The 72,089-nt window shown below is 36.4% G+C and overlaps 1 protein-coding gene across 4 annotated transcripts; it reads right to left on the bottom strand.

The window, feature by feature from the left end:
* Positions 1-15,998: 15,998 nt before the first annotated feature.
* On the bottom strand, positions 15,999-30,292 carry LOC136753354 (cholinesterase). Of its 4 annotated transcripts, XM_066709375.1 has the most exons (6): positions 30,139-30,292; positions 29,394-29,522; positions 28,253-28,425; positions 20,532-22,051; positions 20,004-20,161; positions 15,999-17,375 (listed from the first exon to the last, which is right to left on the bottom strand). In XM_066709375.1, the coding sequence occupies exons 3-6, from the start codon at positions 28,253-28,255 to the stop codon at positions 17,251-17,253; spliced, it is 1,806 nt and encodes a 601-aa protein (XP_066565472.1). In that variant the 5' UTR covers positions 28,256-28,425; positions 29,394-29,522; positions 30,139-30,292; the 3' UTR covers positions 15,999-17,250. The 4 variants fall into 4 exon arrangements, with proteins under 4 accessions (XP_066565472.1, XP_066565473.1, XP_066565474.1 ...); XM_066709376.1 differs by lacking the exon at positions 28,253-28,425; XM_066709377.1 differs by lacking the exons at positions 28,253-28,425; positions 29,394-29,522; positions 30,139-30,292 and adding an exon at positions 26,676-28,231.
* Between the last annotated feature and the right edge of the window lie 41,797 nt (positions 30,293-72,089).

Genomic DNA, 72,089 nt, shown 5'->3' with positions numbered 1-72,089 from the left:
GTTAAAGTTTATTGTTCAAAAGTGAAAATCCTGCTTTCAGTGCATATCTTAGTCACAATTTAGACAAATTTGAGGGATCCATGCTAGAAAATGTCTGTTTTACATGCTGAAAAAAACCTGCATATCAGTAATCTGAAAATGTTGCTCCCCAATTATCAATATTGGACCCCAAAAACCTGTATCGGTCAGACTCTACTTTTAATATTGCTAACCGTGCCCATGTGTGTTTTTTCAGATACGTCCTGGTGCACGCTATTTGTAACTTCACAGGGCTCTGTACTGGGTAACCTCCCATTGGTGGTAAGTGATCAAGATAATATTCAACACTTTCTGCCCAAAATCATTATTAGAGATGCATTTACAGTGACACATATCTACTACTAATTGAGTGTTTCTCAATATTAAGGTTGTCCTAAACTAGTGTTCCCCTTTTGTTTAGTTTTAGGTAGTGTGAATGTGGCAGTGCAAATACTGTGGCACGTCAGTATTGAGTAGAATCAAAACCCGGTGGCCAGCTCTTTAAACTGAGCGAAGTAAGTTAAGTGAGCTCAATGGTGTGTGACTGTCTGTGGTAATATTTTACATTCTCTCTCAAATCAAGGAATTCTGCCTGATTTTGACATCATGCTGTCAATTGTATGTTCATATTGATGCAGAATTCATGTGGATAACTACTGTACCACTGCTGTTGTAGTTCATATCACAACTGGACCAGTACAAAGAGAACCTGATAAAGGTGCTCCGTACCAAAGGAGGAGTGTCAAGGAGGAAGATCCGCTCGACCATGGCAGTCACAGCCAAGGTAAGTTAGGTGTCGGGTATTCCAGATGTGGAGATGCAAATGTGTGTTTTGAGCAACCTATCATGGTGTTTTTTCTATCGTTGCACATCATACAGCAAGATAATTTGCTTTATTACAGTGTGATGACATAAACGTCAAAAGAGACTGCATCCTGAGAAGCCTGTTCATCTATCTCAACGAGGACGTGAAGCTTATCAAGGAGTACTTCGTAAGTAAATGTCAAACCATAATTTGTGGAGAGTAACAATGTAGAGTTAATAGTAAGTAATTTTATTTTTTAATGATGGTCAACCAGGTCAAAAACTGTAAGGTTAATGGCTTATGCTTCAAATTAGACGGGAGCTTGATTTTGTTTTCTATTTGTTATTCAGAATAGTGGAGCTGATGCTGAAAAGGAGATGTAGCAGAATGTAATGGGGATTTTCATGATCCAAAAAGAGGGTACAGATGCCACTAACGAACCAGGTGTTTCTACTTGCCTATGGATGTGCTGTGTTGTTTGGACTAATATATGTACTCAACTTGGACTACCCCCAAGTGTTTCAGAAGATTTTGATGAACTTGAATGCAAACAAGTTGTCTCCAAAAGTCCAAAGTCTCCACATCAAGTTTCAGTGAACAACTGAATTCAATTTCATATAGCAGTCAACTGCACTTATGGACATCTGCCTTTTTTATTTTGTATTATTGTTTTGACATTGTTTATAGTTCAAATGTCTCAGCAGAGTTGCCTGGGGCTGCAAGCCGTCATAACTTGGCCTATTAAAGCAAAATTCTTTAATTTTGATTCTCCTGCATTCAGCATGCATACTCTTGTTTTACTATAGCAGAGCATGTTTACATTGCATTTATAAAGATCATTCTTTGGTTTACTTGATCTATCTGCACTTAATATTAAAGGTTGGTCAGAGAACATATGTCTAACATTGAACATCTTTTTTTAATGTAACTAACTTTAATGTATTATGTAGATTACTTATATTATGATTATTGATTATGTTGCACTTACTTAAACCTTTGAGTCTTTCTTCATTGAGTAATTTTGCATTTTAATATTTCTTATTGTTTAGCAGAGTACTGTAGAAAAATACTGTGTCAAACTAAATCTAAATGGGCACTGTGATATCAGTCAGCTGTTAGCTACTTAGATTGATAATTGACAGAATATTTTTTTCTATAATAAATACTATATAATTTCAAATCTGCTTTTTGTCTGCTTACAGGATTTATTTAAACAGTTTGAGTATGATAAATACAATGTAATTAGATGGAAATCTGACACAATGAGAATGTGTACAATGAACATAAATGAAATGTGTTGGTTAGGCCACAGTGAAATATGTTCATCCAAAGTATTTCAGTCAGGTTGATCTCATTAAATGTATTAATGTTGGAGTTACAAGACTATATTACATACGATCTAACCACTTCATTTTAATGTAAGTTATTTTATTCAATTGGATGGAAAATTGTCACATAATTAAAATACGTTAATCTTACGAGTTATTTTTTTGAGTGCAAGTACAACAATTCCATGTGATGGAAATTAGTCTCCGATAATATAAAAATACAATTTGAATTGGTTAGGTTGGTTATTTGAGGTCTGAATTCAATAATCTATAAAATATTAAGTGCTTAATCAATACAATTTTAAGTATTTACTGTTAAAACTTTGTGGGCTTATTTGGAACACATGTGGGCTTAAAGGGTACATATGTACCTTATAAGCCCACTCCAGACTTTTCACTTTTGCAGTTAAATAAGTTAATTTAGTCAATTTATGACAAAATCTTACCACAAGTGTTTAGATGAGAGATTAATCTATAATTTAATATCCACTTTATTTGGAAGAAATTCACATATTTATAAGAAAACTTTTTTTGGGTGGGCTTAATTGGGTCACTTCCCCAAAATCATTACTTCTCTGAAATCATGTTTTAACCTGAGAGCAAACCTTCATCCCTCTGAATGCAGCAGCTAAGGAAATATTAAAATGCTGCTGCAGGCATGCCATCTGACATGTGCCGTATGTGCGCTTTACAATAGAAAGTGCCTGAAAATCAATCATCTGTGCAATTTTGGGAGGTGCTAATGGTCTTTCTTTCAATCATTCCCCATATTGTTAAATGTCATCTTTGTTGCAGTGTTATTATCGTTTTTTCCTTGAAATTGGTGTTCTAGCACATGTAGACTTAGGAAGAGGCTCAAAAGGGAAAGAAACATATTGCATTTCTCAGCACTGGCAGCCCTGATGGGTCATCTGTGTTACAGAGATTCAAAATAATTTCAGGAATCACACTTATTGCAATATGCACACTGATTTTTACTGTGCGTGTTTTGTTTTATTATTGATCACAATTTTGACTTCCCTTATTCACGTGTTCACCATCTCCTCTACTTACTCTATTAGTCTAATTTTCAAGCAGTCTAGAAATAAAACAAATCCCTTTTGCAATCTACAGCTGAGGGTGTTTGGATAATAGGCTTATGGGGAACCAAGAAAAGCATTCTTCTTCAATACAAACACTTAATTTCAAAGCATCTCTGTGATATCATGATTAATGGTCTTGCAAGACAGTTTAAAGAAGGAAGAGGAGGCTAATAACCTAGTTTATTTATTTCATTTTATTTGATTGCTATCTTTAGAATTTAAAATATAAAACATTACAAAACAACAGTACTGCTCTCGCTCGGGCCATAAAAATGTCTGTCTTTTTTCCCCCTTCTTTTAAATCAATAGAGGATGAATAGACTGTTTTTTATAGGTAAGTGTCTTATGAACATCTATTTGCACTATATTAGACGAAAACAAAAATTGAATGAACTACAATTCAGCAAGTAACAGTGTCTGGCAGTTTGCGATTACCGTAGTCTACAGCACTCCATCCTGTTTAAAAAGCTGTCTGTTATAACTGGTTCTTCAATATAAGGCTTTTAACCTGTCCCCACTGAATTCCAGTATGTGAGAAAACAGTTTAATGCCCAATGATACAGTAGTACAAACTAGTGTTTTAAATCTTCTTCAGGGAAATGAGCACATTGTGATATCCACCATATGCTAAATCTCCTTCAGATAAATGGTTACATTTACATGGCAAAACTTAAGTGACTATTTTTTTAACAGACCTACATAGAATTCCAAATCAAAAATCATTACATTTTCAGTATATTTAAAAACATTTTGCTTGCAAATGTCAAGCTGTAGCTAACAGGCTACACATATAATAAAGGCATAAATAATTATGCATATATTATATAATGTAATTTCTATGTAACACATTGCTTCCTAAATGACACAATGTGTGTATTGTGGAAGGAAAGTTAGAAATTCCTTTCCACAGTATGTGTGTGTATATATATATATATATATATATATATATACATATATATATATATACATACACACACATACACACACCGATCAGCCATAACATTATGACCACTGACAGGTGAAGTGAATAACACTGATAATCTCGTTATCATGGCACCTGTCAGTGGGTGGAGTATATTAGGCAGCAAGTGAACATTTTGTCCTCAAAGTTGATGTGTTAGAAGCAGGAAAAATGGGCAAGCGTAAGGATCTGAGCGACTTTGACAAGGGCCAAATTGTGATGGCTAGACGACTGGGTCAGAGCATCTCCAAAACTGCAGCTCTTGTGGGGTGTTCCCAGTCTGCAGCGGTCAGTACCTATCAAAAGTCTCAATCCAATCGAGCAACTGTGGGATGTGCTGGATAAACAAGTCCGATCCATGGAGGCCCCACCCCGCAACTTACAGGATTTAAAGGATCTGCTGCTAACGTCTTGGTGCCAGATACCACAGCACACCTTCAGAGGTCTAGTGGAGTCCATGCCTCGATGAGTCAGGGCTGTTTTGGGACCTACACAATATTAGGCATGTGGTCATAATGTTATGGCTGATCGGTGTGTGTATATATATATATATATATATATATATATATATATATATATATATATATATATATATATATATATATGCTATAGCATAACTGCACTGGAATGTATTCTTCATATCATATTTACCTTATGGAATAAAGAATGTATTTTATAATGCAACATAGACATAGTCTAGACATAGACATGCCTTTAAAATTGTAATTTTGTTCTTCTGTTCTCATGTGAAGTACTTCATGGGCCAGTGTAAATATTCTGAAATGTTTTAGACTCATGCTCTGGTGCCAAAAACTAAATGGATATCCTTGTATAAGGTCACTGAAGATTTATTAACCTTACCCTGGAACGTGCATGGTGAACTAATGGTTTGAGAATTAGTCGTTTCCTTTTCATAGAAACAGTCAATAGTTTTGAGAAATGTACAAAGAATCACTAGCATATCTCATAGATCCTGAAAACCCAAAGGCAATTAACATATCAAGGTCATAGATGACTTAGTCATTGCAAGTGAACTGCAGTAGTGTTTTAGACAGACTTATGGTTAATGCATCCATTAATATCTCACAATATCAGTTTCCAGTGTATGATTTCAATTTCCGGATGAGAAAAGTTAGCTAACATTGACCCAGATAGATAAGCATTACAAAATCATTAACATAATGTTAAACCTCTTTTATTTTCTTTCGACACTTGGTTATGAAAATACAGGATATTGACACTGCACATTGTGATTAGGGATGGGGGTGAGTGAGCACTTTTTGAAGAGTCTAAGTCTCAGATTTAAAAGAAAAAGAAAACATATAAGCACGACGGTGTCTGTTGTCAAGAAAACATTTTAAATAATTACGAGCTTACTCAAATGTATTCAAACTCAAATGCCTCCTTTGGCTTTGATAGCATGGAGGACACACTTGTAACCTTTTTGAAAGAGTCATGACCTTCTCAGGATTGATATTTGACTGTCCAGTTTGGATATTCTGAAATGTGTCAGTATTTGTCATGACATAAATTTGAACTTTAAAGATTAAAGCAAATGTGATCTTTAAAGTGGCAGCAGTGTGGAGTAGCAGTCAGGGCTCTGGACTCTGAAGCCCAAGGTGCAATCAATCCCAGGTGGGGGACTTGTTGTACCCTTGAACAAGGTACCTCGATTGTACCAGTACAAACTCAGCTGTATAAAGTGTATGGAACAATAATCTGATGTATTATCAGTCCCCCTGGATAAGGGTGTCTGCTAAGAAATAAAATAATTATACTCTTTGCTGACATGTCCACCAGTTTGACATCATTTTCTTTTCTGTGTTTCCCAATATTATCACTGAGTGTCTCTAGAAAAGGCTGCCATTAGGAGTATTATATTTAAAAATAGAGCAGTGAAGGCCACTTTGGTACTGAGGTACAGGAGCGAAAGAAAAAATAAACTTTTACAGAAACCCATTTAATTTGACATACATTTTTACACATGGGAGTTACATATATATATTGCCTACATGGCTTCACACAAGACAGCATATACTGAAGACTTATGCTGTACACAGAATTGATTAGCCTTGACCCAAAAGACGAAATGGAAACTATTTTTTGGGGAGCTTCACAATTAGCTGTGGCATACTCCAAGAGCACTGCACTGTAACGCTTGCACAGGGCGAGTTGAAATAGGCTTCACTTGCTGAATATTTATGAGGCAAAAGACCGTAACATGCCTGTACTCTTGATTGCTGAATTATTTTCAATAATTAATTGGACACAGCCAAGTTAAATAGAACTTGTGCAGCACAATAAATGGCTACATACAGAATCGGCTGTGTTATTATTAATTTTAAGATTGCATAATTACTAGATCCAGCCGCTGAAAGACAAAAAGAAAATAAATCATTTGCATTGGAAAACTATGAAACCTCTCTCTCTTCAGTTCATTTCACTCACAGTCCCATCATTTTATAATAAACTGTTCTTATATTAATACCTCAAGGACCTTCGTATTGAGTGGCCAATACAGAATTGCTATATTGTAACAATGTGTGCCAAAAGCTTGTGGCATGTTAATAAAATAATTAATTTTAAATGTACATAAATAATGTAAGTTAATTATGAGTACTAGATGCATGAAAAGATAATTGTACTTATTTCTATGGTTCGTCGGGTGTCCTATGCTCCTTCAATACGAATAGACTGTAGGGAAAGTTCCAGTAGACATGAGGAAACTGTGATTTATTGTTAGGACAAGGAAAAGATTCACAGAAGCCAGATTTATTATTTAAGTGCTCTTAAAGGTCAACTGATACAGATGTAGATGCTGATTCTTCTATTTTACAAGAGTAAATATAATATGCCCTTCCTAGTCATATGTAATTTGATTTATTTAACTGAAAATAAAATTAAAATAGATTTATTTAGCAGAATGTTTTTGAATTACATTAATGTTTCAGGGACGAAGGAAACATGGCCTTTGAATCAATATTAAGCCATTAAGATTCCACCCCAACAAAACACAAGAATCTGCTAGGCGTCCCGTATTAACTATATAGGATAAAGTGTTGTATTCGATGACTGCTAGTCTGTCTTTGAGTCCCTGAAGTCAACAGTACTGTTCATTTCCGCTCCTACTGCCATTTGAATTTATCTCTGTATGCTTAAATAGACCTACAATACATTTCCTTACAGTAATATCTTAACTATAAGTGTGCACAAGGTAACTTCAAGCTTCTTAACTATAAACAGCTCTGTTGAATATTGGCGATTAAATTTTTGATGCATCAACACGTTTAAGCTGATTAAGATTTGGTTCTTCTGAAGCTAGCCCGAGCAAAGAATCACACTCAGCTGCCTTGACAGTGCGAGAAGCTGTGTTTGTTATTAAAAATCTGAAATTATATCAAATCATAATAAAAGGTTATTATTGACAGCTTATTTCTCCCTGCTGAAGTCATGGATTATTGGTCTACTTGAAGGTTCTTGGTGGAAAAAAAACGAGCACTTGAGAGAAATTGCTTTCCTTAAGCTAAGTAGTGCTTTGATCAGGCATTTGAATTTCTCTCTTGCATAAGATGTATGTGGTCCAAACTAAAGAGGTGATGTGAAGTATCCGCTTGTCCCAGGGCTGACAGGGGGTGTTTGGATTGGCTAAATATTGTCAATACAATCATGGTCGTGATATCTAGGCTGATGACAGATCCACTGTAACATCCTTTCCATTGGTAAATGCCATCCCCATGTTCTGCAGCTGCGCATTGCAGCAGCCAGGAAAGACGCGATGTAACAAACCGGTCATAGTTATTTTCAGCCGAATCTCAGCTACGCAGAAGAAGAAAAATGCATGTCTCTATCACAGATCATTTCCTCATAAATTAATACATACCCTAATTTTGGGCGGATCCACCCCAATTTCAGTTCAGAGGGTTAAAAGAACGATGTGTCACTTAAAAAAGTAACAAACTTTTGGGCCACCGCCATCTTGGTAGACAAGTGAGCTTCTAAATCTGTGACCAGTGCTAAGAAAATAAAGTTAAATAATCATGATAAGTGATAATTGGACAAAGTAATTTAACTACCATGAAATTAAAAGTAATGGTGAAGTTTTTTTTCTTATTAAACTGAATCATTATATATTTAAATAAATCATAATGTTATATATTAGGTTTACAGTTTGCCATTTATTTAGGATAAATAAAATATTATTTTAATTAAAGATTGCTTAAGTTGAGTTGTGAAAATGAAAATGATGATGACGAAATAACAGTTGACTCATCATTTTGTTTATATTTTAGCTTGTCTGCAACTTGAATTTGGATGAATATAACTTGCAGCAAAGTTTTGCAGTCATGTTCAATATGATAAAGTTCTAATTACTGAGTAAACAAATTTGTTAACCATATTTTGGCTATACATGTATTTATTTATAAGAAGCTGCAGCTGATTTGGATTTACACTGAATGCTTCACAAAATAAGAAATACTTATATTATATTAAAATTTGTTTAATAAATACTTTTTTTTAATTGAATTGAGATGGAACCTGACTGAAAAACATAATTAATAGTTTAAACTGGAATGCATAAGAAATAGTGATGAAAAACATAATATATGATTATGAAACTATAATTTCTACATACGAGCAGCTGATTGCAGTATTTGACATGCTAAATTGCCATGAGCTTTTTCACAGAAATAAAAAATGAATTTGAACATGTCTCAACTTTTACTTCCATATTTACACATAGAAATGTCTAGGTAAAATAATTCTAAAAATGTATATGCAAGTTGCACAGCTATCATTGCTTATATAGTATAAACAATTAAGTAATATTTTGTCAATGAAAAACTTTTTTTAAGTGACACTTGACTTGCAAGTCCAGGTTTTTAATATAGCTAGCCAAATTACCAGCTTATCCCCGTTAATGTACAGTCAATGTTAATTTACCATATAACCACACAATAACTCAACAAATTCAACTTACTGATAAAGTGATCAGCATATTCTGAAATTGTCATAGCTAGAGGGTTTTATGTCAGATCGACCATTATTTGTCAACCACTTTTCACAGCAAGCCTGTGAAATCTCTTTTGTCTGTTCTCCTTGGTGTAAATCACCTTAGGCAATTTATAATCATTTTCCCAATCATGTCTATTTGAACATCCAAACACTGCACAAAACGATGGCATGTTTATCGATTGTTACATTCGTAAATGTAAACAAATATTGAACATTTCTGACCTTCAAACTGTGACCTGTGAATCGCTTCGCGTTGTCTACCAAGATGGCGGTGACAGGTACTGGTGACATCACACATGTTCGCATTATTGGCTACAAGCAGTCAAACTTAGATTGACACTTTATTCCCGCAGCACTTGCTCATGTCCAACCATAATTACACATGTCAATTAGTGTATTTGACAGAAAAAGCTTTACCCACATATGTTGAAAATAAGAAGTAGCCCAAAGTAGTTGTTTAATTGTCCACAGCTGACTCTTGCATTGAAGTTCGTTCAGAGACAGAAGCTATTGCAATGTGTTGACGCTACAGATGTGAAGAACCTGATGGACACCAAGTCCATTGTTTCACACCACAAACTGTTTCTATCACAGCTGCAGGGTATTAATTAAACACAGCTTTATATTGAAGAAACACAGATTTTCTCACCACACAAAAATAAACTAATTCAAAGATACAAACGTGCTCAAATGTTGGTACCCCTCCACAAAAAACGAAGAATGCACAATTTTCTCTGAAATAACTTGAAACTGACAAAAGTAATTGGCATCCACCATTGTTTATTCAATTTTTAATAGAAAATCAGACTTTTCTTTTGACTTTGTTTTTCAACATAATATTGTAAATAATAAAACAAATGAAAATGGCATGGAAAAAAATGATGGGACCCTCAACCTAATATCAATGTCAATCACTGCAATCTAACATTTTCTGTAGCTCTCAATGAGACTTCTGTACCTGTTAACAGGTAGTTTGGCCCACTCTTCCTGAGCAAATGGCTGCAGCTGTCTCAGGTTTGATGGGTGCTTCTCCAGACTGCAAGTTTCAGCTCTTTCCATAGATGTTCGATAGGATTCAGATCAGGACTCATAGAAGTCCACTTCAGAACAGTCCAATGTTTCATTCTTATCCATTCTTGGGTGCTTTTAGCTGTGTGTTTTGGGTCATCCTGTTGGAGGTCCCATGACCTGCGACTGAGACAGAGCTTTCTGATACTGGGCAGTACGTTTCACTCCAGAATGTCTTGATAGTCTTGAGATTTCATTGTGCCCTGCACAGATTCAAGGCACCCTGTGCCAGGCGCAGCAAAGCAGCCCCAAAACATAACCGAGCCTCCTCCATGTTTCACTGTAGGTATGGTGTTCTTTTCTTTGAAAGCTTAATTTTTCCATCTTCGAACATAGAGCTGATGTGACTTGCCAAAAAGCTCCAGTTTTGACTCATCTGTCCAAAGGACATTCTCCCAGAAGGATTGTGGCTTGTCAATATGCATTTTAGCAAATTCCAGTCTGGCATTTTTATATTTTTCATTCAAAAGTGGAGTCCTCCTGGGTCTTCTTCCATGGAGGCCACTTTCACTGAAAAAGCGACGGATGGTGCGATCAGAAACTGACATACCTTCATCTTGGAGTTCAGCTTGTATCTCTTTGGCAGTTATCCTTGGTTCTTTTTCTGCCTTTCACATTATCCTTCGGTTCAATCTGGGGTCGATTTTCCTCTTGTGGCCGCGCCCAGGGAGGTTGGCTACAGTTCCATGGACCTTGAACTTCTTAATAATTTTTGCATCTGTTGTCACAGGAACATCAAACTGCTTGGAGATGGTCTTGTAGCCTTTACCTTTAGCATGCTTGTATATTATTTTCTTTCTGATCTCCTCAGAAAACTCTCTCCTTTGCTTTCTCTGGTCCATGTTCAGTGTGGTGCACACAATGATACTAAACGGCACAGTGACTACTTTCCTCCATTTAAATTGGCTAAATGACTGATTACAAGATTGGAGACATGTGTGATACTAATTAAAGAAACTAATTAGTTTGGAATATCACTATAATCCAATTATTTATTATCTTTTCTAAGGGGTAACAACAAATGTGTCCAGGCCATTTTCGAATATCTTTGTAGAACGAGCAATAATTCATCTCTTTTCACAGTTTCTTTGCTTTATTCTATAACATACCAAAGGCATGCAAGTATACATGATGCAATAGCTTTTAATTTCATCACGTTTCAGGAGGAATTAAGCATTATTAAGCTGTAAGGGTACCAACAAATTTGAGAATGTCTGTACAAATAATAATCATATTATATAAAACATAACACTTAAACCCCCCGGGCAAGCAGCCGCACAACATGCATCAATCCCCCCCCCCCGTTCACTTTTCAGCATGACAATGACCTGAAACACACAGCCAAAAGTATACTAGAGAGGCTAAGGGATGAAAAGGTAAATGTCTTTGAGTGAGTCAGACCTAAATCCAATCAATAATTTGTGATATAACTTGAATATTGTTGTCCATCAACACTCCCCAAGGAACTCAACAGAGCTTGAACAGTTTTGTAAAGAAGAATGGACAAACATTGCCAAATGTAGATGTGGAAACATCCCAACAGACTCACAGCTGTAATTGATTCCAAAAGTGTTTCCACCAAGTATTAGCTCTGGGGGTTGTAGACCTATCCAATTATGATATTTCAGTTTTGTATTTTTAATATATAATTTTGTTTAATAATAAAAACTTTTTCCCCTTAACAGTGTGGAGATTGCTGGGTAGATAAGTGGAAAAACTCCTAATTTAAATGCATGCAACTCTGAGGTGCTGACACAACAAAATGTGAAAACGTAGATATATTATTTCCACTAAGAACTGTAGCCCATTATGCACAATTCAATTCTTGTTCTTGTACAAATTTAAAATATATCCAGTGCTAGTCTATTTAAGTACTTTACACTAATTAGCAATGCTTCCACAAATTAAATCAAAGTTATTCACTTAGTTGCTTGTATAAACCAAATTCCTGAAATACAGAAAAGTAGGCTTTGAGGTACTCTATCCCTGTACTTAAAAGAACAAGTCTGTAATATTGTGACGCAAGGTCAAATGTATTCCAAACCCTGTAAGCATTAATTGTGAATCATAATAGTTGTGCCTGTAAGCAATTGGTGGAAATATACTGTTTGTAATAAATAAATGAGTTGGAGGTTGAATATCTATAAATATAATGTAGGAAAAGTATAGAGCTACTGTCATTTCATATAATAGCTTGCAATAGCGAACCCACTGAAGTGTAAACAGCAGTTAATGTAATAAACTGGGAAGTATGATTCAGAATCTTTATTGAAAATAATACCATATAGATGGACTGTTGTGCAATGCCACAGCAACATTATTCAGTATATGTTAATAGAAATCTGCAGAATACAAATTTATTATTCTCCTTTATTTCTTAGAACTTCTTAAAAACAGACTTAATGCTTTAATACAACTGAATTTTAAATATACCTTTTATGACTATCTCAGCAAAAAGAGCAAATAACAACAATACAATAACAATAATAATAATAGGCATTTTGGCCCAGAAGACCATACAGTGATTGCAATTCTCCACAATCAGGGACTTTCAAAGTTACTTATACAAGGAAGAAATGCATAAGACCGAGAGAAACTGATGGACACAACCTCCATTAACAGCCCTTAAAACTACCATGCTCTATCACAATCATTGTATTAATTTATGACAGAATCAAGAAGAATAAGTCTTCTCCTTAACACATCAAAGAGATCAATGACTGCCACTGAAGCTAAGACAACCTTGTCCAAGAGAGTGAACAGATTTACATTTGAAAGGAGAAAAATAATAAATAAACACCACACGTACCCCTCATATCTTCACACAATTGAAGTGGGTTAAACTCATCTCCACACAGTCCATCATACGTAGCTGAATTAGGAGATTGTGTTTCCATATAAAACTTGAATCTGTAAGTGAATCCTGCAGTATGGAGGCTAATACACACACACGCACATGCAAAAGGCACAGTCATCTTCACTGGATAAGTACAGACAATAATACCACAGTCTATCTCTTCTTTAAACTATAATGTTTAAATCTTCTATCAAAGCCACAGAAAGTTACATAATATTGAGCCTTTTCACTACACTTAACCTGTAGGCAGTACTTATACAATACAAACATCTTTCTTCCACTGACCTAAAAACACAAAACATAAATATTCTATTTTCAAATTAACATATCCACCTTAGATTAATTTACATATATAACTATATGTTTAATTTATTATTTCTTTTCATTTATTGGAATCGTAAACCTCATGTATATGGTACAGCCTGAGGTAGATTTTTTTTTTTTATGCAGGCACTCCTGCAGCAAACTAGAATCATCTGAGTACTTTAGAGAATCTGAAAAGTACTCCATAGCACATTAAGACCCCAAGGATATTAATTAGTGGAATTAAAAGAAAAAAAATACACACAGGGGATGTTTAATAACTATTTTTAAGCAGTTCCCCACTTATAATTTAATAGTGACTTAGTTCCAGCATGCCTGCAATACTGGAAAAATTGTTTGTGTAGTAGACCAAAATATGCAAACATTACCAAGGGCAATTATTGTGGAAAAGTCCAAGCTAACTATCAGACTAGTATAATAATTTAAATCAGCATTTGGAAAGATGCGCTTAGACTGAATGCTTGCACAAACTGTCAGCAGTTTCCAGTTCAGTAAGAAGAAAGTTCAGCTTTTCTTGTTAAAAACAAACAATCACAACATACTTTTGCTTTAACATAGTTGCATTTTTGGCTAGACTGCAATCTCTTTTCATTTTTTTTTTCTATTCTCTGCGATGGTGGAAGAAAATGGGTTGCATCTTAAGTGACAACATATGGTAATTGCAATCTACTTTACTTAGTTTAGCTCTTACTTGACATTATCAATAGCTGCTTTATTGCCTCAGCAAATTATGTAAGATAGAATGGACTATCTGTCCAGCTTAGAAATTTTCACCTCCGAAAATGCAGAACTGTTTTTTTAGTCAGATTTATACACTAACTTTAAATTAGACCAGACGCATCACCATACTGTCAGCTCTGCAATGGAAAGTGTCAGGCAAGTGCTGCTCAGCATTAAAACTGTCACCTCTCACATTCTGTAACCCACGGTAGAGGTTCCAAAAGACAAGGAATTTTATCAGTTTATTGATTGCATACTCTATCTTATGCTCCAGGAACCCTCATAGCAACCAAGCAGAGCAAGTCAGATTAGCAAGTAGTGATGGAACGTGATCTGAATGTATTCATATTTCTGTTACGATAAATAAATAAACAAAAATGAAAAGCCTTTACACCTCTGGCCGTGCTCACCATGCAATATAAGCCAACGGGATATTAAGGTGGTCTCGCCCATCATCCACTACAATTACTTTGACTCTTCAGTTTGCAGAGCAATTGGCGAGTTACACACTTCATAACTGTTTCAATCTGAATGCCATAAGCCATCAATACAATATATCATGTAGTGTTACACTGCAGGTTTACCAAACATCTCGGGGACAAGCGTTTCACAATCACAGAATCCACAATTGATAACAGTTAATTCAAATGAAAAACAGAAGCAGGTTGAACTAATATCAGGATAAACTACACTTGACAGCACAATTTCTTCTTGTGTGTTTTGCATCTGCGCTCACAACTCCAAGTAAATACGATTAAAAGCTGATCTCATTCCACCCAAATGACGTTAATCAAAATGCACTTTTGAACCATTATGAAGAGAAAGAGTATGTGATGGAAGGATAGAGGCAGAACTGATTTCTCCTTAAAAGACAACCTTCTCACATTATTGAGGCCATAACTGTATACTACAAATATTCCAAATATAAAATACCATTTTCACATTAATCTGTAACTGTTCTTTATCTTTTAATATCTGTGTTAGCTGGACAGGGAGGAGTGGCACTTATAGCAGTGCAACTCCCACCCACAGTCGGCTGTCACAGCTGCCACGCACGTCAGAGGACCTGGGTTTGTCTGCGTCAAGAGCTCCGCAGAGCAGTATTAAACATCCCTGCTTTGAGTAAGTTACTGTGGAGAGAATGTCAAGTGCTCAGGGCAATACAAGTCTTTGTTAGCCAAGGTCACGAGGTTAGTTGTTACAGGATGAGCTTTGTCTGAGGGTGGCGTGTCATGTATGCAAGGATGCATCTGAAAACAACAGATGCAGTATACTGATGGTAAAAAACTGAAACAACAAAAAAACAAAAACATTTGTAAAAGTACAATATGTATTGCAGGTATGTAAAATCCTGGGAAAAGGGAAAAAATAATAAGGCTTAATTTTCTTCTTGGTTTCATGGATTGCACAGGCAGTGATTATTAAAAAGGCCTAACTAATTAGCTTGTGATTCCCCAGTCCCAAATGGTTAGTATACTATTCATCTGGTCTATGCTCTATTTTAGCATTCCAACCAATTAAAAATATATTATTTGATTCAGCTTGCATTGCATTTGCATGGCAGAAGAGAGAGAGAGAGAGAGAGAGAGAGAGAGAAAAAAACTTTGCATTCTAATACTTATATCAATATGTTTAAAGACAGATTTGATGTGCACAATATTTTCTCATTTAGAAACAAAAGCAAAAAGAAGAAACACACAGGACAAGTTTGTATCCTTACCCTATGTGCCAAAAGCTTCCTTCCACTGCATCACTTTTGAAAGGTCAGCAATAACCATTTATGAATGATTAACTTACAAATGAATGAGTATGACATTTAAAATTGAATTCCATCTGTTTAATTAATAAAAAAAACACTGACACACAAATCTAATGATTTGATGCCATACACCTCTTATGCTACAAAGCAAAACTGAAAATGGATTCTGACCTTGAACGTTTACAATTATATTAAAATGAGATTTTTGGTATCAACAACTGTGGTATATTTATTCTCAGATACACCTAGGTAAATTCTGGTTTATTTCAATATTAAGGCACAGTAAAATTATGCATTACATTTATACCAAATACAATTATTTAATAAAAATGCAAATGTAAATAAAATTTGGAGTACAGAGTACAGAGTAGCAAGGTTCTAAGTTCTGGGGTTACAGTGCCAAGCCTATCATTACCTCAGACAGTGAAAAACGAGTTAGACATGCAGTTATAGTTATAATATGTTGTGGCATTTAAAACACGAAAGCCAAGATGCATGTTCACATTTGGTTTCCTTTTTAACTGCAAGAAGCATCTCAAATACTACAATGATATGACATCTCCCATTTCTTATACATGGGCCTGTGATAATATGTTAAAGCAGGTGCAAATAAAAGTAAAACATAAGGCACATCTCCATTGAAGACACTTTCAATATAGCAACATCCGCCACATAAGTAGAAAACAAAGTTAAGTCTATGTCATTATTTGAAGTCTGAGTTAATTGTTTAGATTGTATAAATAAACACATACATGCACGCACACACACACGTCAGGTGCAAAATAGCTTATGAAGATCATCCCAGTCTGATTTTGCTACATATGATTTCTACATAGTATAGGATTTCATTTGAATGAATATGCTACATTTAAAAGTATGCTCATTTAAAAAAAACTGCATAGCTTATACAGAATACACACACATTATATATATAAAAAACTCTCTCTATATATATTATTATTATACTATATAACATCTATATACCCTGGAAAATATCTACCGGGTACCGAAGATGTTCTACCGGCGCTGAAGTCTGATAGATTCTACACTATTATGGCTCTTAAACATACATAACACAAGCCTTGCAAGTGTACAGTATAAGGCACTGAGAAAGCAGGTACAATGTATATAATTTAAAATATACTGCTCACTTTTAAACCAAGAACTTTGGTTTGGACGTGGTTATATATATTAAAACTGTTATCTTTATATTAAACTCTTTCGATAATACATTTTAATAAATACAAATCAAAAAACGGAACCTCTCTAAGCATGAACTTATCTTGGCACTGTTTCTGTTTCTGTAGTGCCAATATTAGGGACTTTCACATTGCTGCTTCCTGCTGTTGTAGTCATTAAACTGATTCTTCCAATCCAGCATGTATGAGTACCATCTATGAAATTCGGTCTTCCACTGTTGTTCCGCTTCATCTAGATCCACTGCAAGAAGAAGAAAACAAAACAATCACTACAGCAATGTCTCAAAACTAGCCCTTCACTTTTTCCCCCAGTGGTAAATGAGCTTAAAATTTCCTCAAATAACCCAGTTAAATAGGTATTCAGCTTTCAACAAACAGTTAGGAGTAATGCCGTCTCTAAGGACGTCAGGAAATTGCAGTATCATTGGCAGAACATTTGTAACAGGTACTAAAACAATTTACTATGACTATCAAGGGAAAGTAAAGGAATACAATAATTACTGAACAAACAAAAAAAGTGCTTTTCTTTCATAAGTTCTAACTGAGTACCGTACTTTAGTCTAGTTAATGTATAGCACTTACGGCTGTAAGTAAAATAACCCTCGACCTACAATGGAGTGCAATGTGTTTAAAGACTGGCAAATAGCATTTGCACAGTGTACGATCAACACATTTATACAGGAAATGGGAAATTCTGTGCTTTAGACAAATAGGTTCGAACACACAGGGCCATGCATATGAATCTCTCTCCTCGGCAACCCGTGCAACTCCAGTCCGCTAAATATCAATGTGTTGTTTGCAGCACTTTACTCCCCACTGTGTCTCTGTTGCACAATTTGTAACTGTGTCCTTGCTGTGTAATGGACAGTACTTGCTGGGACACACTTTGCCACCAAGAAATTGTGTTGCGGAAGTTTATTATGACAGAAAGAAGCCAGTACGCATCCTGACAAGTACTCTGTTCTTAGTTCACTGCCCTTGCCTTGACAGGAACAAATTCAGGGCAGGCTTTTGTTCAAGTCCTGAAACTACCTCAGGTGGCGGTAAATGGAGGGTAACTCGCTGTGGGCTATCACAGAGAAAAATAGACACGGAAGTAGCTCTGAGGTGCATTCAATACTCTGATATTTGAAGCCTAGTGTGAAAATAGCTTGTCTACTGATGGGTTAATCTATCAAAAAAAGTGCGGAGAAACAAAGTCTACATTTACAGTCTGTGCACAAATATATATACACAACAGAATGGCTGAAACCATATCAGTAGCCTATAAAATCCCTATAGAATCTGAAAAGAGGATTTCCAGGATTTCCCTTTTAAATGGAAGCTGAAAAAAACATTGATATAGGCATGTTGTTAGAATATATTTATAAATAAATATAAAGGAGTTTCTCATTACTTTGAACAACCATATTGTATCAACATCCTTGCAGTATTCAGGTGCTCAGTAGGACTTTTTCACTGAGTCAAAGTTTACTCTTCTTAACCAGTGACCTTTAACAGATTTTAAATTAAGGATTTATTTGTTGCAACCTACTTGAGGTGAGGAATTATCTGGAGTATGAGCCTTCAATTCAGACTATAGTTTCGAAACACTGACTGCACTTTTGCGGTGTGATTTTGGGGGAAGTGCAACCAGATTTCCAGAGTGGAATACTGAAACATGGGTATGCCCATAGAAGTGCATAAATGCAACCACATGCTAAATTCTAATAACAAAAAAAAATTACAACTTGCCACTTATGTAAATGATTTAATATTTTCCCTGTAAATTATTCAAGTTCACCCTGCGGTCCACTTTAATTTGTATACAAAGAGAATAAGAAACGGGACGTGCAGGATTACAGACACAGCAGGGAGTGCGGTCTGGGTTCGAGGCAGGTCAGCACATGCTCTGTTCACTTCTGAGGACATGGAGCAACTGAAGGAGCCAAGGGATGCAGATACAGGGATACAAGAATCCTTTACACTGCCCCAAGGCAAGTGTTTAATAATTAGAACCCTATGTACTGTTTTGCAGGAGAAATACAAATGTAAATTAAGTATTCTTTAATTAATAATTGTCAGTATGAGTAATACTTTCTATGGCATGGTTATTAAAAAATAAAAAAGTAGTGCAACAAACTTACTTATGGCAATCTAATGGAACTAAGAATTGCTTTGATTTTTATTTAAAAACACTTCCGGCTTTAAGCAAAGTTACAAACACTAGTTGCCAAGTTGCTTTTACACTGAGCGCGTTAGGATGACAAACCTGTTGTTAATGCAGGAGAAGTCGAGATAATACAAAGTGAAAACAAAATGAAGACTGAAGGGCTGGAGAGTTTCTCTTAAAAAAATAACTAATAAAGAGTGGGCTGACACCGAGGAAAAACTGTCTCTGGAACTAAAGACATTTCTCTTTCTGGCTTGGACGCTATGTTATTATATAATGATTAAATACAATCAGAGCAGCAAGGTATAACTGAGGCATTTTTGTTTTATTTTTTTACAAGGGTTCAATGCTAAACAAAGAATTATATTAAATAAAATAAATAGTCAAAACACAAAACGAACCAAATTCAAGATTTCCTCTATCGCTGAACAAAACGCAACCGTTTCTTTCCTTCACATATACAATAAGAAAGTTAGTTTTAGTTCTACAACAGTCTGTCACAACTTTGTTCTAGCTTAACGTGCATACTCAAGTCACATTTTAGCATTTCTAAAATCAAATCTTAAGTATTGTAAAGCAAGACTTCACTACCCACCACCTTTTAGAGCAAAAAGAGCATTCAGAAAGTATTACTAAAATAAACTAGCTGAATAAAAGGAAAGGTCTGCATTAATATACTTATTTACAAAGAAGGCCAAAATTATCAAAATACTTTACCCGTTATCTCAAGAAGTTTAGGAAAAAAACTGTTCCAGAACTTGCACTGCTGGGCCCGCAGCATTCTATGTATTTGTAGAGACTCTGTGTTTAAGCGTATGTACTCCTGTTTCTTTGATGTGAATGGTGGCCATTTTGCGCCTTGCACATTAGGATTCCTGTCAAACACAATGCCAGACAACTATTTATTTTATTAATAATTTTTAACAATAATATACAGTTAAATTGTCAAAGGTTCAAGAAAATATAGACCAACAGTGGACAGATCAATTATACATAAGTGCATCTGTTCTCAAAATATAAAGTTTAAGTTAATTAGCTTACTTTAGAGTGATTTCACAAATATTCCTATATTGTGAAGAATGTGACAGTACTTTTCTATTTCATTGAACATGCTCTTTAGTTTTCCTTTTCATCTAGAGTGAAATAAACAGAAATAAAATCTAGGGAGAGATGAAATGTCTATGGATTCCACATGAAACCCATCAGAACATAACTTTTTCAGGCAAAGACAGCAAAGTGACTTACCCCTTTTTTGCAAAGTTGGCCCAATAGCTCATGATTTTTCTGCTTAGAGCTTCTTCTGCTTTGGTGTAGCCTAAACTTTTGTTTAAAGGCAGTCCAAGAACAAATTCTATCTCATAACCATGCATTACCCCCATCCATTCTGGCCAAGGCATTCGGGAAGAAAGGTGATCAAAAAAGTATAAAAAAGCTGTGTTTCCAAACGCTACAAATTTCTGTGTGAACTCCACAAGTGGACATATGAAATTATAATCCCCAACAATGTCGTTCATAGCGTCCCGATTTTTTTCAGCATTGAACTCATCAGTCCAGTTAGTATACTGGAAAATGACTGCTTCTCGTCCAATTTCACTAGCTTGAGGAAGGGTGAGCTTCACACTTGAAAGAAATTCCTCTCTTGTGATTCGGCTTTCATTATCTCTGCTAAATCCAGGAGCCCCATAAACTAAGAAATACGCCCCTTCGTCTTTATTTACTCCAAGTAAAATATCAGTTTTTTTAAATTGTCCAGAATGGATTAAAACATCAGGAGAGTCAGTGAGAAAATCACCATCTATTGTAGGGACAAATGTAGTTCCCACAAGTGCTGGATCCTTAATTACAATGGACTGCTTGTTCACTATCTCCTGTGGTGTTTTGCTGCGAAGGCATGCTATGACATTCGAATTATTCCCAGTTGGGCACCCAAGGAGTTCAGCCAAAGTCAAAGACCGGTTCCGTGAGACAAATTCCGGAGTTGCAGCCCAGGGTGTATTAATGGTGCCACTCTCCATGATTGCCCTCAAGAAGAATGGGTGACTTCCAGGCGACAGAATGTGAAAGTTTACAGAAGCTCCACCGGCACTCTCGCCGAAAAGCGTCACGCTTTCTGGGTTTCCTCCAAAAGCCGCAATATTTTCATTGACCCACTGCAGGGCCAGCCTCTGGTCAAACAACCCTACATTCCCAGGTGCTTCGTTGTTCCCTGGGAAACACAAAAACCCCAAAGCTCCCAGTCTATAGTTCATTGACACTACAATTACGTTCTCAGTGTAGGTCAAATACTTCCCATCATAAACATCTAAGGAAGATGTCCCTGATGAAAACCCCCCACCGTATATCCACACCATCACAGCCGCATTGTGAGGTTTAGGTGAGGGAACCCACACGTTCAAATAAAGACAGTCTTCACTAAGCCTAGTATTTGGGTTCCACATTTCAGCTCCAGCAAATCCTGGAAAAGCCCTGTCAATCTGTTGGTAGCAAGTGTTTGGATATTTTATTGCATCCCAGATATCAGTCCATGGCTTGCGTGGCACAGGTTTCTTGAACCTTAAATTGCCTACAGGAGGTTCCCCATAGGGAATTCCCAAGAAAGCAGTGACAGATCCTGAAAGCACTTGTATTTGCATTCCTCTGACCTTGCCCTTCCGAGTTAAAATAACAAACTCATTTTGACCTTGTGCACTGCAGACCAGATCAAAAGTCACAAGTATTACAAGTAAGTAGGTGAAAGTCACAGTCATGTTCTCTTCAACAAAGGCCTATTGAGAGGAAAAATAAAGATTGTAAGATATTTTGTGAGAGACAGAATTACATTTCTAATAAATTAACATTAAACCAGCAGAAGATTACATTATATATTATGACAAAAATGAAATCTGCTTTGTGATTCAATATACATGGATGAAGCTGTCCTATACATCAGTCAATTTAATCCTCTACTTCCTTTAACTCGCATTACAGATAGCCTTGTTAAATTAGTAGAGAATCAAAATAAACAAATATGACAGAGAAAAGTATTAGTTTAAATACATCTGATTTAAGCAAGAATGAAAAAAACATTCTATAAATAAATAGTCGTTCAGAGGTTCAACATTGAATTTCAGTCTTTATTCCACAGAGAGATTATTCAGCTTTAAAAAAATAATAATTCTAACGCAAGAAATCCTGATTGCTTATTTGGATAGTGGACAAATCCTACTTGATTAATAAAACAAACCTAGAGGGAATAAGACTGTCCGCAAAGCTTTAGCTGGAGGGGAGAGAGGCTTAAATTTGCAGTAGGCAGTACCTGAGACAAAATGCTAATGGGTATTTTTTCTCAGCAGCATAGCCCCAACAGATAGTACAAAACTAACAGAAAATATTATAAAGTACTATTAATTAAAACTTGAGGATGAGATGAGAACAGTATGATATATTGAATGATGTTAAATACAGGAAAATCAATGCCAGTCTCAGTGTATTTATTCTTTGAAACATGATTTGGTCCAACAAGGTAATCAAAGCTACATCTTTTCACCAGACCAAAAAATTAAACAGATTTGAGAGTTGTTCCTCTTTGTTAATCCCATAGGGATTAGGATTAGAATAATCCCATAGGTTTCAGTTTGTATGACGACAGAAAAGATCAGACAGACAATTTGTTAAATCTGATCAATTCCTGTCTTTTGGTTTGTGTTTACCTTACTCAATACACATTTCGCAATTCGGAGGAAATCAGTCACACAAAGTTACCATTAATAAAACATGAAACGGGAAACAGTTTCTAAATAATTAATGTACTCATCAAGGGTAAAACAAAGCAAAATAAAATACTCTAGACTACATTTTGTTTTTTCCTACCCCAGGCTACTGCAGTTGCAGGCTATTGCCATTGCTGTTAAATATACAGTTAGGTCCATACATTTTTAGAGAGAGACACAATTGTCACCATTTTGGCTCTGTACACCACCACAATGGATTTGAAAGGAAACAATGAATAAGTGCTTTAAGTGTAGACTTTCATCTTTAAGATGAGGGTAGATACATCCAAATTGGGTGAACAGTGTAGGAGTTACATCCATTTTTATATATGTGTTCCCCCCAATTTTAGGGGCTCAAAAGTATTTGGACAAACTAACATAATCATGAATTAAATTGTGAGTTTCAATACTTGGTTGCAAATCCTTTGCAGTCAATGACTGCCTGAAGTCTGGATCCCATAGACATCAGCAGATGCTGGGTTTCTTCCCTGGTGATGCTCTGCCAGGCCTGCACTGCAGCTGTCTTTAGTTCCTGCTTGTTCTTGGATCGTTTTGCCTTCAGTTTTGCCTTCAGCAAATGAAATGCTGCTCAATTCAATTCAGGTCAGGTGATTGATTTGGCCATTGCAGAACATTCCACTTCTTCACATTAAAAAGTTTTGGGTTGCTTTCGTAGATGCTTTGAGTCAATGTCCATCTGCATTGTGAATCGCCGTCCAATGCGTTTTGAAGCATTTGGCTGAATCTGAGCAGATAATATAGCCCTAAACACTGCAGAATTCATCCTGCTACTTTTGTCAGCAGTCACATCATCAATAAATACAGCCATACATGCCCATGCCATATCATGCTTCACAGATGAGGTGGTATGCTTCAAATCATTTCCTTCCCTTCTCCATACTCATCTCTTCCCATCATTCTGGTACAAGTTGATCTCATCTGTCCATAGGATGTTGTTCCAGAACTGTACAGGGTTCTTTAGATGTTTTTAGGCAAACTCTAATCTGGTCTTCCTGTTTCCTGTTTACATCTTGCAGTAAACCCTCTGTATTTAGTCTGGTGAAGTCTTCTCTTGATTGTTGACTTTGACACAGATACGCCTACCTCCTGGACGGTGTTCTTGATCTGGCCAACTGTTGTGAAGGGGTTTTTCTTCACCAGGGAAAGAATTCTTCTCTCATCCAGCACAATTATTTTCTGTGGTCTTCCGGGCCTTTTAGTGTTCCTGAGCTCACCAGTGTGTTCTCTTTTTAAGAATGTACCAAATAGTTGATTTGGCCAAACCTAATGTTGTTGCTATATCTCTGATTGTTTTGTTTGGCAAAACTGAAGGCAAAACTCCCCAAGAACAAGCAGGAACTAAAGACAGCTGCAGTGCAGGCCTGGCAGAGCATCACCAGGGAAGAAACCCAGCATCTGGTGATGTCTATAGGTTCCAGACTTCAGGCAGTCAAAAGAAACTCACAATTTATTCATGATGTGTTAGTTCGTCCAAATACTTTTGAGCCCCTAAAATAGGGGGGACCACATCTAAAAATGGGTGTAATTCCTACACCATTCACCCAATGTGGATGCAACTACTGTAACAAATTGACACTTACTACACTCTTGATTGTTTCCTTTCAAATCCATTGTGGTGGCGTAGAGCCAAAATGATGACAATTGTGTCACTGTCCAAATATTTATGGACCCAACTGTACTCAGTCTCATCACAACATCACAAATTGCCCTCACTTATGCCTTTTGTAAATATACCACAACCACTACTGAAAAAAGATAAATACATCAACAAAAATAACCAAGCACCATGCTGTGATCTAATTTGTGGCAGCACAATCTGAATTTCCACCAACCATTATGATATACGTGCAAAAAAAGTATTTTATGAAAGATGCAACACTGCTTGTTTTCCAACTTTGCCATATAGTTGTGACATCCAGTTTTTGGTGACTGAATAAAAATGGCACAGTATGGTTAAGATTGGGTCTTCTAAATCATGGATTATTGATGGTACCATTGGAAGTAGCTTTGAAATGAGATGCCAAGAATTAAACAGCACTGGAGACTGAAATTCTCCTTCAGATCCTTAATGAGTAGATTCTTCAGGGTAGAGCCAAGGCTCATTGGCAGGTCAATGAGGGGAATCTCTCATTTTGACTCCTGGTTCAAGTCAGTTTTGCAAATGGGCAGATATGAGAAGAAATCTCTCCAAATAATCTGAAAAATATCTCTATTATGAGAATTAGTAGAAATATATTTAGAATAACACATTGCACATTCAATCCAGGCTTCTGTAGCATGTGTTACTTTAAAGGAAATGGCTCAATGAAACTACACATCTATATAATTTGAGAAAGTAATGATCCATTGACAACAGTGGGGAGGAACTTAAAAGAAAAGCACTTAGAAACGAATGCCCCAAAGCTAATACGTAATGCTTTTTGATTTTGTCTGGCAAAGGTTTTACTGCCAACAGGGGTCTACATATTGACAAGGAGACCTGCTGTAAAATCTTTAAATAAAACAATGAGGTCCTTCGTTGCAATCATAATCTGCTGTATGTTCAATGATTAGCAAATAAAAAGTGAGGGTGCCATTTTTGTTAGAGTCTAATAAAAAAAAAACTGTTCCATTTTGCTTGCAGTTACAAATACTTCAGCTAAAGACAAATGTCACAGACACCTAATGCTTTCAACCAAAAACGATCTTGTTATCAGTTCTGGAAGAGATTCGAAAAGGCGGGAATAAATTACTATTTTCACTACGTTATTATACAAATACCCATGAACTGCATACTTTATTTTCATGTTTACTTCTAGAAATTGTCAAATATGATTGCATGCCAATCACATAAAAGCAAGCTAACAAGTCAAAGCTAGGTAACTTAAATTCTGCATTTTATTAACATTCCAAAGTTCTATTCTAGCACGTTATTGACAGACAGATTGATAATACATTTCATCTGCAGTGAACCCTATTGTTAATTACCACTCAGGGAAACAACTTAAACACTAGCAACAGAGTTATTATGGTTTCAGTTTCTATTTCTCTTTTCATATTAATATTTATAATTGGCAGTAGGCATTTAATAATTAACTATTACTTTTGAGATAGAAAAAAAAAAAAACTGCAAAATTAGGGCTAAACCCTGCAAGAGTCAGACTATTATTATTATTTCTTGGCAGACACCCCTATCCAGGGTGTCACAATTCTTAATTACTTAATTAATAATTAACAAGCCTAAAATTGTCTTGCTTGTTGATATAAGAAAAAACAATGATTATTTTCCAAAGAATACAACAATAAGGCCTGAGTATTTACCAAAAACAGCTCATACTTTCATTTTTTTAAATTACCAGCTGCAAAAATGCATGTCTATTGCTATAGATGTATAAAGGTGATTAATGATAAGAGAAAAAGCTACCTCTGAAATGCATTCTCCATGTCGTTCTTTTTTCTCCCATCAGTTTCGAGGTGCATTTACTCAGAACAATAAAGAGCACACACCAGAAAATGACAGGTGTCAAAACAGATATTAAAAAAAACCAACACAAGAAGCTTTTAATGTTAAGGCTACAATAGTCATCTGCAAAACATGCCCATGGAAAGATGAATTAATTTAAAAGAAAAACAAACTCACCGACTAAACACATCAATTGATCAATTTACATTTTCCAGCTCTTTTTCATAGTCTTATTTTGAAGGAGATGCAGAAAAAAGCACAACAGTGATTAGTTTTCAAACACACTATAGAAGTAGGAGATGGTTTTAAAATGTTTGACTGACAATTTAATAATTGAAGCATTTGAAATTTAAACAGGAAAGGATGTTTTAGTAGCAGACTTATCAGTCAAGGCCCACAATTTTACTGTATTGTAAAGGACAACATGTAGTTCAGGTTATGCATAGTACCTCAGTATAACAATACCTATCGTACAGACAACTGAACAAATAAGTGTTGTCAGTATGCACTATAAGCTACAATTGTAATCTGTAACAAAATATATATCAAGTTAAACAGTATGATACCAACCATTCACTGAAAGATATTGTTTACACTTCAAAGCTAAACTACTGTCAGCAACCGTAAATGCAGTATAATGTTTAATTTTACTTTCTACATCAACAAAGTACTTTATGAACACAGGCGTTGTCAATCCATTTTCATTTCAAAACGGAGCTGAAATTTTAATAAAAATTGTATAGCCCACACTAACCTTACATTTCAGGGTCTCCATAACTATTGTTTTCTTTGCAGAGCATCTTAACTCGTATTAAGAGGTGGCAGAAATGCATTCATAAAGTCTGATGCATGCTTTAAATGTTCAGCTTTGCTTCTGATCCTGTCATTTAACAAACGCCAATGTGGAAAATGATATAAAATTAAAAAAACAGACAAGCCATTGATATTCGAAGCCCCTTGGCAAGTTTCTTCTACTCAGTGATGATAGAAGTGGAAGCATCTACTAGGGAGAAGCATGGCACCAAAGTTTTGTTACATGCACATTTCATGGTTTCTCAGCATCTGACAAGTACGAAAACGCTTGTAGTCACATAATGATTTAATACAAAACACCCACAGAGGTATTTATAATGCCTATATGTGCACTGTATGTTTAATGAGCTATGAAATACAAACAGAAACTGAACATGCCTGTGGGAAATCTATATTCTTTAAAGCATTGGAAAATCTTGACCCTTAAAGGATTTATTTACTTTTCATAGTGTTGTGTTCAACTCAGCTTGTTCTGTGCCATCATATCCTCCAGTATATTATTATTATTATTATTTTTTACAGACAAAACACTTAATGCTAACTGCGCACTTCAGTCTCAATTAGAAATGGATGAACTAAAGTTAAAAAAACAAATGAACAATAAAACTGTTACAGTGAACAAAAGCAATACTGAGGCCTAAGGTTTTGAAACAAAGCACTCAAACAATCACATTTCTGCTACTAAAATTGCAGTTATATACAAGCATAATCTCTTTAATACATGGAAAAGGGTATGCTAACTAAGCAATTAATTAAGTAAAAAAAAGTTAGAACTTAGACTGTGGTGTCCAGATCTGCTTAACGCTGACTATACTAGCCATCAAAGAACTAAGAAACTTTGCAGCAACTTTGCAGCCTTTTGAACTGAGGTCTGCTACTGCAAGCCACTGATCAGCAGTCAGATTTTGGGATGGCTGTAAATATTCAAGATTTCCTCCTACCATAGAATAGGCACTTTACATCTTCTTAGAAATTTACTTTCTTCTGAATGCGATTGATCTTCCCCTGTAGACAGCTTGCGTCATAAGGATGTCAGTTTTAGATAAAACTGGGGCTTTGATGAGCTGGGAGTTTTCTTACTTGTATTGATATAGGCCTACCTGTCCCATACACGCTACAAAAAAGAAATCACATGAAAATAAATGATTCCATTAAATTAAACTAAGACCTGCTTTATCACAACTTTTGTCCATGAGAGAAATAATCTGCCTCAATCTCAAATCTCTCCTGAATCTCAAAATAACTGTCATTTTGATCAGATCAGATCAAATCTTTAGAAAACAAGCTGATAAAATTATCCTGCCACCTGCCATAATCTAAAGAACAATTTAGTTTTAACCTTGTAGGTATTTCCCACATATGAACACCTTTAAGGATTTATATTCTATGCTTAGCATCTTTTACATTTAGAAGGTATAGGTTTTCATTACAGTATAGCATACATTAGAAATATACAGTATCAGACATTGCGCCTACAGTGTTTCAGATAACTGAACTCATTCATAACACTTTTTTTTCTAATCTTGAACTATAAACCTGAAAACAGTGTACTTTAAGAGCATAGTCCTTGCATTTTTACACAGCATGCCATTTTGCAAACAATTCAAATGCAGTAGTGACCTATGAACTGCCTGATTCCTCATTCCTAATCTGTTTGGATAGTGTCACCTCCTGATAGAGCAGGATGGATGCAAATGTAGCACCTGCTGACCCTGACAAAACCTCTTATAATGATTCTTTTTATTTAGCAGTTGCAACTTTCACAAAGAGAAACCATTACAGTAAAATCTGCACGTTCAGAAACCAAAAAGGTACACAAGGTGCTGAAAGTGAATAAGAAAAAAATACCAAAACAAGACATCAAGAACTTAGAAACACTTGACAGCAGGATGTGTGGATTACTGACACATCAGAGTCATTGTTTGAATACCTGCAGTCTCTGAGTGTCTAATCTGACTGCCATTATTAAACACACTGCTGGAACACCTATATGTTTTTGCGAAGCTATTCATTATTCTAGATCTATGTGGGTATGTGGTTATAGATTGCCATTATTGGATATGTGTGAAGATAAAGACCAACCTGAAAGTTTGTGCTCTGCCTCCTTGCCTTGAACTTTGAAGCTCTAGATAGTCTGGGCTCCGGCAGCTGTGAAGCCAGGAAACGCCCACAGCTCCACTGGCAGGCGGCTCAGCTGTTCAAGTGGCAAGGCTGGCATGGACAGAAGTGATCAGTCAACGCCTCGGTTGTGCTGCTTGTGCAACTACAACAACAACACCATTAGTACTACTTATCATATTGTGCTAATCGAATCATACAAAAAACGGACTGTAACGAAAATGCTTTGAAATCGCACTAATTGTTATTCAAATGCAACCCGGTTATGTCTCCAGTAGCCTATGCAATATGGTTGAAAGGTAATATGTGCATGGTGGCAGATAACATGACAGTAACACTTTTGCAAAAGAAGCTCGCAAATCGAAACTTTGTGATATGACTCGTGTGTGACTGTTTCTCTGTGTTTTATGGTGTTTGTTTTGCTAGACTAGTTTTGTGTATCAATGTTGCCATGCAGTTGTCTGTGTGCATGTCGTACAGTCTGCAGATCTGCGCATTTCCCCCTGCATGCTCTATAAATACACCGCACGCCCTGGGCATTATATTGCACCGCACCACGCCGTGCAACCAAAAAAGGCTCCATTCTTCTTGGCTGTTATGATGTTCGGTGTGTGTGTGTGTGTTGGAGGGGATGCTTTAGGAAAGTCCAGCACAAACATTTCATTACCGCAAAATGCGGATCTCTTAAAATGATTTAAAGTCTCCTCACCTGTTCTGACAGTTCGATGTGGTGGGCAGTCCGCCTCGGCTATTTCCGGATCTATTAGCGGCACGGATTCCTGCTGCTTTTGTCTCGGTTAACAAGCAGCGCCGTCACGGCGGTGGCGTTCGGGGAAGGCAGCTTTCCGCAGATCTGCGCTGCTCCACCAATGGGATCGGGGTATTCTGCAGATCTGCGCAGAACTGGAGAAATCTGCGCCTCAAGACTCACTTGTGCTCTGTTGAATCCCGACAAAACCTCGCGAGTGTTTAACAATATGGGACCTATTTTCTATCATCTTGGCTATTTAGTGAAGACATGATCTACATTTAAGATTTGTGTATATATGTATACAGCTCTGGAAAAAAATAAGAGACCACTGCAAAATTATCTGTTGCTGTGGTTTTACTATTAGGTATGTGTTTGGGTAAAATGAACATTTTTGTTTTATTCTATTAAACTACTGACAACATTTCTCCCAAATTCCAAATAAAAATATGAATGGAATGGAATGGCTGCCATACATGTAGAGATGCTGATTTAAGAAAAAAATGTAGTGGTCTCTTTTTTTTTTTTCCAGAGCTGTATATGTATGTATGTATGTATGTATGTATGTATGTATCACAGACTGTAGTAAGCTAAACCAAACTCACATCAATACTAACCAAGTGATGTGGTGGTAACTAGAAACCAGATACACTGAAAGCAAACTTGTAAGAGGAAAAGCCTGTTCAATATATAGCAAATTCATTTAGCAATTCAAATAGATTTGTGTGTCAAAAGCTCCACTAGGGGGGTTCACAAATAAGTTGCCTTTGGCTAGTTCTGCACTGGCAGCTTCAAAACCAGTTCTATCCTTTGTAAGACAGAGCAATAAGTATCCTGTCACTGTTTTGTGACAAAAACAGTTTCTGTAATCTCATAACATTTGACCAATAATGTATTATATAGAGCTCATCACTATAGTTTCAGAACAAAATGGCTTGATGAGGAAAATCAATATATGTTTTCACACCCTGTGCAAGGACTGATTAATTTATTGTATTGATATTTGGCCATTTATGGGGGATGCAATCTCTTCATTGCTTGCACAAGAACAATTATAGCATAAAGGAATACTCTTGTTTTGAGCTTAAAAACCAAAGACATGGCAGAGTTAACAGCTGAACACTGTCCAATAAAACTACAGGCATGTCAGTCTTACATAGGGATGAATTCTGCTAGACTCATAACATTTTGTTGTTAAATGTTATTTCCAAATGAGTCATCAAGAATGCCAACATAAGGTCACATGTGAGTGATTGGACTGCACATTTGGTTGAAAAAAAAAATCTTACAGTGTTGTACGATGCAATTAAATCGGATGATTAATTCTTCTGATCCTTCATGGATGCCCACTAAGTATTGCCCATGGCATCCAAAAAGAGCTTAAGGCACGCTGCTTTTAGCTGTGAATACCATGTTTTAAATGTTTTGTCCATTGTTGTATACAATGACATCAACTAAATGATGTCACGTTCTATGTATCTAATTGCTCGTTTGTGACTCAAGTTATGCTTTTGAGTTTTTCTGACAAATTGTATGTTTTGTCTGTGTCAGAGTATCAGGTGTGATCTCCCATCAATTTTATATCAGGTTTGTAGAAATAATGGAGCAACATTCAAGTGCTGCATTGATTTTATTTTTTGCATAATAAAACGATTGCATGGTATATACTTTATCACATCTGTTTGCATATCTTTGTACTGTTTTTAATACTGAATGTGCACATTTGCTGGCCAACTGAAAAAGCAATAAAATGTGCTTTAAAAAGCCTGCTAGTGTTAGCTTTTAATGATGAAGTGGAAAGCATAAAACTCTGCAGTTCTAAGCAAAAAAAATTCCCCCTCTGAATGTACTTGCAACTCTCTTGGAAAGCATTCAATTTAGAAACTGCAAGAAAAGAACAAATGATTTTTTTTTTCCCCAGCACTAAGATGCTGATGATTATATCCACAGCAGAACAGGCTTGTTTAACTTTCATATTTGTTACATGTGCAACATGGACAGGTCAAATGCTTAATAAAGTTCTATAGGACAAATACTGACCTCACAACACAGATATGCTAACATCGCACTCCACAGCTGAAGGTTGTGTTGACAAATGTGTCACCTACTCAGTGTCCTTTCTTATATCTTCTACTTGTATTTTTTAACACATAAGATACCAATTCTAATTAAGAGTCACATTACCAATTCTAATTAAGAGAGACATTATAATGGTCAGCAAAGGGTCATATTCTTGAAAGCATGTTACCACCTAATTCACTATATCAATGCATATCAAGCACATCAGAGACATAGATGACATTTCTCAATACACTATAGTGCAGTGTAATTTTTTTCACACTGGGAAGTTAAAATAGAAAAGTAAAACACAATTGGCCTGACATTTTGACTGGGCAAATTGCCCATCTTGCTCATTTTACTAAGAAGTGAGAGGTTTGCACACTGTATAAAATCAGAATCTAAAAGTTCTGACAGACAAAGCACTCTAGACAGAAAAAGTTCAATATGAAAACACATTATGTCACTATGAGTGGTAAAGCAAAATGTGTTGCTCAAAGAAAGCATGATGGTAATGGGTGTAGTATTACTATTCAAAATATAATGAAAATGCATTGCAATACACTTACAAAAACAAAACAAACAACAAAACAATCAACATCCAAGGATTATCAAATAATACAGAATGACAGTTGGTTGATTAAAACATCTTATGAAGATTAGTATTTTAAGATTTAAATTAGTTTACTTCCAGACTAATTATCCTGTTATAAATAATGCCAGAAATGTCTATTCAACAATACCTTACACAAATACTAATCAATCAATTTCGAAAACATGAAAAATAAATGTTTTCCCTAAAGTTAATAACCCAAATAATACACAAAACTGCACTTGTAACTTATGTAATAAATATAAGCCTAATGTATTCAAGTGATTTCCACATAGTGACAAAACAATTATGAAACTAAAATCAATCTCTAGACCATTACAGAGTAATGGAAATTGAAAAAGCAAAGGTTCTGGGAGAGATTTCGGTAGAAAATGAAATATCCCAAGATGTCCATTATTATGGTGTGCAATAATTTGAAAGAAATTGGGGTGCATTTAAAAGAATAAAGAAAGGAAGAAAATGAACGTAAGCAAGTTTGAAAACAGTCATAATATTTGTGTTTGGTAGATACCATCAAGTCTGTTGGATTTGAAAACACAAACATCAGAATGAAATCTGGCTCCTAGCAGATGGCTCATTTGGTCTGTTTTTGTAAACCCTTTTGAAGATTTACAATGAAATTGGATATGAATTCTTGAAATATGGTAATAGTAACAAAATATCTATTTAAACTGTGTCTGTTAGATAAGCAACCCAGAACTGTTAATAAATAAATACACATACAATCACAAACACATAAATAACAAATAAATGCATTTGATACATACATACATACACACATGAAAGCATTCCTGAAAAATTAATCCCACCGATTGGAGAAGATAGTTAATGACAAGTCTTAACAGCCGTTTCTGAAGAGGTACACGAGCAGCTGACTAGTTGTTTCTAATCTTCTTTTCAGATTAAAAAGTCTAAAATACGATAAACATTTCCCCATAAACTAAGATATCAAAAACTAACAAAAATATATTGGCAAATACGAACACATGGTTAAATTAAATACCTGGTATCCATGGGAATAACCAAAAGGAATTATAATTATATATTTATTTGTAGTAAATGTGCATTATATTCATTGAGTGATCTGTGCCTTCAAAGTCATTCACACAGTTTTTTTTTTAGTTTTTTTTTAACATTATTGGCACACTTAGTTAATTCGATATTTTTAGTTCTTCCTGCAACAGTAAGGAATAGATTTTATCTTGGACTACAGCCAGCTGAGAAATAACAGTTAGCTTTCGAGCTGAGGATACTACCCATAGGGGGAGGGGGCTATGTCATTACCATGGGATCTGTGAATGTAAATTGTCTAACAAAGTTGCCTCCCCTGCTTGCTATATACAGGGAAAAACAAACAGCGACTTTTCTTTTTTTGGGGTTCCGCTGTGGATCATTCTCTTTGGACATGAGGATACCTTCTGTATTACTATTATTATAAATTCAGTAAGAATGAACAACAAAGCCAAAACCATATTATTATTGTGTTTCTACATGCATGGGGCTCTATGCTGTACAAGGTTATCTGAGAAAGAGGAACTACCCAAAGGGGGATGGGATACTGCCGTTAAAATGGGAACTCATGAACACACAAAGCTGCCTAGTCACTCAGGTAGACCGCCCCTCTGCCTGCTTTCACCAGTACAACACAGAGTGAACTACAGAGTCCAAGTCTCTCATCTGACCTCGCAGTCTTTGGGTATCTAGGAAGAGTATCCTCTTTCTCAGATAACCGTGGTTGCATTTGCTACATAGCTTTATCTTTTTAGAATAGGATATTTCCCAAAGGGGGATGAGATACAGAATACCCAAACTGTTACAAGGGAGGCCGGCAGTGGACAGATAAGGGAGCCAGCCCAGAGGTCACAGCCTGCTATGAGATAAGTCTCAACTTACAATAATAGACAAAAGGGTGGTAGGGAACCAACAGGAACCTGCACACCAACAATCAGTGAAACAGGAGCAGGGGCCACAGGGCCAAGCTCTACTAACTAAGCATTAACTCAAAAAGTAGGAGGAGGCAGGAAACAAAAGGGACCTGCACACCACTACAATATAAATCCAGGAGCTGGTGACACACAAGGGAGGCAGGGGCCAAGGGTGCCAGAGCTCCTGGTGGCGTATTCTACTTGGCTGCCATCTGTGCATTTCGGCCTCACCATGCACTAGCATTCAGTTCCACTGGATATATTCAGTTCTGTTCTTTCAACCCATCTTCCACCTATATCTGCACATCCTGTTAGGTTATTGCTCTCGGAAGTCGCTTTGCAAACACTTCTCTCCTCTCTACTGTTCTTCAAGCAATTTGCAATGACCTCTGGTCCTGGCGCCTGCTCTGGGCTGACTTCTGGTTAAGTATGACTTTGGCTCTGCACCCAGCCTGGTTATGGGTGATGTGCAGGTCACTATTGGTTCCAGCCTTGGTTTTCATAATGTTTTCATTATTTCTTATTATTTTGGATGCTATCCATTCCACTAGAGCTTGGCCTTTGCCCCTGGATTTTCTGTTGGGGTGCGGGGCAGGCCTCCATCTCATTGCCCCACTAATTTGCCATTATTTTCTCCCAGTAGAGCATGCCCTCTGGCTGCTCCTGGTTTGAGTTGAGCAGACGCTGTGTCCTGATCCTGCCTGGGGGTCTGATGAGTCGTGTGCAGGTGCTGTTGCCCTGCTCTCCATTCAGTGTTGCTTTTTCTTTCCAGTAGAGCTGGGCATGATGACCCCTGCTCCTGGTCTCATATGGTGTCCAGGTCCCTGTTCGTTCCTTGACCCTCTTTTTCATTATAATGTTATCCTTATTGGTTGAGGCTTTTCCCTTTAGAAGGCTATGGCCTCAGGGCAGGCTTTCTTACCAGTTAGCTACTGGTCTCCGTCACCATGTGTTAGGTATATGCTAAGCCCTCCCTCTGTGGGTAGTATCCTCGACTCCAAAGATAATGATAACTTGCAAATGTAACCCTGGTTATCTGAGAAAAAGGATACTACCCAAAGGGGGCAGGGTTACCATATACCAAATCTGTCAAGAGCCCCTTTGGGTTCAGGCAAAAAAGAGACTGAGTCACTGTTCATATCACTGTATATGGCAAGCAGGGGAGGGTTACTTGACTCACACCGTACAGTGGCCAATAGGCAACTTTGTTAGACAATTTCCCATGATAACGACATAGACCCCTCCCCCTATGGGTAGTATCCTCTCTCTCAAATAATAGGTTGCATTCATCATTTATATCAGTGCGTGCTTCAGCAGAGTATTTTAAATACTTTCTAATCACTTTTATTTTTGTTGAGTTACAAAGTATTGTGATACACCAACAAAATTGTAATAGTACTCTTTTGTAAGTGCTTGGTTCTGGAAAAAAGGTACAGTAATCAATAAATCAATGTATTATAACCCTATCTGAAAATAATTACATATATTTTTAAATACACTCTGTATTAAATGGTTGATCAGACATTTTCAAGTTGCATTGTAAATGTTGCAGTCTACTAAAGAATGATTATGCTAATGAGAGTATGGAACTCAAATACCATTTCATTATTCGTATTGGCAATACTTCACAAAAAATGGCTTGCTACTCTTCACTCAGCAGACTGTGTTTGAGGATTATGAAACTAGCTGAACTCTACAACTTAATTTTTCTCATATGCTTTCCTAAGATAATCTTCTGACAGGTAACATTTTGTACACTTAAAAAAAACACATATTCCTCCACATACTTTCTGGAACAAACAGGTTTTGCCATGTGCTTTGTGTTCTTTTAAATGCTTTAGCCTAAGTTTCAAAGAATAAATATTTACATTCACTGTATATAAACTCTCAAACTCACAAAAAGCATGTCAGATATAAATATACACACACACACTCATATGGGTTATGTACAGTGACAAAGTATTTATTTTCTTTGAAACTAAGGCTAAAGAGAAGAAATATATATATGGCGTTGCAGGAGGCATCCCATAAAAAAAAAAAAAAACTGAATGCACAAAAAAAGAGAAATCAAATATATCTATTACTTCTTCAAGGTGCCAGGCATTCTCTAAATCCCTTTGTTGACAGCTCTCCCATTTGAGGGAATAAAGATTCTCAGTCATTGCCTTACTTGCCTTTTCACCTTTATAAGTAACCTTCAGACAACTGGGGGTTGGGGGGGGGGTGTTGCACATACTTGACTGAAGAGCATGATCTGGGGGAAAACTCTTAAATTATTAAATTTATATCGACAAACTTTGCTTGATCGCTTCCATGGTTCCCAATTCAATACAATACATACTGTGTTAAGTGTAAGAATTTAACACATACCACTGACAAAGAGCTTTGAAATATTTGTGCCTACTCTGCCTGAAATATAACAAAGACAGGATGACTAGTATCAGATAGTACCAGGTAGCATGACCTTTGCCCTCATGTCAGAAAATAACTCAGTCAAGCAGCTCCTGGGTTGTATTCCATTCTCAAGTAGGCCATCTTTTATTGCTAAAGCGCTGCTGGACAGGGGCAAATAATTTTTCTAGTCTAGAATCCATGAAGAACAAAATATGTCTGATGGGATTCATATCGGGTGATTGACTTGGTCATGAGAACAGTATGGTTCCTCAGGTCTTTATCCACACAGTTAATAGAGTATGCACCATTTCTACTCGCACTCGAGGTTAACCCACCTGCTGCCAATCCCATGCGTTTGAAATATTTAAAAGGCACTTCAAAAACACAATGATCAATATTAGAACCCTGGATAGCTTGTCAAATGCATATTTTCTCCTCAGCAAAAAAAATTGACCTCCTCCTTTCTCTTTTCAGGGTGGTATTGTGTGAGTGTTAACATATCTCTTTGAATTATGTCATCTCACACCCTGTACTTTTTTCCCCCATGCACAGTGATTTTAAGGTATTTTGTTTGTTTCTGCTCTTTTTTTTTTAAAGGATCATCAACATTGTGCATGTGCTAATTCACGTGGCAGGCAGAGTGTTGTGAGAAGCAGAACAAGGCCAGGCTCTCCCTTGGAGATCAAACGCTATAATCAGCCTATAAATGAGCTTTAAATGTAGTTTAATATAGACAATCACTGGGGCCAAACAGGCTGCAGAAGAGATACTGTACTGAAGTCTACCTGAAGTTGACCCTACCCCTGACGTAGAAAACAGTTAGGGATGTGCTTCAATATAATATCACCTTGATTAAAACACATGTAGTATATAAAGAAAGAGAAGTCAGCCTTAATGGCTATACACCTGGTCTGATCTTCAGTCATGTAGACTCTCACAAGCTCCCCTCCATCCCCTCCTCTCCTTAACTGTGCCTTTATGTGAACTCATCCAGTTACATAATCATGCTGTTCTATGCATGGCAAACCTGCATTGCAGTTCTGAAGTGAGGAGGCTCCAAAATAACTACAATCAGTTTTTTTAGTTTCAAATTGGCTCTTGATAATGTTAGATTACGCATTGTTATCCGCTAAATAAAATATAGATAAATAGCTTTATTAATGTGCTTGTTCATGGTACAAATACAAAAAGCATGTGAAAATCTGTTTTTGTAGCAGATGAAGAAAGAAATGAGTGGAAAATGTATAATAACCATGCCCAGATATTCATTGAAATTATGCGATATTTCTACATTGAAAATAAAATGTGGCACTCATATTTGCAATGTGATGCTATTGATGTTTTGTTCCCAGTTTTGCCTACTGTGTGTTATTGACTGAAAATTTTGATTTTTACTTCTAATAAGATAACATATCGGACTGAAATAAGCTGTTTTTTCATTATCCGTGTAATCTATAAAACTACACTCAATGACATAAACTGAAGGAGCCATATTACATTTCTTCCCTGAAAGAGCTCAGCTTAAACTGCACCTGGAAGTTAGTATCCCAACATAGCTATATTCCCTATTGTGAGTTGTTGTTTCACCCTACTAAAGGAGCCCTAAAGAGAGAGTGGCAAAACAGTTGTATACAGATATTAAACTCTATGGGTGGACAGTATTTAAGTATTTATAGCAAGCATATATGGTATTTCATATATATAGCCATGTCTAGCAAATGGTGACATTTGAGAAGGCAGAGACCAGAAGTCCGGATAATTTAGCAATATTGTCTTAATACATTTAGTTGTATAACATACCATTTAAAGCCTTGACATGTATACCGCAACAGATTTTATTGGTGGTGTACATTTGAGGCTAGCACTGGTTTTTATTATAGCAATATTTCACATTGCCCTACTTCCCTAAATTGCCTCTGGGCTCTGGTGTAAAGAATAGAATGTTCACCTTTATAAATTAGATAGAAAGAGGTTTTAAGCAATAGCCATGAAAGACTTAATTGCAACTGATTCATTTGTATGAAAAAAAGATGCTTCCAAGTACAAAATACAGAGATGGCAAAGATAAAGTGTGAAGGTGCTACAAGGGAATACTACAGTCTTATTATTATTTTATTAATCCTACAGTTGCATTACAATTATACATCTATTAGAGAATGTTGTAGATCTTGCAGCAACTTGTCAGAGGTAAGCAGTTACCCAGATCATATATGAATCTATTTTTAATATAACAGAGGAATAAAAAGACAGCTATACTTGTATCTGATCAGACATCACATATTATTCTACCTTCTCAGCATAAACACAGAACTTACACTTTAAAGGCTGATTGAGAGAGTCTAGTGTTAGCAAAGAATCCTTCAGAGATTTGTTGTTTCCTAATCTGTCGACTGCTGTATTTTGGCTTCCCAGCAAGTGAAAATTCATGGAATAAGTATAAAATCTATAAAATAAAAATAAATTAAACATAAAACATGAATTAACATGTTGCTTCATGAACCATTGTGGAAAACCTATAGCTATTTAACAGTTCTTGTAATACGTTTATTAAAAAAAAAAAAATGCTTACATGTACAGATTGTAGATTCAGAGTCTGGGTTTCACATTTTGCCCTTCAATCTCATGTGTAAATGAGATTCACGCTGCCCTTCTATGGGGCCACTCATTAGGGCCACAAGCAGCATTATCGCCAGAATTCTTCCCAAATGTCAGACGTCACATGAAAAGAACTACCTATGGAAGCTAGCCCACTTTCATTTACATTCAAGGGCACTTATGACATAAAACTTATAACATCTAAAAATGGATCTGGAATCCTAAGAGTGGGTAATAAGGACACAGCACATCCCCTTTTATACTACATAGGCGATGATTAACTGGGGCACCAGAAATGAGAAATGCACAACAACGCGAAATGGAACTATAATCCTAGTGGAAGGCTTTCCTTGAATAGGGGATCTAACCCTAACCATAGCCTAGGTCAGTTCCAATGTTCAAAGTTTACTCAATGGTTAGGGTTAGATTATCCAGAAAACATAGGCCTATTGCTAGGGCTAATTATCAACTAATAGCTTGAACAACACTAAGTTTAAAGCTATATCCAGTCCATCACTCATCCTATTTTAGTTCATACAGTAAAACAATTCAACTCTAACACACATTTAAGTCTCTGCTGAACTTAATTTAGTTAAGATTAGAGCGAGAATAAAATAGAAGTAGACTTTCATTAGCACTATCATTTCCTTTATACTAGCTAAACTAAAGGCACTTTTACACTGCCATTTCTGATCCGGATCAAATGCATCTGTATATTTGATCAGGATCAGTGGTGTTGTGTTTACACTGCCATTTGATCAGGATCAACTGTCCACAGCCCTAGGGGTATTCACATGCACACTAGCACGTAAGTCCAAACTTTACTAAAACTTTACTAAAACTTTTACTAAAATTAGTCATTTATATCACAGAGCTATATCAAAAACATTTTGTCTCATTACGAATTATTCTAGCAAGTGAAACCAACACACTTGTATATATATGCAACTGAAGCATTTTAAATTGAAAAACAATTATATATGTTTGCTAACATAAAATTAGTAATTTAGTGTTAATTATAAGAATATTTTACTGATAATAAGGGAAGTAAGGAAGTGTTCTCTTATCTGCTCCACTGATGCAAAGGATGTTTGTCTACTGCCTGCATAACACATGCCGCTGCAGTGCATGCCGGAACTTGAGCCGGTCGAGCGTTTACACTGTCAGGGTCAAATGCTACTGAAGCATTTGATCCGGATCTGTACCATCTCCCTGAGAGGTACCTACTGATGCACGCCTTAAGATGGGATGTGTAGAGTTATAAGCATAGCTTCATATTTTGGTGTAAGCTGCGGTTACATTAGAAGGGACCTCCTGCGATACATTTTGTTTTGCTGTACACTACATTCAGATTAGCAAATGGAAAGGGTGCCACTTTTAGATTTTGAAGTGGATGACCTCCAATGGTCTCTCCTAAATGTGAATTCAATGTACACATAATACTTAATGTTTCCTTTGTTGTTCTACTGTGCATACAATGTAGTCTCTGTGCATACAATTTTGAACCTCTTTTTGTTGTTGTCACTGTGAAGAAATCCCTCAGGACCTGAATACAGTTCAAATGATTAAGAGTCAGATCTTATTCATTCATTTACCATATCACTACATCTGCTTAAATACACTTTAGATTTTTCATTTTAAAGTAATATATAATGTCTTGGATTCAGAGTCTGCTATTTTACAGGGCACAAACCCTGTAGACAAATGACAGTAAACAGCTACACATTAACCACAGATTTGTTCTTATTTATAAGATTAATCAATCAAGTAATAAAGTAAATTATTATTGCATTCTGTGGATCATTATGATGAGTGATTTTTCTTACTAAGAATTTATGGATGCACATGCCAAGGTTTCAATATTGTAATTGGACACGTACAAAAGCATCTCATTTTAACTTACAGCTGAGCCCAAAAGTTTTGCCCCACCATAGCATTGTAGATTATGCAAACTTATGATTTTTGTAATTGATACAGACAGACCATGAACATAAACAAGTCCAGCCCACCTATGCTGATATGTACTCAAATGAAATGTCTGGATGAGAGGCAAAATACAGAAAATCAAAACACTGTAGTCATACTGAAGTAAACACAACAACTGAACCAAACATATAGGGCCTAGGCCTAATAAATACATTGGAACTACATTCATAAATAGAGAAATTCCTTTCCATTTAACATTAAAAATATTATTGCCTATATTTTTCTCACAAAATAAAAACTAAACAAAATAAAGACCGTTCTGATCGCTGCCAAGTACTCTATATTGACATTAAATTCCCACTCTTTGCATTGTTAGAGTTTTTCTGCTTTATTTAAATGAAATGAGTTGAAGTAACTACCGTCACATACAATTATTAATATATTTTATTTGGCTTGTACATTACAAATTCTATGAAATTCAATTTGCATGTCGATAGTATTTTATGTGCATGTAATGAAGCAAAATGATTTACTTTGGTACTGGACTGCATATTTAGTTCTTACACTTGTGTATAGATTTTTTGTCTTATGAGAATGAGGTTTAGATCAATATGGTTCTTTATAAGAACAAACACCAGCACTCAATCAAATATTCTTTAATAACCACTATATGGAATCTTTAGACACACACAAAATTGCGAAATACTCCATAACTGAGAAATTATTACAGCTTTTATTCATTTAAATTAAACTGGAACTAATTTATAATCATTAGGGAGCCACACTTTTGGCTTGTGTAAGTAATTTGACAAATTTTACAATTAGGGAAGAAGTTTCAGAGCAATTATTTATTGGAATATAGTACTAAACACAAACACGCATGGCATTAGACTCAACAGAGGAAAACAGGATTACAGTCATTCTTCTGTTGGTCAGTGCAGTTAAAGAACCTGTCGAAAATGTTGATTTCAATCTGGAACACGCAAGGTTCATAATTTAAGACTAGAGTTTTCGCAAATAGCACTGTCAGCTTCGGAGATTAATACTAAAAGTCAGGCAGCATAATCCCTTCCATTTGGGTAACTGGGAAGGTAGGTGGTAGGTGACAAAATCCAAATAAGTTCAATACTAATTGGGCTTTAGAACATAGAGAGGCCTATTGTTTTCTATCAACTTATGCTATTATGCTCACTGTATATGTCAGTGTCCCACACTACCCCAAAACATGTTTTTTTCTTTTATTTTTTCAATTGATACATTCAGCAGATCCATTTTCTCTGAGGGGTCTACTAGCTGCAACATAAAGCAGGAAACAATGCCATAGTCTGCTCCCTCCTCTCCAATGGCAGCCCAATGCTCGGGCCCTCAAACCAACCACTGGGCCCCAGACTTGATCTTTTGCTCCATGACGTACGACTTTTCTAGATGGCACATTTATTTTATCAGCATTCCCTTTCCTCTCCTATGGGAAGCATGTGCCACACTGAGATCAGATTTTACTGCTCTTCTGTCTGTCATTAGATCAGATCTGGACGTTTTATTGTTTCTCTTGGAATTCAAGGAACGCAGTGTTAGATTGTGTTCACATCAAGGCAAAAGCAAGGGATCGGAAACAATTTTGTGAAAATATTACCATCCCACTCTCCATCACAAAGCAGCCTGCAATGGTGGAAGGGGAGAGATTCTCATGTGAGAGGGAATCATTCCCATTTTTATTACTCTAACCTTAAAGGATTTCTTGTCACTGTGCATTAAAATTCAGATCTTTCAGAAACCTAGTCTGATCCAACATAATCAATTCACATCAGAGCCAGCAGTCTATGCTGAGAGAAGGCAAGTGAGGCGTTGTTACAGTGTACATTTTTAAGAATGTATTATTTATTCCCAGTATAAAGGTACTGTATATACATTATTTTGTTCAATAGCAACAGAAAAGTTCAAGCAGAACAGAAAGAAAATGTTGTATCTGCTCATTTAATGCATAAACAGCTGTGAAGATGTCAACATATTTTAAAAGGACTGGTGAGCAGCTCATGAATATAGAGAGTAGGATATTCTGATAAATACTGCAATGTTAAATTGTTGAAACTTGTGATCAAGCATACATAAATAATGCACATTCTTCCATATCACAGTACATATGATCTGTCAAACATCCACAGGAAATTCAGTCGGAATCCTACTAATCAACATGTCATCTCATTTGGTTGCAGAAGTTTGTCTTTACGGAGTTACAGGTCCTACATTAAACTCACTGAAGTAGAAAAAAAATAATGATTTCTTTTGTAATAAAATATATCAAAGACATTGGATATAATGACATTATTTCTGGAAGGCCTGTCTTTGGAAAAAGCACATGTCTACAAACCCCTGTCCCAACATTTTCACAGTGAGATCCATCCACATATGGTGTAGTTCTCATTTTAATAATTACTTATGAGATTTCTGGGGTGCTTAGCAATAATTGACTACTCTTTAGTATTCAAATATCATGTGGTCCTTCTGGACTTTGATTTTACAGAACTCTAAGCTTCCGATTCCCCAGGGTTTTTCTTTTGTGTGAATGACCCGTTGGCTTTCTTTTTACAATGGGGTTTACCATGGTGTGCTTACAATGGATAGGTTATCCAGGGTGGTGAAGTGGAGTAGAAGTTAGGGCTCTGAACTTGTCACCAGAGGGTCGTGGATTAGATTTCCTGGTGAGACATTGCTGTTGTGCCCTTGAATTAAATCTCACTCCACATTGCAATAGTAAAGAAAAGTGTGGTGACCATGTGGATTGTTTGGAATAAATCTGTCAACCAAATCTATGAATAATAATCTTCAAATTTTTCACAATTACAACATACATACAAAATTCAGATACACTGGAATACAGAAGGTATCAATAACTTACAAAAATGTGTGGTTTTAATGTCATAAAGTTAGTGGTATTGTAGCAGCTGAGTTATGGCTAATGACAGTTAGCCATAGTGTCATTAGCCCAGGTGAAAATCATTATATGAACGTTCATGGTACTTAAGGAGGAAGAATTACTGAATTAATCAATGATTTGTGTTGTATTACACTTTACAATTGAATTGGATGCCATGTATCGTGTTGTTTGCTTATATTTCTGCATTCATGATGTGAGAATTTTTGAAGTGGGAGAAATCATGGTCTATCTCCAAAGTCCAAGTTCATGAGTAGTATTTATAACCTGGAAGCTAACGTGGATGGTTTTTTCAAGCTGGGAGCTTGTATTTACCATCCTTCCCTAATGACACAGGGTAAGCCAATTGGCTACCACAGAAAAATAACACACAATGAATGGCAGTTAATTAAACTCTCCCAAAACAGTGCCCCCTGCTGTGTGTTTAAATTCACCTCCACCACCCAAGCCTCCACCCATGTCCTGACACTCAAAGGGGAGTGGAAGCTATGCTCACTGTCAGGGTATGCAAATGTTACAAATTACCGGCAGACTGTGCCCCCTTAAAACAAGAGGACAAAGCCAAAAGTCATGTAACATAAGTATAACACATTGTCAATAAACCTTACATTATCACATGAGTTGTACTAGATCATATTATTAAAGGATAACTGCAAATAAAGGGAGCCTCCACAGAAAAAAAAAAAAAAAACATTTTTCCCTAGGGATGCAGTCTCTGTGTGCCTGCAACCTTTATTATTTGTACAGTACATGTAATAGTTTGGGAGTAACAACCAACAGAGTGAATGGCTATATGTATTTATAAATAAATGTTACAAAGAACCCAATAGCCTAAAAAGGACCAAAGCATAACCTTACAATTTCTTCAGGAGGATATATTATTTTCCAAAGCTAGTTAATGTTCCCATTCTCAACAAAGAAGTCAACCAATTATCTTCTAAATGAACAGAATGAGTAGATAATTGCACAACTCCTACCTGGATAATGAATAGCCAGACAGAAATAGCTGTTGATTGCACAAATTAACCTTTTATTCACTATTTGTTAACCAACGCAGTAAGAAGGTATTCAAATCTTTAGCTCACAACTTATGAAAATTACACCCAAAGCTTCTTAATTATAATAATTTCCAATCTGGACCATGAATATCCAGAAATAAAGGGTAGTTGATTAAGAAAAGTAACATGTTTTCCAAGTGTTCTTCAGAACTGCAGGAGATAACTGCCTTAGAGCTTTGTATGTTCTCCTGTACAAGTCAAGTGTCATAATTAACATCAGATAGCCTACACATGGATAGATTTTTTTTCTCTCATTTTAAAGTTCTGCAGCTCAAAATATAATTTATATACCAAAATAAAGGATTTGTATAGCAGATTCCAAACATACTTTAAAAATACATTTTCTATTGACAGATTCAATCAATTAACTAATTTATACTAATTAGTTGGATGAATTGTCCATGATTGTATCGTGACTTTCATACAATCATACCTCTTCAATTAAAACTGTAACATAACACTTGAGAATCCTTATTCTAGACTCTGAATATATATCATTGCAATGCCAAAAGGAAAGACCTGGCACTACCTATTTTACTTAATAGAGTACACCCAGGCAATAGGTTGTATATAGCCCCATTCACACTAAAATGCCGGCAACATTTGCCTGCTTTTTTCCTGTTGCCCCCCACTCACACTGAGTTTAAATGCCGGAAAATTGCCAGCAAGGACCCATTCACACAGAACACAGAGACTGCCGGCCAGATTGTTGTGGCCCTGGGGCCGAGATGCTACAGAAGCCCATGGATCAGACCCGGACCGGCACTCTGGATGCATCTGTACATCATCTCCCCGTTTAAAGGGATGGCAATAGCAGTAAAATACTCCGAGATGGATATTTAGGAGACTACACACTACTGTGTTATTGTATATTTTTATATAGACAAAACAATCACCATTCGGCAGCGCAACACTGATTATAATATTCACAAATATAGCAGCCTATTGTTGTGTTCAATAACTGCATACAGTGGGTTTAATAGACAGTTGGATGCAACACTATTCAGCCTGTTGTCATACGATTATGAAAATGAATCGCTTTGCTGGTCAGATCTGCCCCTGTGTATTATATGGTTGTATCAGAAGTAATGAAATGTGTTATACTACTGCATGTAGAAACTTAATTGACGTCATTATTATTATTTGTTTATTGGCAGATGCCCTTATCCAGGGCGACTTACAAATACAAGCAATACAGAGTGCAAGAATACAGTACAGTTCAAAGCGTAATGCAATTTACAATTTACACACGTGTATAGGAAATATACAGTAAACAATACAATGTAGTCATATGTATTTGCTATTGTACAAACTGCGATGCACTGTGTGTTCTGACACCTTTCTATCAGAATCAGCATTAACTTTCTCAGCAATTTGAGCTACAGTAGCTCGTCTGTTGGATCGGATCACACAGGCCAGCCTTCGCTCCCCACGTGCATCAATGAGCCTTGGCCGCCCATGACCCTGTCGCCGGTTCAACACTTTTCCTTCCTTGGATCACTTTTGATAGGTACTGACCACTGCAGACAGGGAACACCCCACAAGAGCTGCAGTTTTGGAGATGCTCTGACCCAGTCGTCTAGCCATCACAATTTGGCCCTTGTCAAAGTCGCTCAGATTCTTACGCTTGCCCATTTTTCCTGCTTCTAACACATCAACTTTGAAGACAAAATGTTCACTTGCTGACTAATATATCCCACCCACTGACAGGTGCCATGATAACGAGATGATCAGTGTTTTCCACTTCACCTGTCAGTGGTCATAATGTTATGGCTGATCGGTGTATAATGTGTGACAATAGTTAGCATTACATACACCAACCTGTTGGTTCATCAATAACACTCAGAATTGCTGCGACTATATTATTTTCAACTTCTGCCACTTCTACAACTCGGTCCGTTTCTCTGTCACAAGTTCTTGTTCAAAGATGGCTTATGCTGCATTCCAGACACACTCGGATGTAGGAAGTTGCTACTTGATATTTCTGACTTCCGATCAAAAAGCGTCCCAGTGTTCGGAGCTGGAGAAGATGACACATAAACAAAGACAATGGCTGACCTTGAGAAGCTGGTGTTTGTTTTGCAGGTGTACGAACAGTTGAAAAGTTAACAAAGAAGCCTCCTGGCAGTGAAAGGCTGCAACTTTGTCTCATCCAAAAACAGATCTGCGTAGACTGCAGTGCAAATAGAAGTGAATAACAATTATCACCTACAGCACATACAGGCTAAATGATACTGCTAATGTTAATTGATACCCAGAGTGAATATTGTAGAATCCCATACCAATATGTTGAACAGCTTGCTAAGCAACGTTGTGTTTCGTCATTAACCCATGTGGTTACAGACCTGTCTCTGCAAGCATAACGGGTTTTGTTATCATACCATGTAGGAAATGTGACTCAACATTGCATTTTAATAACTTAAAATAGTCTTAAGACGATTGTTTACATTTACGATATACACAACCGTGTGCCGCCATGTTTGTGTGATGTCATACATCCGCCTCTCAGTAAAGTCGGGGCTCTTCAGTTCCGCCCGAGTTCACTAGTTGGGACTCCGACATCGAGTGGCATCCAGTGCGCCGGTCCTGCTGGGATGTTGGAGAATCCAACTTTCCGAGTTGTCTGGAATGCAGCATTAACCTGGTCGTGTTGTGGTCGCAAAAATGCGCCCCTATTCTGATTGGTTATGGCAGTTAGCTGACACACTGCATCAACGTTGAATTTGCCAGCAATAATTTTCCTGCTCCATTTGGACAGACACGTTGCCGGCAAATTGCTGGAAATTAGACTAGGATCCTTTGCCAATTTGCCGGCAGTTACACATTCACATAGGCCTTGGCGGTGCCAGAGTCAACCAATCAGATTGACACAAGCACATCATGTTGTGGGAAAAAAAGCTCCTTGACCAATTGGGTGAGAAGTAGTTGACCGGGTTTATTATGATAAAACAAATTATATAATTGGCCAAATCTATTTTTTGATGGATAAATCTGGCCCCTGTTGCCCGGGTACTGGGGTAAACCCATGCATAAATCTGGCCAGCTGACACTATAAACAATTGTACTACATCAATAGGTTTCCTACCCCAACAATAGCCTGAACGCCAATCCTAGCCAACACCAAAACTTCAAACTAAACTCATTAAAATGTACACTTGATTCAGTTAACTCAACAGAAAAGCAACCATAACCTTAATTAAACACAATGTTTACTGGGTACTCTAACACTAATCCTAGTCAGAAACCAGACAAATGTCACCACTAAGCTTAATTTGTATGGTAGATTTTGCTAAATTCATTAAATACTTAAATAAAAATAACCTAAATGTAATGATTTCTAACTGTCTAATTTCTAACTTACAGGCCTTATTACAATTTACATTTTTGTACTTTGACTTTTTCCATTTTGTTTATCATGACATTTTTCTTAAACATCCAAATCTAATTATCCTGACACCTATCTGTGGTACAGATCAAGAATAGTATTTTTTCCCATAAGATTAGTTAAAGCAACACTACTATTATATTTAAAACATATTTAAAAGTCTACTGTAGGGCTTTTCTATGAGATAGGCGAGATTCTTATGTTCCTGTAGTTCCCATACATATTATTTTCAAGATACATAATTTCTACTCTCTGACATTAACTTGACACCCCTGCCTTAAATAGCTCTTTCTAGATTGACCTTCCAAACTGGAAAGCAAAAAGTATGACTGCCCTAGATCCTATAAATCTCTTGCTCACAGAGTCCATCTTAAAGACAATAAAACCTCTTTCATCTGTCAAATTTATAATTAAAGTAACATCTCCAACATCTTTTAATGTCTCCCCCTTTGTCTTAGACAAATTATTGTGCACCTTTTGGAGGCTTGGCTTATTAAGGGTGTTCATCACTAGTTGCTCCACTAGCCTGAAGTGCAATACGCTTCTAATGGTTTACTACAATGAACAGACACAGCTTTGGGGAAACCCGTATTCATCACGTCCCATTAAGTTGAGCCATTACAGCTTCCACTTTCTAATGATTTGTTGGGTTGGTAAAAATGCTTAGATAATGATGAAAACAACTAAAATGGAAGGATACGTGGAATTGTGTTTATTATTTACAGGATCTTTTGACATAAAAATATCTAAATATGTAAAATTTGTTCAAGAAAATAACAGACTTTTGCTGCAATCCAAAAAAGAACACAGTCAAATTTACAAATTATTGTCATCCCCTTTCCCCTACTTGCAAGGTTTATTGCTAGATTTACAACTATTAAATTACTTTCAGAGAATGGGGGAAATTGTAATATTCTGAAGCCAAAACCTTCTGAATCCCTTGCAAAATACCCTTTAAGTGCTTTAGTCACTTAGGAATATTTGAGTGTTTTTGTTTGTTTGTTTTGTTCTTTTCTCCCCCCCCACCATCCCAAATTGTACATGGTGTGACTTCTAATGATGGCAATATGTCCTTGCCCTTTCCCTTGCATGATTTTGACTGAGGTCTCCCATTCTCTTTATCTATCTATTTAAGCATCCACGACTAAATTGAACCCGAAGCTTAAATTATTCAAATACATTTTAAAATTTTAGAAACACTTAGCCAAGCCTTCATGCTTCATTGTTACGTTGCTTTCATGTAATATCTCAGTCCCTTATAACTACAGGGCATGTAATGGTTTGTGTTATTTTTATCCGAGGAATAAGTTTTATTCATTTTTCTTATTAATAAATAATACTACACAACACTTTCAGCAGTGATTTTTATATAGCCCATTGGAATTGAGTATGTTTGATTTTAAACGGTTTAAATCACACATACACACATATAAATCTCCACACATACAGTTACCTCCCTAGTTTATTCATGACATTGATTTTCCAGAAGTATATTCAGGTGTGCATTCAGTTCTACTTTTAGTAAACAAATACAAAACTGCAAACATGTCACTGTCACTATGGTATCAATAAGATAACTGTCAATAATAATACCATATTTATACTGTATATTGTTTTCAAATCACTACTACTCCACTGCCCATGGGATTGTTGTGGGACTTTCTTTACTGTTTCAGCTTCATTTGATATATTATATGCATACGCCCACTTCATATAAATCTTACCTCATACAGTAAGGAAAGCTTCTGGCACTGCTATCCTTAAACAGTGAAGTGTTTACTTGCTGTAACATATGTTTAACAGGAGTAGTTGTGTGTGTGTTTGCGCAAGTATGTGTATGTCTATATTTTTGTGTGCAGGGCTCTGTAGAAACCTTAATTGAAAGCAAATTCCTATGTTATGTGACATTACACATTTCTGCACCTGATAAACAATTGCACACGCGCACACACACACGCGCGCATATATGTTGTTTAGCCGGTGCAGAAATGTGTAATGTCAGCTGAGATCATCACTCTCAAAACCAAGGTTTCTGAATTCTGTGGGAGAGAACTGAGGCAGCTTAGCAGCCAAGGGAAAATCTTTGATTTATATTCTCCTGCATCATCATACATTTCCTTCCAGGAATCATCACAAAGCCCAATCCATAACAGACAGCATATCCTCAAAGGTACCATAAATCAAAAACATACTGCATTTTCTTTTCTTTAAATAAATAAATAAATACCGTAACAATTAAATCCACCATTCCTAGGCCCTGTGATTGGTAAGGCTTCAGAAATGACCCTCTCTCCCTCCTCTTCTGAGCTACATAAACTGTACATCCACCCCCTTCAAAACACACACACAGCATCATTTCATGTACAATTCCCACCCACCTAGATCCAGAAAGGAAGAAAAGTTATTTTCCACATTGTAAAAAAATGAACAAACTAAGACACTTTAAATGAGACCATTTAAAAGCTAGCTCTTTATTTATATTAAACATTTTTGTATGTGACACTAAAGTATCTAAAATAAGGACAGATTGCTACATGTATCCCTTTTCTGATACAGTCATTTTAATTCTGTTAGAGTGGGGAGTGGGTAGCTTACCTCCGTGATTCCTGATTCTTCAATGATTAAGTAATAGTTTCTTATACTTTACTTCAATTTCTCGATGTTAAGACACTTCTCATTACTTATTTCTGTTATATTTCAATATTAAAAGTAACACAACACTCTCACTACATATTTTCTTTATAAATCTAGGTAACACTTTCTCATTACTTATTGTTTATCAATAAATTGTAAAATATCTACTCTTTTATGCACTGAGTTACAGGTGTACTTGATTTAACTTCTAACTAATGCCATCCATTGAAACAAACTACACCATGAAAGGGCTCTTTATGTCCCTTAAAACACTGATTTAGAGGAAGTGGATGTGGAATTCCTTCATTTGCCAATAATTTAATTCTGTGTACTCATCATGGTGGTGCGAGTCATGGTGGTAGTAGTTTTAAATTAACCGAGCTTGTATATATTAATTAACATGGTATTTCAAAGCACTCCATCAGCCATTCCTGAATGTCACGAAAGTCTGTTCCACACAGTCACCAAGGCGATGGATGGAGATACATATTAATTAACTACATTAAACACACTGGTGACATTTCGCATCCAATGATGTATAGACTAACGATGATCATTTCAGGATCTAAATGCAAAAATGTAAGGTTGCCCCCCCCCGCCTGATCACCTAGCCCCAAATCACACGAAAGGCATCGCTTGATATTTCTTTTTGCTCCTTAATGATCTGTTGAATCCTTGGCACTGGAAAGCCTTTTGTGACTTGGAAAATGCACCTCAAACTTGTTATCAATCAGTTTACCCTACCGCTAATGAGAAAGCTGATAAATTCTGGGCCTGCTGTCTGGGTGCTGTCAGACTGAAGACCACAGTTCCCTCTTAAGCCTTGGACCAGGCTTATCTGACCCGCTATAATGAACTCTGCCAATCAGCTCTGTTTTGAATTAGCAACCAAAGGTCTGTATTCGTTTCCTAAAGGGAGGATTCACTTTTCTTTCCGCATTTTGTTTTCAAGGCCAAACATTTCTGGTTTCTAAATGCTCCTTAATGAAAAGAAACAAACAAACAAACAAACAAAAAATATATACATACCAAAACAACAGCAAGAAAATGTACCATTATTATTATTTTAATTATTTTTGCCATGTAAAGGAAGGCCAGTCAAATCTTTATTGATTTTGAAAGTAACATAAAGCAGTTGTGTCTTACCACAGACTAACTGGCTACTCCACAGACTAACTGGCTTGTGTATTTCTCATGCAGCTCTTGTGTTTGTGTTGTTTTTCTTAAGGTCTGGAAAGGGATGCGGAGACTCTTACAGAAAAACAGACAAACCCGATGGTTGGTCAACAATGTGGATAATGGGATTTCCTTACTCCTTATTTCTGTATGTCTTACTCGTCAACTGGGAAATAAAGAGTATGCTTTGTAGTGCTCTGTGCATCCTTCATGTTTTCAGAGATCAAATGACATGCTTTGTCTACACTTAATGAAGTCATTACATGTTCCGTTTATAGCAAGGCTTAAGAGAATATAAACATACGCTTTTGGATATCACTAGTGTATGAAGTTGTTGACAGAAAACACATCTTAATTAGACCTTTAAAAAGAAAACAAGTACACAGGGTTACATTGGATATATAGTATATATTTGTTCTGAGAAAATTTGAACTTTTCACATTACAAAATGTGAGTTTGACTTCTTTAAACAGAATATAATCCATAATATATATAAAAAATATATATAACAAACACTACTACTACTACTACTACTACTACTACTACTACTACTAAGAATAATAATAATAAGCTTTTATGTTTTATTCAGGGAGGTAATGCCTGTAACTGGGATGCATAAGATACATTTTCTTTGTCTCCTATGCACAGGAAAACAAGAACAACAACAAGAATAACAATGAACAATTCAGAAAACATTTATGCTGCCAACTGAGAAAAGGTTGATAATTTGGCATCAGATGTCAAGAAAAGCATGACTTTGCTGTTTGCTTTATGACACATCTTTCCTTATGTTCTTGAACAAACACTCACAAAAGCATTAACTTGCCATCAGGGAATAACTCACTGCAGAACAGTTGATCAGATAGAATAATGCTGTAGGGCAAGTGCATTAGTCCAGGAATAAACAGCACCTCCCTCGAAACACTAAGCTTCTGATTTTCTTGGTGTAGCTGCTATCTTATTCTACACAGTGACACCATGATGAAATATCTAATGTGCAGCTACAAACAAAAGGCCACCCCACCCCCATTCAATGTACTAATTGGTGTCTTCCCTTCCCCCCCTCCTGATACCAGCGTGGTGCCTTGCACTGTGGCCAACTGTTTCCAAAACTGCAATTTTTTTTAAAGGATTTAATTTGAAGCTCAGAGAATTCAGCAATAAAACCTTTACCCAGATTCATACCTTTTGTCAAGAAATGAGGCAGTGGGGATTTTACTTTGAGTTAATAAAGCAATCAAAATCTTCCCCAGTGAAATGTTCTGTAATTGCACCTCAGAGGATTTTTACCTGTTATCGGGAAATATCAAATTCGAAAATCTTTTCTCGTTAAGGCCCCCTGTACTTTCTGAGATTAATGTGATTTAGTGCAACATTTTCCCCTCTGTCTTATTTATAAGTGTTTCCTAGGTATAAATTAAGGTAGTCATAGATGTTTGATGGATAAAAAAAATAAAGGTTTTAGAAATAGGAGTACAGACTATCATCTTGTTTTCTATCCTAGTATATTACCAACAGGCTATGGTTATCTTCTTTTTAGTGAAATGTATATATATTTCTATTCATTACATATCATATGAGGACCTTTTATAGTGTACATAAGCCAGTCTTTATTTGAAAAATGTGTTTCATGTATATGGATAATAAATTCAGTCTATGAGGAATGATCTTTTACCAATGATATATTAAACTGGTGGCTATATCTTTGAAGAAAGTCGATAACTATATATTTGTTTGTAACAGATACAACAGGAAATATATACTTTGCTTTTCTAAATTCAGTTGTTTTGTAAAATCTTTTATTCCCTTCCTTTTGACAGTCATTCTATTTAGTGCAGTTCAGAGATTTCTGTGCACTCTCTCATGTGTATATAGAAGTCAGTTTAAATTCAGCATGATCCTCACTATTCAAGGTCTTTGACAAATAGAATAGGAGTTTGGAACTGTACTTTAAAGATTCCTTTGTGTTACTCCAAATAATAAGACCTGCAAAACAACTACACAGAAAAACTGTATTTGTATGAGGGCATTAATTTGAAATGTTTAGTCTCTTATTGTTTGTTATTATTTTGTGTTTAGTATTAATTAAGGTAATGTCATGTGCATGTTGTATATATTCTTATATGCATACACATAAGTATATATATATATATATATATATATATATATATATATATATATGTGCATGCATTTATTACAGAGTACCAGTTGAAGTCTGACAGTGAAAACCGTTGTATCATGGGATCGACACTAGAGGGCTCAAAGATTATACAGAAATACAAGGTAGTTTAATATGTGTAGTGGGTCATAGAAAACAATTGGTTGTAAGGAAAGTAAGAATAAAAATATTGAACTGCATCTAAAGATAATTTGAAAATGGTTATACATAAAACAGATATGTATATGTATATATGTACAGTATGTATTATATTGTACTGGAGATGCATTAGGAACTTAGTATGTTCTTTATTTTCTTCTATTTTATATCAACTTTAATTGTACATCTTTATGTGTGTATCTTTATATATATATATATATACATATATATATATATATATATATATATATATATATATATACATAAATATATTATTCTTGTTTTCTTGAAGGCAAAACGCCCCAAGAACAAGCAGGAACTAAAGACAGCTGCAGTGCAGGCCTGGCAGAGCATCACCAGGGAAGAAACCCAGCATCTGGTGATGTCTATGGGATCCAGACTTCAGGCAGTCATTGACTGCAAAGAATTTGCAACCAAGTATTGAAACTCACAATTTAATTAATGATTATGTTAGTTTGTCCAAATACTTTTCAGCCCCTAAAATTGGGAGGACCACATATACAAATGGGTGTACTTCCTACACCATTCACCCAATGTGGATATAACTACTGTAAAAAATTAAATCTTGATTGTTTTCTTTCAAATCCATTGTGGTGGTGTACAGAGCCAAAATTATGACAATTTTGTCACTGTGCCACTGTATATACATACCAGTGAGAACGTGACACACATTTGCATCAAGATTAATAAAACAAAGACACAATGATTGAAGGATAAACAGAAAAAGTTATCTCAGGTTGCAGATATACTCTTTAGCTTTTTGACAACAGTGAACATTTCCTGATGCATTTAAAAATCTCTGATGTCTTCCTTGAATTACAAGACTTATGCATTCATTGTTTTTAGCTTGAAAAACTCTGTGCCATACATAATTAAAGTATAGGTGTGCTTTATTTGTGTTGTTGTTAATCATGAGACAACTGGATACATGTAAACACTCTGAGATGTAATTAGAATTAAAACTATTTGCAAGAAGAAAAAATATGAGACTCTTGCCATGGGTAATGAAGAAAATTAGTAAGATCTGTTCTTCACAGAGCTGCTCCCACAGTAGGATAATCAGTATAGATCAAGACTGTTGCATAATCAGATAAGACAGAAAGTGTTGGGGGTTTAGTTACAATTTTAGCACAGCCGAGCTTGGCTGGGCATAATTCTATAACAGACACATGCATCAATAAAAGAAGATCAATGTTTCAAGGTCTACTTAAAGGACCTTCTGCTTCTGAGGGAATTTAAGTCAGTCATGAAAGGCATGGAAGAGAAGCCACCCACTTCAACCTAGACCTATTGACAGACAATTAGGCCTCTGTCTTTGGCGCTGCCCAAAGGAGCACTGCAGATGACTTTATTGCACCAGCTTTACAGTGACAGAAAGATAGACAGGTCAATTACACTGATGTGACATAGACCAGCAGAACATGATAGGTTATAGAGACAGGCGTGACAGCAAAAGACATTCTGATGAGGTCAGGAATTAGGATTTCCAAATGATCGTTCACCATCAGATAAATCTATCCCGTTAAAAGGTCAGTCATGATCTTACTTAATAAGCTTAAGCATGACCCTTGCGAAATATTAGAATATCAACACTGTACATACATAAAGACTATTCTCGATAGTTGACCCCCCAAAACACAGGGAGGTACAAATAACAACGTGTTGACATTATTAAGTTATTGATAGTACAATAACAATTCTGCTCATTTTTAAGAACAAGAACATGCCCACAGTGACCAGTAGGGACAAGATATATATAGCCAATGATGTTGTTTTTAGTCAGTCCCCTCTCCCCCTGTTTTTACTGTTTTACTCACAGTGCATGCTGAGATTAATCAGGAATAATTATTGTAATCAAAAGAATGTTACATTTTCAACTTTAATAAGATCAAATCCACGAGACTAAATTTCTGCAATATTCACCCTAAAGGGAGATCTGTTTGTTTAATGTATCTAGAAAATACCAAATTAAATTCACTCTTCATAAACAGTAATGTAAGTAGGAATTGTTTTCTAAGATAATTATATTGCTCTGTTTTACTACTCATAGTTTCTAATAAGATATGCTTAATTTATTTATATACACTCACCTAAAGGATTATTAGGAACACCATACTAATACTGTGTTTGACCCCCTAACTGCCTTAATTCTACGTGGCATTGATTCAACAAGGTGCTGAAAGCATTCTTTAGAAATGTTGGCCCATATTGATAGGATAGCATCTTGCAGTTGATGGAGATTTGTGAGATGCACATCCAGGGCACGAAGCTCCCGTTCCACCACATCCCAAAGATGCTCTATTGGGTTGAGATCTGGTGACTGTGGGGGCCAGTTTAGTACAGTGAACTCATTGTCATGTTCAAGAAACCAATTTGAAATGATTCGACCTTTGTGACATGGTGCATTATCCTGCTGGAAGTAGCCATCAGAGGATGGGTACATGGTGGTCATAAAGGGATGGACATGGTCAGAAACAATGCTCAGGTAGGCCGTGGCATTTAAACGATGCCCAATTGGCACTAAGGGGCCTAAAGTGTGCCAAGAAAACATCCCCCACACCATTACACCACCACCACCAGCCTGCACAGTGGTAACAAGGCATGATGGATCCATGTTCTCATTCTGTTTACGCCAAATTCTGACTCTACCATCTGAATGTCTCAACAGAAATCGAGACTCATCAGACCAGGCAACATTTTTCCAGTCTTCAACTGTCCAGTTTTGGTGAGCTTGTGCAAATTGTAGCCTCTTTTTCCTATTTGTAGTGGAGATGAGTGGTACCCGGTGGGGTCTTCTGCTGTTGTAGCCCATCCGCCTCAAGGTTGTACGTGTTGTGGCTTCACAAATGCTTTGCTGCATACCTCGGTTGTAACGAGTGGTTATTTCAGTCAAAGTTGCTCTTCTATCAGCTTGAATCAGTCGGCCCATTCTCCTCTGACCTCTAGCATCAACAAGGCATTTTCGCCCACAGGACTGCCGCATACTGGATGTTTTTCCCTTTTCACACCACTCTTTGTAAACCCTAGAAATGGTTGTGCGTGAAAATCCCAGTAACTGAGCAGATTGTGAAATACTCAGACCGGCCCGTCTGGCACCAACAACCATGCCACGCTCAAAATTGCTTAAATCACCTTTCTTTCCCATTCAGACATTCAGTTTGGAGTTCAGGAGATTGTCTTGACCAGGACCACACCCCTAAATGCATTGAAGCAACTGCCATGTGATTGGTTGGTTAGATAATTGTATTAATGAGAAATTGAACAGGTGTTCCTAATAATCCTTTAGGTGAGTGTATGTATGTATGTATTTATGTATATCTAAATAAAATACAAGAGGGCCACATTTAATTAAAGGGATATTCTGATTAATATATTTTACAGGAATTCAGCCTAGTACTTTAACTTTACATAAGGGGAACATTGTGTTTTGAAGTCAATTTGTAAGGTTGCAATCTATAACATTAAGTTGACCTTAATGTCTTTTCCAGGCAGTTTCAATGGAGTAGACATTAGTTTCAACTGGTTCATTTGATCTGAAAGTAGATAACCAACCAAACATTGAACAAATAGCATTGCAGCCTATTCTAATCCTTTTCTTTTCAAAGCAGCGGAACAGTTTTTGGTAAAATAAATCCAGTTTGCCAACTTTAATATTGGAGAGCGACACTTTTAAGGCAATTCAACCTGACATGGATTTTATACTTTTTTAATATATATATATATACAATTAATCTATTGCTAGTAGCTAGCTATGGGCCTTTACAATCTCCATAGATGGCCCACAATAGTGCAGGAATAATTTAACATTTCCTCTATTACTGTTGGGATTTTTTTTTATCAACTTTCTTTCCATCAACTTTGAATATGACAGGCTGCTTTTTTAACCTCTGCAAATGGGGAGTGACTCTTATTATAATATTATAATGCATTCCAACAGGAAAAATACCTAATTTCTGAAATATCACCCACAATTAGAGCCATAAAAAAACAAACCCTTTATTGGAGCCTGTCACATCGTTGTACGGAAGAGGCGTAGCCAGGGAAAACCCACACAATACCTTTGCTTCCCAGTAAATTTCCAATTAAGCTTTATAAATGGAGAACATTTGTACGGTTTACAAATTATTTATTGTTAGAACCACACCAAACCAGCTGCACATGCTGGTAAATGTTAAAGGTGCTCGACTATATTGTATGAAGAAGCATTAAACTGTTTGATGTCTTTGTTTCCAATTAATACCAGTTCACATTACAATCTTACTTAAATGTATTTGTCCAGCAGGCCCCACCCACGCTTGCAACCTACAAATGACCTGACAGGATTGAAGACTATTTGACCTCTCCACAATGTCAGATCCTCTTTTCCACAGAGCTTATAGCCCCAAGACGATGAAGCTTCAGCCTCTCTGGCCTCTCTAAGTGTTGGCTCAGTGGGAGTCCCTGCTAAAATGTGTGTTGAACCAATACCCAGTTTAAAGTATTTGAAGAGAAGAATGTTTAAGCCTGGTCTAGGTCCTCTGCAGAAAGGGAGACAGAGAAGCAAATGGACATCATCTGAACAGAAACATACTTCTGCAAAATGTGTCTGTCTGATTTGCCATGCGGCTATCACTATGCCAAAGAAGGGGAATGTAGAGAGGCACTTCTGTACCATCCATGACACATACGACAGTGAATTTCCAGTGAAAGGTGAGCTAGGCAAGAAAAAAGTCAAAGAGCTGAAATACCAGTTAATTGCTCAACAGTCCATTATCAGAAGGCCAAGCTCGAAAGCGAAAGCAGCTACAGAGGCATCTCTGAAGTTGAGCCACCTTCTTGTCAGACACAAGAAGCCCTTTCAAGAAATAATCAAAGAGGCACTTGTTGAGGCCGCAGACTCGCTGCTCCAAGATTTTAAGAACAAGTCTGAAATAATGTCTGCCATCAAAGTTGCTCAGTTATCCAGAGCCACAGTAACATGACGCTGCAAAGGGATGGCAAATAACGTAAACCAGCAACTGAGAGAAGACAGCGATAAACGTGAGTGTTTTTCACTTCAACTAGATGAGTCAATGGATGTCGTTGATATTACATCAGGGTGGTGTTTGCAGACATGACCGTCAATGATTTGTTGTTGGCAATTTTACTGCTGAAAGAACACACTCACGAAGAGGACATTTTTATTTTTTTCACATTCAAAGAACTTGCCACTGTCGCAGCTCATATCAATCACAACTAATGGTGCACCAGCTATGGTAGGCCAATCTAATGGTTTCATCTTATTTTTTATGGAAGGAGCTTGTTTCACTAATTTAGATGCCCCCAAATCATTAGTTTACAGACTACTTTGGCAGGTTTAAAAGTTTGAGCACTGAGTTGTGAGATGTGTTTTAAAAAAATAATACAAAATGCCTCATTTACCAAGATCCTTTTAATGTTTTTTTTCATTCTTTTTTTATCTCCCCAGATTTTGTCAGTCAATGCTATTCTTCTAATCTTCAACAACATTCAGATGCAAAATAGGTAGTATGCTTCCTTCAGCTGTTGTTTATAATCTTCTTTCAGCTCGGCTAAGTAGTCCAAATGTACAGAGAACCCTGTCACAGGCTTGAAATGATGTGATGGAACCATAGCAGCTCAACATTCATCACATTCCCTCTTTGCTGATATAGTAGGTTACTCCAGGTTTCTGGCTCTCTGCTTCCTTCATATCTCTCCTTGCACCTGGGACTTACAGAATTCCTTTAAAATATTTAGGTCATGTGCATCATTAAATAAATATAATGACCTCCACATTTCATTTACCCCTAATTGAATAAAGAACTTAAACAAAATGCAACCAAAACTAAATTCTGCTTCTCCCGTTCCAATGTTGTTTTTTGTTTGTTTGTTTGCTTGGTTGGTTCTTTTTTTGAATAAGAGGTATTTGTCACACAAAAGTAGGATATTCAGGACATTTCGCCAAACCCATCAATAATTCTGAAGCGTGAAGACATCGATTACATGGAACCCTCAAGTTCAAAGTGTTCATGTCCAGTAACTAATCCGTTTTGCACATGATATGGATTCATGTGGCCTTTTGCAGTTTGTACAGTTCTGCTTCAATTACGGATCTGTCAAACAGTGCCTTCGTGAATAGTAGTCGTTCCATAAGGTTGAATATCAAACTTCCACTATAGGGTGCCTCTCTACCTTGGATATTGCACGGTCACCAAACCTAAAGTGATTGATGGGGTATCCAGAACATACTGCTTTAAAGCAGGTACTACACTTTAGGCATAGATTGCGCACATTCACATTTCAAAGGTCACTATAAAGAAATACAAGTGCGATCCTGACAATGTTTTGGCATATTGCGATTTTATTACTTGTCATGTAAGTCAAACAGTCTAATACAATGCTCAGTACATGTCTGTTTTCATCACATGACTACACCCTTCTTCTCTTTTCCATCTCTGTTTGTATAGATATTACTGTGATGTAGTGAATACAGACAGAATCCATTCAGTGTAAAATGTCCATATATTTCTGAGACAAAGTCACGCCAGTAGCAGATAGGCAAAGATTGATCTCACATATTATTTCATGTCACTTTTAAACCCAAAATAAACATGGAAGATTAATGAGTAGTAGTAATTTGGGAATGCAGTGATATTGGATGTTTGACCTAAAACTAAGCAACTTGCAAAGTAAACTTACATCTTGACCCACATTCGTGTACCTGTGTCACAGTATGAAAAGAGACTTAGATAATAAATGGAAATTAAATATAAATGGAGGGAAATTCAATGGCATTATTCAGAATCAATTGTAATCAATAATAATAATAATAATAATAATAATAATAATAATAATAATAATAATAAATACAGTTATTATAAAAAACATTAATTTAATGTAAATTAAATACTTAACATAATTGTTGTTTTCATTTTCACACCTTGCATTCATTAACTAGATTAAAGCTTTAAAATATTCATTGCTTACATGCAGTCAACAGAGTAACAAAAACTTTGCCAATTCAAACCTGTTCCCCAGTTCTATTTTCTGGTGAATAATCACAGTTGTAGCAAATATTTTGAGCACATTAAGTTATAATACATTCATTTATATTCCAGCAGTTATAATGCTAGGTAAGGAGAACTTTGCCCTCATCAACTTTTGCCACACTGCTTTATTTGCATGTAAATAGGATTTTAATGAAACAACCTACTTAAAGAAATCAGAGTCTTGACATTTCATACTTCAATAGCTCTAAATGTTTTTTTTTTTTTAACCAAAATACAACCTGTGCTTTTGACACAAACCCTGTCCTAAATCCAATATTTGCAGGTATTCTTACAGGAAAAAGAATCAGTCAGTTTTCACTTTACTTAATGAGTGCAGTATACACAGTTTCAGTTTAAAACAGCCAAATAAAATACACATTTAAATATTTAAATATGCAAAAGAGAGGTACAGGGAAGACTTCACCCATTTAGAGCAGGTTTGAAGTCTATGGCTAAAGCGGTTTTAAGTTAGTCTTGTTTGTTTTTTTGGTTTGTTGCCCCTGTAGAACAAACAGGTCCTTAAACATTTTCAGCAGCATTGCTTGTTTTCTTGGTAAAGGATGACTGTAACTTCTGAAGGTATGTTTTACCTAAAGTAATAGTCATATTCAATGAGAAATAATAAGAGCAGCAGCAACTGGTTCCCAAGCAACCTGGAAATCAGATCTTAAATTACATTTTTGATAAGCCTTTGGCTAACCCTTGACAGTCTTATACTTTAATGTGTGTTTAGCAATGCAGGTAAGCAGAAAACAATGGCAAGCTCAAGACAATTTTATTTTGCTGAAAAAAGAAAGCATGAAATAGCTTCTATTTTTATGTTGCTAACACTACATCTTCAGAGGGATAGTTTGGGTGGATGTTGCATGTACTAGTAACTCACTGAAAAGATTTGAAATGCATTGAAGCCCAGAGATAACCAGGAGTCTAGTTGGTTTTGAAAGGTCTTTTTCATGTTCATAACATTTTATAAAAGAAAAAATAGAAAGTGATTCAATTTATTTTTCTAAGCTATGTTTGCTAGTATTGTAGTCCAATACACTAATTAAATATTTGCACAGTACTATATAAGTATATTCTAGTATATTCTTATTTTCCTGTAAAGTAAATTCTATTTCGGTCACAACATTTTCATAATCACATGTATAACAGGCTTACGGTTCATCAATATAAAAAGTTAGACAAAGTGCATTAGATGTGCATATGTTAATTCTGTACTAACCATACATTAATTCATGAAGGGATTATTGACCATTATGTTAAAGTGTTACAGATATTTTCTGCCAAGAACCTTGACTTTTTGAAACTGTTTGCATACTGTTGTTGTGTAACCATTATGCAGCAGCCTTCTGTAAAATATAAATGTGATTGATTGACTGATTTGTTGTTGCTGTTAGAATAACCGTATGAGGTAAAGCTCAGAGAAACAAACAATGAAGCAAAATAATAATATTAAATTAAGTACAAGAGAAACCAATTTTGGGTTTTTACTTACAAAACAAATCCCCACTGGAAAACAATACTTCAATTTATAAAAACTATGATTATGCATCTCAACACATTTTGTTAGGTTTTCAAGTGTTTAGTGAATTATTTTCTTTCAGTATGTGAAATAACATCATGTACATTATACAGAATATCACATTAACTGTAATAATATACTATTTTGCCTGCTCTGTTTGCAGCTAGATTGTTATACAGAAAATAACAGGCTCACAATCAAGAATAAATGGTGGACATAAAAGGTCCTCATCAAAGCCATTTGATGGAACTTAATATGGATAAAGTTGCATGGAGACTTATTAAGATGGGAAGGTCACAGGAAGTAGACCTTTACCCTTTCTGCATATTTAGAAGTACAAGTCCTTAGCTCCTTACAAATTAACCTTGAAAGTTATTACTGCAACAGCCGTAGGACCTTTTTGCTCACTCCAGATAATTTACAGCATTGGGAATTAGATACAGTAACCTCTTAACCCTAGAACTGTCAGTCTCCTTAATAGCACCTGGCAGTTCTGGAACTGATTGCAACTTTGTACAGGTAATAGGATTAGGAACATGATAGTTTGGGCCTGAAGCAGACATTGTGTGTTGTAACCTCATCTCAGGATCATAAGTGAGATAGGAGAGCTGCTGTTGTTTCCAATTATTACTTTCTAAACAAAATACATTTGCAAAAGATTATTGCACAATTCAGGGTGCGCTTGCTAAAAACAGCAAATATTAGCCAAATGATCCAGCTTGTTGAATAGTAACAATAGTATTAATTATTAGTGGGAAGACAATATTGACACATGAAACTAAAGTTTGTGAAAGTTGCAGGAACACGGTATTTTCGTTACCGTTTTGCAAGGCTTCTTTAAACATGATACGGTGGGTGCAGGTAAATATTACAAGTTCATGATATGAAATGTATATTGATATTAAGACCATTACAGGTTAGAATATTTCTCATTAAAACAAATGCATGCTTAAATGTCAATCAATAGACAGAGTTTGGAATATTACAGCTATTTACGGTGAAAGTCTCTTCCTGACAGCGATAATGCATTGTGGTACTTTAGATGTTTGCTTTGCGGTTGCTTCCTTTTATCTCTGTTTTCAAATATTATTATTCATAATGAACACAGTCCTTTATCTGTGTGGAGTACTGCACTGCATTTATGTTTTATTTTTAGTCCTACTGGGCTCTCCAATTGCCTTGCTTACAGTAAGACTTCATGAGCCTTCTTAGAAAATCCCAGAAATATAAGAAGAGAGAACTGTTTCCATTGTGAAGCTAGCCTTCCTGCTGCAAAAGTTGAAATATTACAACAGTGCATGCCTTTGTAGAAACACTCCCCCTCCATCATTATCCCTAACTATCATTTCAGGAGTTCGGACAACCCCAATAGCAATGCAAACAACGGATGCTGGGAAATGTTGCCGCATTGTTGTCCTGCTGCCGAACTTCATTTTAAACCTCCATTAAAGAGCTCTATTTTCCATTAAGTTATCCCTGGTGCAATCCTTCAAATGCACAGTTCTGCAAAGCTGTATTACTTCCATTATTGCATAAATCAATATCTCATAGTATTCCTCTCAATAAACTGTATAAACTACCACTGGTCTCAAGTGGTCTGCTTTTTCAAAAAGACATTTTAAGGGTTATTACAATTAATGATTTAATGAGTTTACAATTTACTGGATTGCTTTGCAAGGAACTGGGAAGAGGAAAAAATGCAATGCTACTTGGGGGCTGACTTCTGAATTAAAGAAGCCATTCTGAACTGCACCATGCTTGTTTTGTTTCTTTCTGAATCTCTGCTGCATAACGGCAGCACAGTCCCAGAGTGATATATCATGTTTAAATCCATGAAGCAGAGTTTTCATACTTTGTAAGGGATCCGTTATGTACAAGCCTGGATACAGTAGATATTCGTACCAGGGACTAGAGAACTGATTTCATTAACTTCCTACAGCTAAGCCGACTGGTTGTATTTATGAATGTCATTTATATTTCACAAAACAACAGCAACAACAGTAGAAAGAGAGACCTGACCTCTCTTTTACCATTTTATTCTGTAGCTTACAATGGTAGCAAGGTGCAGAGTGGAATAAGGCTTTGTACATAAACATTGGCTGGACTCCCAGTGAGTCTCATGTGGTAAGAAAAGCCTCCATCCAAAGTTACAGGCTGAGGCCCACAGCCTGGAGACAGCATGTTCAAATCTGGGCAATTCTGCTTCAGGCAAACAGAGGTGGTGAAATCTAGCAGAAGACTTGGCAGAGGTACAGTGAGGGAAAAAGTATTTGATCCCCTGCTGATTTTGTACGTTTGCCCACTGAAAAATAAATGATCAGTCTATAATTTTAATGGTAGGTGTATTTTAACAGTGAGAGACAGAATAACAACAAAAAAATCCAGAAAAACGCATTTCAAAAAAGTTATAAATTGATTTGCATGTTAATGAGGGAAATAAGTATTTGATCCTCTATCAATCAGCAAGATTTCTGGCTCCCAGGTGTATGTTATACATGTAACGAGCTGAGATTAGGAGCACTCTCTTAAAGGGAGTGCTCCTAATCTCAGCTCGTTACCTGTTTAAAAGACACCTGTCCACAGAAGCAATCAATCAATCAGATTCCAAACTCTTCACCATGGCCAAGACCAAAGAGCTGTCCAAGGATGTCAGGGACAAGATTGTAGACCTACACAAGGCTGGAATGGGCTACAAGACCATCGCCAAGCAGCTTGGTGAGAAGGTGACAACAGTTGGTGCGAATTTGCAAATGGAAGAAACACAAAATAACTGTCAGTCTCCCTCGGTCTGGGGCTCCATGCAAGATCTCACCTCGTGGAGTTTCAATGATCATGAGAACGGTGAGGAATCAGCCCAGAACTACACGGGAGGATCTTGTTAATGAGCTCAAGGCAGCTGGGACCATAGTCACCAAGAAAACAATTGGTAACACACTACGCTGTGAAGGACTGAAATCCTGCAGCGCCTGCAAGGTCCCCCTGCTCAAGAAAGCACATGTACAGGCCCATCTGAAGTTTGCCAATGAACATCTGAATGATTCAGAGGAGAACTGGGTGAAAGTGTTGTGGTCAGATGAGACCAAAATTGAGCTCTTTGGCATCAACTCAACTCACCATGTTTGGAGGAGGAGGAATGCTGCCTATGACTCCAAGAACACCATCCCCACCGTCAAATATGGAGGTGGAAACATTATGCTTTGGGGGTGTTTTTCTGCTAAGGGGACAGGACAACTGAACCGCATCAAAGGGACGATGGACGGGGCCATGTACCATCAAATCTTGGGTGAGAACCTACTTCCCTCAGGCAGGGCATTGAAAATGGGTCGTGGATGGGTATTCCAGCATGACAATGACCCAAAACACACAGCCAAGGCAACAAAGGAGTGGCTCAAGAAGAAGCACATTAAGGTCCTGGAGTGGCCTAGCCAGACTCCAGACCTTAATCCCATAGAAAATCTGTGGAGGGAGCTGAAGGTTCAAGTTGCCAAACGTCAGCCTCGAAACATTAATGACTTGGAGAGGATCTGCAAAGAGGAGTGGGACAAAATCCCTCCTGAGATGTGTGCAAACCTGGTGGCCAACTACAAGAAACGTCTGACCTCTGTGATTGCCAACAAGGGTTTTGCCACCAAGTACTAAGTCGAAGGGGTGAAATACTTATTTCACTCATTAACATGCAAATCAATTTATAACTTTTTGAAATGCGTTTTTCTGGATTTTTTTGTTGTTATTCTTTCTCTCACTGTTAAAATACACCTACCATTACAATTATAGACTGATCATTTCTTTGTCAGTGGGCAAACGTACAAAATCAGCAGGGGATCAAATACTTTTTTCCCTCACTGTAGCTACACTATTCAAGTGCTACATCTGTCACTGGGACATCATCTTTGAGTCCATCCTGCAACTCACCTGTACACCTATGCTGATTATATCTGTGTGGGAATAAATGACAGACTTCAGGTCACCAATGCAGGGTTCTGTCAAGTATTTCCCTGCAAACCAATCTGTCATTTTAAAAGAGTGAAGCTGAGATGAGATTTCATTTTTATACATATTGACTGAGTACATGGAATAGAGAGCAGCATGTGTACACTTTCCCATGATGCATCTTCATCTTATTAGAGCATTAATGTCTCCAGAACATTCTGAAGCAGATTGGATTGATTGGGAGCTGCAATGCAGTATTCTCCCAATGTTGTGTGTGAAATTGCTCTGCTGCATAGCATCCCCGTCTCTAGACAACCACACTCCACTCAACGATATTGTTCCGAAAAATTAGCTAATGAATATTAATAGTGGGGAGTATTCAAGATGACTAGGGCCATTCATGAATGTCACACCACTGGAATTGCCTTGATCACAGGATTATGCTGCATTGAGGTTAAGAAACAGTATTAATAGACTGCGATGACACAAATTAGCATGCATCTGACAAATAAAGCCCTTTGTGTATATTATTCTGCCATGACAAAATAGCTTTGGGCAGGAACCTAGCTTCACAGTATGAAAGGATGTGTTAATAACTCAGTTCATCCTTAGATTTAAGACTGACTGGTTCTTAAAGTATTAATAATCAAATGCCTTCTCATTACAAATATTAGGAAATTAGGATTTTCGTTCACATACCTTAATTTACCCCTATACGAAATTGATTAATTGTATATTTTGTCTTGAATGTGTCTTTATTTCTCTACAGTCATACACTGCTTATTTTAATTGCATAAATGCAACAACCTAACATATGTTTCTCATTCATCTGCTGATTAAAAATGCCCAACGAAAAACATATTACTGTGACATTTGGAAAAGTCTTGTGTTGTGTAAAATTAGTCATTACCTCTGAGACTTCTTAAAAGGTGAAGTGATTTTTTCTTTTCTGTGTTAAGATAATGAGTGTTTGGCACTGATCAGTCCCTGTGTCATGTTATATTCAGAGCTTGTGTTTACTGTGTTTCATTTCTAAGATAGTTTGTTTTCCCGATGTTGGGTTCAAGCACTGAGTGAACCCTGCAGTTGATAGAAATACTGTGAAAGGACAGACTTTCATTCATGAAGGTATATCCCTATGTGCAGGACCTTAAAGCCTCAAGCTTCTCATACAATGCAATACAGTATATGATTAATGATATGCATTTGTCACTGCTTCCATTGACATGTTTAATGCATCACTCTCAAAAACTACTCCAGGAGCAAGTGATGTTGCCGAGAACGTAGCTCCTTTTATTCCTGTATTTGTTTTCATAGACTAGGATAAGTCTTTCCTAGCGATAATCTCATTTTTAATTTCTGTGCCCATTATAGGTGATACCCAGCTGTTTGCTGCCTTGAAAACCATAAGCTCCCTAAGCTGTGAACGCTATGTAGTAGGCTATGGGATATTAAACCCACAATTAATTACTTTTTTGTTTTACTGAGCATGAATAAAACATGGGTCAAATTGTTTGCCACTTGTTTTCCATTTTTTTATTGTAGAAGGTGCTGTCTTCTTTGAAAGGTAACTCCCTCTTACATGTTGAACTCTCTGTCAACAAGCACGTTTTGGACGGCTTCAACAGCAGTCTTCTATTGCCTTTGGAATTAGGCAGGTTTCAGGAATTAATTGACCACATAAGCAGTAACATCTTTGGCATGTGCATTTGTCACCTTCCAAATCGACTGCTTCACATTATTAGTAGTTGGATTACCTCCCTTGTATAGAGTGGAAGATCCCTGATTATGCGGCTCGCCATAAATCTCTATAAAATCGCCCCCTTGATGAGATTTGTGTGATAATTATTTAACCGTGCTTTCTTTCCCCTCGCGTCCATAGTTTCATTTTTAAACAATGTCTTCACAAGCTAGTTTTCAACAATGGTGTCAGGAAGGTTTTAGCATAACTTTGTTAATTTTTTTAATGGAGAAAATAGGAGCCACATGCCCATAATCGTTTGTATTTAGTTGAAACACATTGTGATACATTGTGATTCCTACTTGATGCCAGGGATATTGAAATAGTAATTGTTATGATAATATCAATAAAAATATTGTTTTGTTCTTTATTCAAGATCGTTATTTCATCTAATACTATCACTTTTTCCCTTGAAGAACACATTTTCTATTATTCAGAGACGTTTTTTTTTATTATTATTGTAGGTAACTTTTACTTTCATTTTTTAACAGTCCTTTTGAGAATTGTTCCAATTCTTTTAGGCTTTACATTACTGCCATGTTTTTGTAGAGTTCACATGAGTTCATGAAAATAATATCAACCATTAAACGCAATTATAATTGATTTTATATAAAAAAGAAGCTGTTTAAAGTGGAAAATTACAACATAAATTACCTGAGAGAGATCATATCACCATCTTGCTAAATTGACTGTTTTTTCTACCCTTTTATCTACACAGTTTTATTAAATCCAACCCTGTAATTCAATTTATGTTGTGAGGAAATATCGAGCTGTTGGAAAAATGCTTCCAAATCTTTTTAAAGAATTCAGTTGCATGGATACAACTGAAATTAAATTAGGTCTGTAATGATGCAGAGAAAGTTGTTGAAGTAGATTTAAAGGGATGGATGACATCGCAAGGAACTTTCTGTTTGTTTAGTTTCACAGTCACTCAAACTGAAATGGAAGAGTGGAGGGCTTAAGAATGATTAGGTTTCATCGGGTACAATCTCTTCTCTGATCGCTCTGTCTTAGATCACTCTGTGTCTGACTTTTTTCGTATTATTAACAGCTTTGAAATGAGTCTTTGATGGGGATTCAATTGGATTCGGGGACTCCATGTCCATGTTCCAGCTCGCTCCTATATATTTTTTTGTTCTTTAATGTGTTTTGAGCATAATTAGGAAACAAAAAAATCTAACATAAAAATAAGAATCAGGACAACTTTCAATGCTTTTTGCTCCGATTTGAAATGCACTCCACTATTTCCAATGATACACTAACCCTTAATCTTAAATCCAAATGCCATATTTGAATGAAAAGCACTGGTCTCGACGCCATCTCTCTCCAGATTTTCACTGAATCTTTTTTCACTTGCCTTGAGACAGAGTTCGAGAAGAATCTTGAATATTTAGTAATGAAGTGAATAAAGCAGGCAAAATCCTTGTGGGAGAGACGATGGCTGAGCTGGTAAACTCAGCTGATCCAAAGTAAATAATTTGTTTGACTTATAAGACTAGCACTGAATTATTTTAAATAATTACCCACAGGGCTCTTGTTACTGGCTAGTGCTTGTATAAAGGAAGGAAGCCGATATGCCTTTGTTTGTGGGGAGTAGAAGTTGGCAGAGAGAAAGAGAAGAACTGTGACACTGAGAGGATCTGCTAAAGGACTTTTTGCTTATGAGCTTTGACCCTGTTGTGACCCTGCCACGTCAGATATTTCCCCAGAATGGGGAAACCTCATATGCAGGCCTTCCACATGCAGAATCAGCCAAGATCCCACAACATATACCAGGCTCAGGTAAGTAAAACAAATGTATTTTATTTCAATTCAGTACAGGGAAAAACACCATAGCACAAAGTCTGCAATATAATAAATACCTGGGGGAACAAAGGGGGAAAATATCTAAAAATACTAAAATTGCCTTTATTTAAACAGGGCAATTAAAAGTATATAAAACCCTGTTTAGCTAAAACCTATTTTAAAACAGTAATTATTTCCTCTAATGGAAAGAACTAGAAGCAATTCAATTGGACAGGCTTATTGAAAAAAGAAAGGTGCAATAGTGCTAATCAGTCTCTTCGGTTCTCCTCTGCAGGTCAATCCAGAACAGAGTGTCAAGCCTCCACATCGACAGGAAGTGAGTAATCCAATGCAGTGGACGTCAGCACTCCTCTGGGTGGCGCCCCCCGGCCAGCACCCCCCGACCGCTCTTCCAGGTGAAGGCAGGAGAGAACAGATGGACTCAAGAGCCAGTATGGTACTTTTCTGTGGCTCCACTTCAACAATCCTGAAATCCTCATTAATTCATTGGTAGCCACCACGGGATACCTCCCTTTTTTACAACACCACTCTGCTTTTCTCTCCCCACAGGAATCTTCCCTGCAGCCAGTCCTGGACCTGGAACACGTGGAGCACTGCTGTCCCCAGTGGACTGTCACACTTTTTCACATTTTTTACACTTCTTTGACTGTTCAAGGTTTGCACTCTACTTACATGGTCAAAAGTATGTGGACACCCCTTCTAATTAGTGGATTTGGCTATTTCAGCCACACCCATTGCTGACAGGTGCATAAAATCAAGCAAACACCCATGTAATCTCCATAGACAAGTCAGTTCATCACATTTCTGCTCTGCTAGAGCTGCCCCGTTCAACTGTAAGTGGAAACATCTAG

This window comes from Amia ocellicauda, chromosome 7 (genome assembly GCF_036373705.1).
Source record: "Amia ocellicauda isolate fAmiCal2 chromosome 7, fAmiCal2.hap1, whole genome shotgun sequence".
In the NCBI taxonomy this organism is placed as follows: domain Eukaryota; kingdom Metazoa; phylum Chordata; class Actinopteri; order Amiiformes; family Amiidae; genus Amia; species Amia ocellicauda.
This window is presented reverse-complemented; position numbering and strand designations above follow the sequence as displayed.

What these genes read in the sequence shown, in the direction of transcription:
- LOC136753354 (XM_066709375.1), bottom strand. An exon ending in GCCAACTTTGCAAAAAAGGG is followed by an intron (nt 20,162 to 20,531) that starts GTAAGTCACTTT and finishes TGTGTTTGACAG; the next exon opens with GAATCCTAATGTGCAAGGCG. An exon ending in TAAACTTCTTGAGATAACGG is followed by an intron (nt 17,376 to 20,003) that starts GTAAAGTATTTT and finishes TTCTTCTTGCAG; the next exon opens with TGGATCTAGATGAAGCGGAA.